The sequence below is a fragment of the Hippoglossus hippoglossus genome, chromosome 5, assembly GCF_009819705.1.
Source record: "Hippoglossus hippoglossus isolate fHipHip1 chromosome 5, fHipHip1.pri, whole genome shotgun sequence".
Classification (NCBI taxonomy): domain Eukaryota; kingdom Metazoa; phylum Chordata; class Actinopteri; order Pleuronectiformes; family Pleuronectidae; genus Hippoglossus; species Hippoglossus hippoglossus.
Window position 1 is genome coordinate 26,338,123 of NC_047155.1, and position 72,089 is coordinate 26,410,211.

The 72,089-nt window shown below is 41.4% G+C and overlaps 1 protein-coding gene and 1 long non-coding RNA gene across 7 annotated transcripts in view; both read right to left on the bottom strand.

Moving 5' to 3' along the window:
- Nucleotides 1-286: 286 nt before the first annotated feature.
- On the bottom strand, nt 287-46,653 carry klhdc8a (kelch domain containing 8A). Of its 6 annotated transcripts, none has more exons than XM_034586173.1 (10): nt 46,056-46,653; nt 43,582-43,638; nt 28,534-28,644; nt 25,162-25,610; nt 23,226-23,436; nt 18,037-18,201; nt 17,716-17,934; nt 7,329-7,430; nt 4,711-4,859; nt 287-770 (listed from the first exon to the last, which is right to left on the bottom strand). In XM_034586173.1, the coding sequence occupies exons 4-10, from the start codon at nt 25,324-25,326 to the stop codon at nt 717-719; spliced, it is 1,065 nt and encodes a 354-aa protein (XP_034442064.1). In that variant the 5' UTR covers nt 25,327-25,610; nt 28,534-28,644; nt 43,582-43,638; nt 46,056-46,653; the 3' UTR covers nt 287-716. The 6 variants fall into 6 exon arrangements, with proteins under 6 accessions (XP_034442064.1, XP_034442062.1, XP_034442065.1 ...); XM_034586171.1 differs by having other exon boundaries at nt 43,463-43,638; XM_034586174.1 differs by lacking the exon at nt 43,582-43,638.
- Nucleotides 46,654-70,100: 23,447 nt separating this feature from the next.
- The window catches only part of LOC117761625, a 2,678-nt gene continuing 689 nt past the window's right edge, over nt 70,101-72,089 (bottom strand). Inside the window, exons 1-2 of the long non-coding RNA XR_004613860.1 lie at nt 71,986-72,089; nt 70,101-70,966 (exon numbers count right to left, since the gene is read on the bottom strand). The exon at nt 71,986-72,089 is cut by the window's right edge and continues 689 nt beyond it. This is a non-coding gene — a long non-coding RNA (uncharacterized LOC117761625). The remainder of the gene's footprint in view (nt 70,967-71,985) is intronic.

Here is a 72,089-nt window from a genome sequence, read left to right on the forward strand (position 1 = left end):
ATACATCTGTTCTCTTCATATACGCAATGCATTTAAACAGATCTATGGTAATAATCACAAATGTGCACTGTTACAGCACAGAGGAGTGGTAGTACAGCATTCTCAGTGTAATTACTACAATACACTACACCAGAAGTTATTAATATTAGAAGCAACCTCCACTCAGTGTTGGTGCTTCAGTGCAAATGTTGTTGCTATACAGTTATATAAGTAAACCTCCCTCTTTTGTAATGACTTTCTTTATATAATATTGCATGTTTCATCAAACTAGATAAAAGTCACACTGTCTACATATGCTCAGTTGTTAGCAAGCTGATCACAAATAAACACATTTTAACAAACCAAACATGAAATGCATTTACCCCATACAACTCAGTAGGTCTTCCATATACTCTGTCTATAGTACTAGACAAGATCGCTACAAAATATCCTCTTCCCCAAGTATGCACAACAACGTACAACGCAGAAGTGTAACATACTGAAAATATCAGGAAACATGAGTTGGGGTGAAGAAAGAGCCAGCTCCTCCATTGTGCATGTGTGTGCTTCCATGTGGGTCTCAGTGTCCGTGCAGTCCAGCAGGGGGAAGTGTTATCTGTTGCAGCACACGTCATGACTCCATCTGCCTCAGTGTTCTCAAAGCTTCGCACACACTCTGCACTACAGTCGGATTCAGGAGGGTTGCTGGAATCTGATTTGGGGTCAGTCTCTACAGGCTACACACACTCTTCTTCTTTCACATAGAGGATCTCATGGGCTGAGCTGGGAACCTGAAAGAGAGCGAAATAAAAAGATAGTGAGGAGTCAAAGGCTGGACGTGTTTCTGTACTGACATAGTAAGTGAACACAGTCCCTGTCAATAGTTGAACCACTGTTTTGAGTCAGTCAGCCAGCTGTTGTATTTTAATAATAGCAGGTAAGAGTACTCTTACTCTCTAGTTAACTACCTTAAAACAAAAGCCTCCTTTTCCTTCTGACCATGAAACAATAATCCACTCAATAATAATCAATTCTGTCAATAATTAGATATTGAGATGTGGCTTGAAGCTCATGTGCAAACTCAGTGACTTTTAGTGGGCTAAAGATTTCTCCACAAGGGGGAGCTGTTCAGTCACTAACAGAACAGTTTCATTAATTCTGTTGAAACCAACAGGCAGTTAAAGTGATAGGTGCAGCGTTTCTAATGTTGCAGGGGGTTTTCTCTCTGGCTGCTCCTTTCTTTGTGCTTTTATCTCAAGGTTTAACAGTCTTCAGTGAGTATCAAAGAACTATATAAGACATTTTCTAAAACAGGATCTCAATGTGAGTTGCCAACGTTAGGTCACTTTTAGTTATTTATGTATTGGCTGATTGGAGGTGGACGGAGCTCACGTTACATAATGATGAGCAAAGCCACAGTTAAACTGGATATGACGTAATTAAATTCGACCAAAATGAAACGTCATGGTACCTTCAATAAAATTGGGGATTTCTGTGGTTTGAACATTGTTGGAAAGTCAACAAACACAACATAGGTGTAGTTGGTTTGAGATAAAGTGTTAATTGTCTGTGACCTTCCTAAAAGTGTCATATGTTGGGCTAAACAGCTGTTGACCTTGGAAACAGCAGCTGACAAACCTCAACTCAAGCTCCACTTACATACTTATTTGTTCTGGAGCTCACACAGTCCTCATCAGCAGATTGATTCATGGGTATGAGCACCAAAAAAAGTCTTAGAAACTGTTCAAACTCAATCTCGTTGTGAAAGGGTTAGGGTTAACCATAAACTACTTAATTTCTTTTAATAGTTTTTTAAATATTTACCTACATTTCTACGCCGTGTCTTGTCATGCTGACACTGGTGCAGGTTGAACTGAAGCTGCAGGTCTGAATCTGTAGCTCTGACAGTGTTTGGTTTCACATGCTCTGAAATCTCATGTTAGGCCACAATGTCCCTAATTTAACAAATGGTGACTTTCTCTAAATCACCTGTTCTGTTCTTAAAGGGGACATAGCATGCAAATTCCACTTTGTTAGTGCTTCTACAGGTTAATGTGGGTATCTGGCATGTCTACCAACCCAAAAACTCTGGGGAAAAAACACTCGCGCGTTTTGTTATAGTTCCTCTAAGTCAGAAACGTCATGCTTGAGCGACTCGATTGCGCTTCCTGGGTTTTGTGTCGTAACAAGGAACTGGAAGTCTCCCTACATGGTCTTGGCCCACCCCCCCCCCTGTCCTCCCACACTCGCTACGCCGGGTTTACACCGGAGGCAGCGCAGCGCCGTTCCCAAGCACGCAGCCGGGCTGTTCACACGGGACGAGCATTTCTCCGCTGGTCAGCCCGCGATTCACTCACATGTGGCATTTGTCTGGATCGTTGGGACTGGGAGGCTGCAGCAGCTGCTCGGGAGCGACCGCTCGCTCTCCCGTGCGTGAGCTGGAATTTGTGTCAGCGCCACACAGCCAGAAGTGTGGAGGACTTCCGCAGTGTTCAGCGCTACTGTAACCCCCGAACCCCGACATTCAACGGGTACAACAACAAGCGGAGAAAGCAGAATCGCGGGCTGACCTTATATATACAGTCTATGGGGCTGACCAGCGCGGAGAAATGCTCGTCCCGTGTGAACAGCCAGGCGGCTGCGCGCTTGAGAACGGCGCTGCGCTGCCTCGCAGCGGTCTTCCACACTGCCAGCTGTGTGGAAGACTTCCGCAGTGTTCAGCACTACTGTACGCCGGGTTACAGTAGTTACGCCGGGGTACAGTAGTTACGCCAGGTTACAGTAGTTACGCCGGGGTACAGTAGTTACGCCGGGGTACACCGGACGCGGAAGCGCCGCTGCGAGGCAGCGCAGCGCCGTTCTCCAGCACGCAGCCGCCTGGCTGTTCACACGGGACGAGCATTTCTCCGCTGGTCAGCCCCATAGACTGTATATATAAGGTCAGCCCGCGATTCTACTTTCTCCGCTTGTTGTTGTACCCGTTGAATGTCGGGGTTCGGGGGTAAATGATGGTCTTCATAGCCCCCCCCCTCTCTTTCTCTCTCTGTCTGTCTGCTTGTGTGCTTGTAGTGGATGGGCAGAGGGGGACATTTAATTATGTGATTGGGAAAATTAAAACTCCAGGACAACAAGGGGAATACAAAGTATGGGATGCATATTTGATAATTTATATCATATAAAATATGTAATTTATATCGTTTAAAATCATGAGGGGGGAGGGGGGAGCTGGCTCATTAGCATTTAAAGGAACAGGCACTCAAAACAGGTCACTCTGTGGAGGGCTGTTTTATACAGGGTAAAAAGGGTGCTGTTTTATATGATCCTTGTGGTATTTTGACCAAAGTATGTTACAGACATTTCATTAAGACCCCAAGGAACCATATCAACTTGTGGTAAAATGGGCATGCTATGTCCCCTTTAAAGTGTTCAAATTATTATTGAACAAATCTAATTTCCTTCACTGAAGGCAGGAATATACTGGAGTAAACAGCACTACATTTCTTCTGGATACTCTTCTCCAACAATTGATTCTTCGTAATCCATAGTAATACACAAGGTATATTTGCATTGATTCCAGCAGGAATTGTTTTCTAATATCCTGCCCAACCAATCAGACGACAGAGTGGAGGCCTGATTATGAATGATTTACAATTTCGAGAGTCAATAAGTCATCTGAGAGAGACTTAGATTTAAGATGAGAAACAGAAGAAACTTCTTTCCCTGAAAACACAAAGTTACAGCTGGAGAAGGACTTGATGTCCATCGCCCCCTGGTGGCTGTCTGCAGTACAGGTCATAAACCCTGCCTCTTCCGTGTTAGCAGTTGGGACATAAACTAAAAAGTCACAGTGCACATGAAGTACATTTTTCTAAAAGGTAGTTCCTGTCACTTAAGGTAGTTCTTATCACGCTGATGACTGTTCAAGTGCTCATGTTTCTGATAGTGGTTTGGTTTTAATTAGCTATCTGATGTAAGGAAAACAGGGTGAAACATCATGATTGATACTTGACACTGACTTGGGATTGGTTGAGCATATGTACCATCTGCTGATCGCTACTGCGCACACTCTGGCTCCAGATGCTCCAGATGGCAGCTTATTGGCTTCGTGTCTGGATAGTGGGAGGACGCAGAAACGCCTCGTCCATTTTTATCAACAGTTTTAATACTATGGATGAGCAGGTTTAATTTTGATGTGAGTTAATTGTGTAGTAGAGACACATTCAACCATTTGTACCCTCATGGTTGAATGCACTTATTGTAAGTCGCTTTGGATAAAAGCGTCCGCTACATGATATGTAATAATGTAATGTAGAGGTTACTATTGGTCATTCCTGCACTGTTATCTTCTGTATTTGTTGTTAGAGAAAAGTGACGGTTGTTTCATGACAAGGTAATATAAGTAGGATGTCACTGTCCAGCACTGTCGTGTGCAGTGAGTAAAGCAGGGACAGATCTGTGTAGGTGTGATCCTCATGGACATACATGCAGTGAGTAAGTCGACAGACAGCTACACACGTCCACACACAAGCATGACCTCTCACTCAGCAGCAGCTGCTGCTCCACATGATGGGTGATGGTATAAATAAACTTGAAATAAAATGGGACATCATTTTTTCCTCTTTTCTAAACAGTGAGCATCTGCTGATATTGATTCATTCAGCTGCTAAGTTACTGTAATTACTTTCTGTTTAACAGAACAAAACCTTGGAGTGACACTGAGGCCTTCTGTACCTGGTTGACTCCTCCCACCACCAGGAGGCGGTCTCTGATGACAATGGAGGAGGCGGAGCATCTCGGGAAGCTCATGGGAGCTAACCTCTCCCACTTCTTCCTTTGAGGATCAAAGGCCTCCACTGTGTCCAGAGCCGAGGGTTCATGACCTAAAGAATGTAGGAGGGCATGAAAACACACACAGTCACAGAACAATATTTCTAAATTTCCCCTTTAAATCTCAGTTATCTCAGATTTACCTTTACATCAGAATTTTGCTCCAAATGCTGCAGCTAATCAGGTGTTTGAGACTATTTTTACAGCCAGGGGTTAAATTGTGAGGGCGGGGAGATATTTCCTCTGAGGGCGAGTGTTCACCACAAACTGTAAACAGCTTTCATATCGACTATGAAGAAAGTAGCTCCAATTAACACCGTGGACATCGTGCTCTGCGGATGTCCCGAGTAACTGTTTCTGTAAAAGGATGTTGCTGTTGAATTTGATAAATCTCCTTTTTTGATGCTGTAGCACAATGTGAATTAATTCACCTCCTCTGAATTATTTATGTTTTGTTTATTTGGATGAAGCAAACATACTGTATGGATTTCAGGGAAAACTCAGTGAAAAACTTTAAAGTCTCAAAAGACAATAATACAACTGCTCAAATATATACCTTAGTCCTTTTCTCAAAGCGCAGCCAGTGCCTTTTTATGATATTAAATTGAGAGATTAGAGTTTAGAGATTTAAGTTCCAGTGCAAATATTATTGCATTTAAGTAATAAATTCCCTGAAATAATAAACTTGATATGGCAGCAAAAAGCTCTGATAGTGCTCTAATGATTTCACTGCAGACTCTAAACCTGTGCAACAGTTTACCAGTTGTGCTGATGGTAGATTCATTGAAAAGTTACCTTAGGGACCTCCACCAATTGGACAGTACTAGCTGTCAATCACACGGTATCCACATCCCAATGCATGCAGTGGTTTATCGTCTATTTGACTAATACAAAATTAATGTCTTGATGTATTTAAGAAGACTTGAATCTATAGAGATTGAGAACATAAACTCTTCAAGAAAATATTTACTAACGTTATAAATCAAGTGAGAAGTAGGTACATTTTCTCATAGACTTTTATAGAAACTGAGTCCTTTTTTCAATCAGTGGAGTCACCCTCTGCACGTCATTCAAGACAACACAGGTTTCAGGCACTTCCGCATTGGCTTCACTTTCTGAGCCCTGAGTCTGCGTCCGTTTCTATACAGACTATGGTCCAATGTAAAAGACAAAACAATTCTGCCAGTGCAGATGAGAAAGACCTGGTACAATAAAAGATGCCATGTTGGTCACAGACAGACAGTAAATGCTTCAGCTGATAAACTAGAATTACCGCACTGCGGTTGTATGCCTCCACCAACCAGTGTAGTTTCAGTGAACATATTTCTACATACTTTTTTCCCCAGATTCATGTAATGTGACTGTGACCTTTGACCCATGAAACGTAATCACTTTATCTTTGAGTCCAATTGAATTTTACCAGAGGTAATGAAATTCCTTACGGGCAGACCTAATACATCACATTCACAGGGACGTGAGGTCACTTTGACCTTGACCTTTGACCACCAGATGTAATGAAAATCCCTTTGGGCATTTCTGAAATATTGTGTTCAATACAACGCAAGGTCATGTGACCTTGACCTTTTGAACTTCTACTACAAAAGTGTAATCAGTTCATTTTTGAGCCTTAGTAAATGTTTGTACCAAATTTGACGTAATTTCCTCAAGCAGATCATATTCTCTCACCTCGAGAATTAATTCAACTCAAATAATTAACCTGGGAACTGGCACTCTTTTTCTTTAATTATATTTTATGTCATATATACTCATTTGTGGGCGTGCAGGTGGCTCGGATGTGAGCACCTCCAGCTGTACTAGGGAGGGTAAATTGGCACAGCTGAGTCTAGCTGGCCAAACACTCTCCCTGGATATAAAGGCAGCAGGAGAGCTGCCACAGGGAGAAACACATGAGGTCCACATATGGAGAAAGAGACAGACTGAACGGAGCTGCTGCTGCGCCTGAAAAGGTTGTGTTTTTGGCTTTAAGTTTACTTTATTGAATTTATGTTTGCTCTTTCTGTTAAATAAAAGATGCTGAAAAGCTGTTCCTTTACCCCGGTCGGTGGTGAAGCCGACGCCCGCTCCGGTTCCTGCTCCCCGGACTCTGCAGCGCAGGCTCATGCTTGTCAATGGGGACTGACTCGTTCCTGGAGCCACCCTCAGGCAGCTACTCAGTGAACTGCAGTTTTTTGCACTTTCGCATCGGCTTCACCTCTCAGACCCGACGATTGTTGGGCTGACGGTGGCTGATTGGTAAATTTTAGCTAGTCTCCCAACCCTACTATGAATAGCTCGCATGTTTGCTTTCGCAATGCAGCAGAAAAAGCTACCCTGTGCTTTGTGACTATTAGAAAAAAACAATTATACAATTGTTGGTTCAAATAATGTTTCACTAGATCCAGGGATGGAATGAGATAGCCTGAGCCACAAAAGTGTTATTCCAATAGCTGACACACCAAGCTGCAGCACAAACAAACATGTTTGAGCAGCAGAAGTTTTAGTTTACCATTTGTCTCTCTTACCAAGTCCTCCTGCTATGACCATCCGGCCGCGCAGGAACGCAGCAGCAAAGTCAGCTCTCTTTGTTTTCAGAGCCACCGTCTCCTCCGACTTCAACCACACACCTGCAGACAAAGAAGAAGAAGAAGCAAGAGCACGAATTAGTAAATGTGTGAGTGTGGGTGTGCACAAGTTTATAAAGTATTTGAGGTGAAGTCCAGTGGCACTGTAGTGCACCTTCCGATAGACAGGATGCTGCTGAGCCTGTTTATTCAGAGTGACCTTCCGCAAACAGGTCATCCACCAGGCAGCTGCAGTGAGGACTTGAACATACAGCGCGCACACACACACACACACACACACACACACACACACACACACACACACACACACACACACACACACACACACACACACACACACACACACACACACACACACACAGCTGGCAAGGGCGCACGAAGGTTATAACAAACAGACTACAAACAGACAGTGAGGGGACAGGAAGGCTGGAGCTGGAGGTCAGAGAGAACAACTTTGTTTGCCTGCTCGCTCATCATTTTTATGACTGTACTTACATGAAAAAACTGAACTGATGAATAATGAGAGACAAACACTGACACTGATGTTGACAAGATCACTTCAATCAGCTTTGTTTTTCTTCTGGGCCATCTTCCTATTTACTATGGAAAGGAGGTTGTATGCCTAAGATGGCTGCTCTTAACTCTGAAGTCGGTTCAGCAGCATTAAAATTCAACTGGACTCCTGCAAACTGCAGTTCATCTGACACCAGGTTTACTGTGTAGTAGTGGGTTGTTGAAACCAGAGCAGAGCGGCCCCCACCCCTACATACAGGGAGGTAGCTCTTCTCATTCTGGGCTGATGTCATCTGAAAGCAAAACTGAATTGTGGCACAGTTGCTTCGCTTGCAGTAGACGTTGTGAAAATCTCATATTTACAAGCAATTGATAGCAGCATTGAACGTGCAAAATGGACAAAAATCCAAACCCCGAGAGAGGAAGGGCAGAGATGAAAAGGTTGAAGAAAAAAATGACCTCAAGCTGATGATACAACCCATAAAAAGATAAATTACAGGTTTCATGCCCGCGAGGGGTTACTGGGGCTGGTCTGGGTGAGAAAGTCCAGAGTCATTTTTTAGACACACCATGTCCTGTCCCAAGTTACATACGTAACAAAAAACAAATAAACCAAGTAAAGGAACTAAAAGCAAAAAAAACTGCTTAACTGAACAAGAACAGCACTTGCCTTCGCCAAGGCCCAACATTCCCCTTAAAGTCAGTCAATCACACCAAATTTTATACACTGAGAAATATCTGTCCTCTTTGAGGATCATGTATTCCTTTGGAAATAAGTGAAAATTATGTGAAAAACTATTATTGTTGCTATAGAAATAATAATAGAAAATAGAGACTAGATTTTGTAGAAATCTCACAATGATAGAGAAAGTCATAAAAAAAAAGTCATTCTCCAGATCTGCGATAAAATGTATTTGGTTCCTTTTGGCCCATGTCCCATTCTTCCACCAGGTTTCAAGAAAATTAGTTCAGCAGTTTTTGGATATTTCTTTAAATAGCAGAGAGGTTCTGTTCCCTCCATGACTGGTGTCTTCCAATTAAGTAGTGACAATTATGGAGAGAGTGTCCCTTGTCCACAATCCATAAGTGTTACTGAAGTGTTCAGTCCGTGAAATCCACACAGACTGTGTTGTCAGAACATGTCTGTCTGGAGCTGAAAGGACAGTGACCTTGTCTGGAGCAGGCTGACTGACCGAAAGTTACCGAACAGGAGGATAAATCGGCACTGTTTATTTATTGATTCCCCTCATCTTTCCAGAGGGCGGGGGAACCTGCCTACAGTGAAAGCAGAAAGTTCACGGTGACACTGGGAGCCCTTATCAGTCATTACAGATAACCTCATTACAGATTTAAATAGCTGTCTGTGGAGATTATGCTTAAGTAGGTGCACCAGAGGGTAGAAAGGACAGAGTCATCGTGCATTGGTTCATTTGATAAAAAGAAGACTTCCTGTTCTGTGAAACGAGAGAGAGAGACAACCTCTAAATTAGCTGTGGAGGTTCACAAGCTGATTCATGTGATCATACATTGTAAGACAGCTGCTTATGTGCAGTGTGAAGGAAATTCTTGCTTGTGTGTAAGTGTCACATATAAACTTCATCCACCAACCAAAGGGGGCAACTGCGACAGTTCACAAAATGTCCACTAAATGTTTGTTTTTTTCACTAATAACGAGCTCAAATTGTTTTTGTGGGTCTTTGCTTAGAATGTCTGGCAACATTTCTCGCTCCACAAGATGCCTCACTCACCACCGTGCAGCAGCTAGTTACACACCCACATTTATCAACATAGGGTTGAAAAATACTGGAAGTCCCATTTATGGGCGACAGTGGGTAGAGCTGGTCGTCCAATAACCAGGAGGTCTCTGGTTCAATCCCAAGCTCCTCCAGTCAGCTTGCCGAACTGTCCATGGGCACAATACTGACCCTGATGGCTTTGCCAGTAGTGTATGAATGGTGTGTGATTAAAAAGTCACAGTGCATAGAAGTGCTGTATGAATGGGTGAATGGGACTTTGCTATATAATGCGCTTTGTGTGGTTGATATGACTAGAAAAGCACTATACCCAGTCCATTTATTATTAACGTGAAGGAGAATTCATTCTAATGAGAAATTTTAATTCTGCATTAAACTGGTAACTTGAAACTGACTATCATTACATCTAGAATGTCCTGACTTAAGGCTGTCCTCCTTTTCTTTTGGATTGGAGCCAGCCTGTCAGCACAGCATGGATGGAAACAGGACACCTGTGCATATTCGTTAAGCACAAAAGGGGAAGCTGGCTCAACGTTTTTTTTCTTGGTTGATTATTTGTAAATTTGAATGCTGTATTTCTGTTGTCACTTCAAAAGACAAAATAGCTGTTGCTGTGCTGACTTTTGTAGAGAAATATTATCCATTGCAATGTTTTGGCATCTGATATGACTGTAAATGCATTACACTGTTACTCCACCCCCCCACCAACACAGCCGCCTTTCTGTATTCAGTTTGAATGCCTGCTCCAGCAACACTAGTTCGTTTTTAAACCTTAAAATATCAGCTTCAAAATCATTCGGATGGTGCACAAAAAATGATAATAGGGATACTGGCTTGTTTGTCATTGCCACAGCGCTCAATCGACACCTGGAACAGAATTACTTAACTCTGGTGTATGTTGAACATTACGAACTGCTTTACGACACACGTCACACACCAACAACCAGAGCCAGAGCCAGAGCCAGAGCTAGCAGCTAGCTATAAGATAACTAGCTTGCCATTCTCAGTGTGGCATCATGGCAGAGCCGCTGAATGGTCTGGAAATATGAAGAAGAGAGAGAAAAGGTGACAGAGTGAGAAAACCAAATCATTGTTGGTGAATAACCGATCACATTTCACTTGTTGGCGAGAGCTAAAGAGGCCAAAGGATGCAGGACAGATGTGGACATGCCGTTGTTGTTATTGGACAGTAAGTCATAACTTTAGCTTGTTTGCTACGTCTTGTGCTTTTCTGCTTGTTTCATGATGGGCTGTAAAGTTGTTGACTCTCTAAATTATCGTCAGAACCTCAGTAAACCAATATCGAGAGATAGCTACAAGTTACCAAACAATTTGAAGTGATTTGAAAAACATCATGCTCAGACGTTTATACTGTAACTGTGTCGGCAACTTGTTTCGCTGTGTTGTAAGCTGTTATGCTACTGTTGAGTGCACTCAATGTGCAAACATTTACTGTCAGACCTCAAAAACCTTGTCAGTCGATGTGGTTCTTTGGCCTCTGAGGTTTGACGGTTTCTTCTCTGTCAGCTTGTCAAAAAATGCACATGTGCACAGCTGTGAACATGAGGAGGCTCAGACCAGAACTTGTGTTAACAACAGTGAATAACGCATTCCACCTGTAGGGGGAGCCCGTGTTTAGCCAAGAGCTAATCTTGCATTGTGTTGCTTTAAAAGCCAACTGTTTCCACTCGGCCCATATATCCCACTCCTCTGTACAGATATCCCAACCAACCAGTGGGAGCTGTTCGTTACAATGAGGCACAAATGATCCTTCAACTGGTTCCATCCCAGAACATTGCTAATGCAAAAAAAAAAAAAAACACCACTGGGATTTATAACGCAGGTGCAGTGGTGAGAAAGTGCTTTTTTCTTATCTACCCGTTAAAATAGCCATTGGCAGCTTTAATCCCAAAACAACAAAAGGCAAGAATCAGTCGAGTCGCAGGTGTGGAAGACATTACAGTTTTAATTTAATCTCCCTAATTAGCTGACACTTAAAGCTCTTTCTTAAAACCGTATGCAGTGCAGAGGTGACATTTTGCTTCACGCTCAAGCATCCACACTCCAGATGATAGGAAAATTACAGTGGAGGAAATAAAAACATGGCCCTCAAAATAATGGTTCTCTCCTGAAGTTTTCTCTTTTTTAGGTTTTGTTGCTGCCAAGTCTTGTTTATCTGTAGGAAACCCAGACTGAGGAGAAGCGTGACAGAGTAAGAAAGATAACTTCATTAGGGAGCGAGGGAGGGAGAGAGCATTAGAAAGAGAGATCGAGGCAGAACAAGAAAAAGAAAAGCACAAGAAAAGCTTTCTTCTTTTTCTGAATCTCTCTCTTCCTCTTATTATTTCTGATACTTTTTTTCCATTTTCTTTCTCTACGTCTTCTCCCTCATTGTCTTCTCATTCTCTTTTCATTCTCTCTGCTCTTTCCAATTTATTTTCAATCGTTTTCTTAAACAAAAGGCAGAGACAACAAGGTCAAGAGAAAAGCGAGGGAAAGATAAGTAGCCAGATGGGGAGTTTTCTTGCTCGTTGCAGAGTGCGATCAGGAGCTGTGTTTTCTTTTCCAGCCTGCTTAAGTTACAGGGCAGACATCACAGTCGAGAGATCACAGCTGGTTCTCACCTCTGAGGAAAATCCTGTCTGTGTGTAATTCGCTGTTGTGTTACATCAATCTATGACATTCAATAAATCCCAGGCGCCATTGTGTGGTCAAGAACAAACTATCGAACCTCAAGACCTGCAGCAGTTACACCGAAAGCGTTGTATCCTTGCTCAGATTCATATTCTTTATTTTCTTTTTACGATATGATTTAAAGAGAGGTTTTAGACTGTTTATCCATATTTTCGGCACAGCTCTAGGTCAGCTGCTTGTGTTCAGAAAACATTTATCATCTTAGTTAATACAAATTTTTTTTTTAGCACCAAGTTTGGTTTCTAATGTAATGATACAGAGAATAAATCAATAATAATACAAGCGAAAACTGTAAATAGAGAAAAAGGTTTGCCTCCATTCCCCCAAACAAAAGATCCAACATGATGGTACAAGCTGGGGACACAAATATAAAATCCTCAGTAGATCAAACTGTCTTCCTTTTTGGCCTTTACGGTCTGACAGTGATGCAACAACCGGTAACTGCATTGCATTCTGGTCAAAAATCACTTCCTTCACTGCAATTGATTTGTCTTTCTGTTAATGATTGTGAACACAAAATGATGGATATCTGAAAGAAAATTCTTCTCTTTGATCCGATACCGACATTATATTCTATCTTCTATTTCTCTTCATACTAGATGCTGGGAACATACTGTGACATCATCTATTTTTCCCATTTATCAAGCAATAGCAAATAAAACAGAATTGATCTACAAAGTGAGAACAGAATGCAAGCTACCACACTAGTAATTCTTTTTTAAACAGCGCTTACAGTGTTAGGGGCTGGATTTCTCTTTTAAATTACAGTTGTGTCAACACATCCCGATACAGACTTATGGGTCAGTCTTTTGAGACTGAGCTGCGACTGCCGGCCTGAATCCTATTTGCTTGGGAGAGAATTTGCACCAAGATTTTCTTTGTAGGACGCAGGGAAAACACCAGCATGCATTATTCTACTCTGCTGGGAGACAGGACAGGAGAATAAAGAGGAGGAGAGCCAGGGAAAATACACAGAGAGAGATTACAGACGGAGAGAGGGAGTGACAATAGAACAGAGGAGATGAGGCGATCCTCTGAAGACCGGGCTTTGTAGTCTGTGTGGTGGTAATTTGGTCCTCAGCTCTCCTCTGTAATTGTCCCTCATGATTAAAACTAGAAATGGTGATTGGTTCTCGCTCTTTGATGGATTCTGTCTGTGAAATCTCAGACGCTGCTGACTACACAGACAATCCTTCTGGACCCAATCTCACCGTTACTTTGTTTTAATTACAAACTGATCTGCTGTTATGACAAAAAAAACCCATTTCTTTATTCCCAAATCGGTCTCATCCCATCTGCTTTTTTGTCTCTTGGTCAGTTTTTACCATCTGAAGCTTGACATCAATCACAACACAGGAACACTTGTTACTCGTTGGCCTCTGGAGGAATGCAACATTTGTGGTTACTGTTGCTGTTGCCTGAGCTGCACTAGTTCAGTCATGAGGGACTGATGAAAACGTTTCTTCATTAGATGCAATGACAGCAGAAGAATTCATTAATCTAGATGAGGAAAGCAAAAGACATGTTTCCCTTAAAGGAATGATGTTTTTTGTCTTAATTGTTGATGCTCTTTACGGCTCGATAGCCATCAATGAGTTAAGTAATCTGAAAAGAAAAAAAGAAAAAAAGCTGTCTGTGGCCCTCGAATGATTATAATACTGATACGAGTGGATATATGTGGGTTATTTAAACGTGGGTAAATAAAAAAGATATTGACTCCTTTCCAATTGCCAGCATGCTGCATGTTACAAACGCATCGTTAGCTTTATTCAGACTGAATAAAATGATTGGCTATCATACCTGGCTGTCACTAACTGACCTTCCTGCCTGCATGCACCCCATTGCGCACGACTGGAGTCCTCAGCCGGAGAGACATACACAGCTGAAGCAGAGATGATAGCCAGAAGTTAGCGATTGAGCAAGGAAAATTTGGCCACTAGCAGATGTCAGTGAACGTTTATGTGTTTTGGTGACAGAGCATTGACGAGAGATGGGAAGTGGTGGGATGTATCAGTTGCATTTTTTTCAAAGTGTAGCCTGCTCTTGCTCAACTCTAGACCCTGCCAGTGTGTGGGGGTCTAGTTCCTGCCTTAACCCAAACCTAACCCTGGATCAACAGGTTGAAAAAAAAATGCTTGTTATTGGACCAAATAGTTCCAGGTACCACAGAACTCAGATTAGGAACCAAATAATCCTCTTGTGCAAACCTGTCTGTTTCCACAACCTCTAAAACACAACAAAAGCAGAGTCATTATGGCTGCAGCTCTGTCACTTAGCACCTCACTAGCTTAGCTGTGGTTTAATGGGTCCAACTAATTTAGAAACCAATGCAGGTAAAACCGCAACATCAGCCAGATGGGACGATCTAGGATTTATGCTCATATGCTCATCATCCCCTTCGATTATTATCACACGCTCAGCCATTAACATTCATGAGCAGCAGTGAAAGCTGCTTTTTGCCCCAGTTTTTGTCTCACAGGTAATACATAGTGTGCTTCATCTTTTCAGAGGAGGTTGTTGTTGCTGCTGTCTAAGAGGAAGATGACAGACATGTGCAATAAAGATGGAAATATAAAGTTATCACAATCTGTATGTGACCATGGTTAGCACATAAAAAATAAATTTCATCATAATTAACCAAACATGCACCCAATACTAACTTAGTACTTAACTGAAGTGAAACAAACAGCAAATTATGCTTTTAAATTATGAAATTGTTACTTGTCAGATCACGATCTCTATCTCTCTCTCACTCATTCATGCATTTTTTACTCTATTCCCTCCTGCTCGTATACCTCTCAGGAAGTAAAACTATGTGACTTTGTTGCTTATCATATTATCATAAAAATGTTTGGCACCCAGAGTTTGCTAAATGTATGAATGAGGTTGTACACATTCAGCCAAGAGGCTCACATCTAACCAATGTAGTCCACACAAATTTTGCCTGGCTGGTGCTGGAGCTCACTTGGTAGAGCTATGCAGCAGCTACACAGGTTTGATTCTGGCTTGCATCCCTTTGCTGTGTGTCGTCCCCCTCTCTTTCTCCCCCTTTCACACTTAAACTGCCCTATCAAATAAAGGCAAAAATGCCTTCAACGAATTGTTTGTATTTGAAAATACGATCTCCAGATCAGGGACTTTTCTGGGACCACAACTCAGGTGAAAAAGCAAGAAACTGTCCAGAGGTCTGAAAATAATTCTTGTGTTCCTAGAAAAGTTGCTGTGGTTGAAACAGGCAAACTCTGAACAGTGCTGCTGAAGTTTTAGCTTTGTCTGTCAAGATCTCTGAGTTTTTTGCCTCCACCCCAATAGTGGTGAGGTGAATAGAATTTCTTTGTGGTTCTTACAGCATTGAATTCTCTACTGTGCTGTGGTGGAGGTAGCGGTTTCAGAAACCGATACCTCAAGAGGAAATTTCTTTTAGCAATTTAGGTGAACTGACCCCTTAAACAAATTTCTAAAGACAGTTTTTCATTCACCATGTTAATGTTCTTTCACAACACTTTCACTCAGTTTTTTCGGATTTCTGTTGTACTTGTTGCAGCTTGCCAACAATGCTGAAACATCCCCTAACAGGCGTACGTCTCAATTCTTTGCGATATGGAATGGAACAGTAATGGATATCACTGTGCAACAGCAGATTGCATGACCATGTGTGTGTGCGTGTGTCTGTGTGTGTGTAGAGATATTGCTGCAGATGGATAATAAAGCAATCTGTTTCTGGATCTTGTAATCTAAAGCAGTCCTCATCTCCAGCCCTCCCTCCCTCCACTGCTCATCTCCCATCTCATCTCCACCAAAATTAGATTGGAGAAACGGGGTACGGCTGCCGTCGCCGTATATGTGTGTGTCCACGTGCGTGTGGTTATGCATTAGTGAATGCACGTGAACACTTGTATTTGTGTGTATTGGAAGCCGTTTTCTTTCCTTCTTTCTCCTTTTATATCTCTTACACACACACAGACACACACACACAGACAGATACACAGACACAGAGACACAGAGACACACACACACACACACACACACACACACACACACACACACACACACACACACACACACACACACACACACACACACACACACACACACACACGCAAGCTTCCTGCCCATTATCATACATTAACATTATCACAGCGTGTTCTGCTTTATTTGGCTTCCACCAATCCTGAATTGTGACCGTATATCCAGCTGTCTAAAATGAGTTATTGATTTTTGCTCCCCCATTTCTCCTTCCGGTCCCTCCTCAATTTGTTCACCTGTTACTCTGGGGTGTCTTTGCCAGATAAAGGGATAAGTCATCTCCCAGTGTTGTGGGATGCGGCGTGTGCTCAGAATTAAGAGAGGAACCAGCCTGTTTGAGGACAAAACCATTTCTCTTCATGGTGAGCTTGATGTTAATGGCTGCTTTGTATGACGGGAAGGACAAAATGAAGACAGATGCTGTCAGTGGAAATGGAGATGAGGATACATTTGCTGATACCCAAAAAAATATAATGATACCCATAATCTGTGCTGTCTAATTTCAATCTCTTAATCAGCCAATTTGAGCGTAATGACCCCAGGGATATACAATATACATATCATCATTTATCAGAGTGAGATGAGAAGATCAATGAGTCTGAGGCTGTGTGATGTGGAGATGAACTCAAGAAGAATTTAGCGTAGTTTAGCATAAAGACTGGAGACAAGGAGACACAGCTTGCTATGCTAGTTCGCTCTAGATCTAAGGACACCACTGGCTTAGCATTTAACAAAAATTAATGAAATATTCAAACAACTGTTCTAGCTGGATTGTTCTATACACATTCCACTGCAGTTAAAATTTACATATTTGGCATATATTCAGAACCTTAGAATTTAAATAAAGTTCAGAGGTTCTGAGCAACCATTATGATTTATAGCTCAGCAAGAACATTTACCGTGGTTTAACTTTTCTCACTGTTTTCTGACTTCATGAGCAAAGTCAGAAAACTTCATTTGGCCAAAATATAAAATTAGATTGAATCATAAATTCATAATTATTTATATGAAGATGAGATTAAATTCAAAGTAAAAAATGTGTGTGTGTGTGTGTGTGTGTGTGTGTGTGTGTGTGTGTGTGTGTGTGTGTGTGTGTGTTATTCTGAGAAATGAGGACATTTTGGCCGGTCCTCACTTTCTGAAAAAAATTGAATGGCTTGTTTAAGGGTTAAGACTTGGTTTTGGGGTTAAGGTTAGAATTACATTTAGGTTAGGGTCAGGGTAAGGGTTAGGCATTTAGTTTTGATGGTAAAGGTTAGGTTGCGGGGCTAGAGAATGCATTATGACAATGAGTGTCCTCACTAAGATAGATTTACAAACGTGTGTGGGTTTCTCTGTACCTTGGTTAGTGTCGAAAATGTTAACGTTCTTGGTGAACTTGGAGCTCTGGTGTCCTCCTCCTTGTCGCAGTCCTCCAAGCAGACAGAGCCTCCCAGCTGTGTCCCAGATCACGCCACAATAGGAACGTTTACAGGGCATCGTGGGCAGCGTTGTCCAAGAACGCGTCTCTGCATCGTACACCTCAAAGGCCTTTACTGGTCTCTTACACTGACGGCCACCTTTAAGATCAGGTCAAATGTATATGTACAAATGAAACTGTTGTTTGACACACAAAATGCAACTATTGCAGTATAAACACAGCCACAGTGGTGCGTTTGTACCTGCCACGTAGAGTTTATTGCCCAGCAGTTGTGTGTTGGCATCGTAGCGTGGGGTCAACATTGGAGGAAGTAGCGCCCACACGTCCTTCCGCAGGTCATACTGCTGCAGGATGCTACGAGGGAGCAGGTCAGCACCCATTCCCCCCACGGCCAGAGCCCGTCCATCTACACACGCACACATAGCCAGAGTATCTTAGATTAATAATTCAAAGCATCATAAATTAATGCACATTACAATATATCAATTTTTTAGATTTAAGATTAGTCTGACAAAATATCCCTCACAACATCCAAAAAAGAAGTAACAACACCTCACTCAGCAATAATCAGCTTGTGAAAGACCAATCCCAGCTGGTGCAAACACCTCACCGGCACTGTATTTTATGGAGTGTTAAAAATCTGCTAGACTACAGAGCTGGATGAGGAGCTAGCTCGTGTCGAGGCAAGAGAGTGTGACAGACGAGTGGAGGACGGGGAGGACGGCGAGTACAGCAGCAGAATAAAAATGCAGAGTCCACGTCTGGCACTTTAGGATGACACCTCTAGAATAAGGATGGAAGTGGGTGAGGGTGTGAAAACAAAAGAAACTAAAACATTAATCATCAGACTCGAGAGAAATAGCTGCAGGGAAACAATCTGCATTTTTATTATGTTTTTTACATTATCAATTTTTCATGTTTTTCATTATACAGCCCTTTCTTTTAAATTTTAACCTCAATGCATCTAAATTACACAAATAACAAAGGAGGAAAAAACTGTTTTTTTCCAAATAGGTTATATTAATTTGAGTGATGAAAAATCTCATTACCTAAAGTTCATCATCTAATATCTGGCGAATAATGATCCTGCAAATGTCAATAAAATGACATACTTTAATCAATTCTGTGACTGACTATCCCTTTAAAAATACCATATTTGTTTTAATTTGTCGCTATCGATCACTTTGTCAGACTATTTGTCTCTTTTCCAGCTGCTGGGGATGAGTTTGGGGATGAAACTACAAGCAAAGGGGCTGAGGATCGAAGATTGGTCAGGGAGATGGAGAGAGAAGCATGATGAAGCCTATATGAGGCCAATAAGTCTGTGTGTATGCAGCATCTATCTGTGTTCCTGCAGACACTGACAAATGCACCACTGGACTGAATACAAACTCATCCATGGCTGACGAGACGCTCTCTGAAAACACTGTTTATCTTTATAGACCGCTGGGTGAAATTCCACTATGTGAGAATAAATCTGAGCGTCAGGGCCGAAAAAACTGATCCACTGAAATCCAATTGGAAAACTTACCTGAAAAACTTCTAAGTTTAAAAACAAGGTGTACTGAGGTGTTGTTTAAAGTGTTGTAGTCGTAGTTAGTTTAAAGGGGACATAGCATGCCCATTTTACCACAAGTTGATATGGTTCCTTGGGGTCTTAATGAAATGTCTGTAACATACTTTGGTCAAAATACCACAAGGATCATTTAAAACAGCTCCTTTTTACCCTGTATAAAACAGCCCTCCACAGAGTGACCTGTTTTGAGTGCCTGTTCCTTTAAATGCTAATGAGCCAGCTCCCCCCTCCCCCCTCTCCCCCCATGATTTTAAACGATATAAATTACATATTTTATATGATATAAATTATCAAATATGCATCCCATACTTTGTATTCCCCTTCTGTTGTCCTGGAGTTTTAATTTTCCCAATCACATAATTAAATGTCCCCCTCTGCCCATCCACTACAAGCACACAAGCAGACAGACAGAGAGAGAAAGAGAGGGGTGGGGGGTGGGGGCTATGAAGACCATCATTTACCCCCGAACCCCGACATTCAACGGGTACAACAACAAGCGGAGAAAGCAGAATCGCGGGCTGACCTTATATATACAGTCTATGGGGCTGACCAGCGGAGAAATGCACGTCCCGTGTGAACAGCCAGGCGGCTGCGCGCTGGAGAACGGCGCTGCGCTGCCTCGCAGCTGCGCTTCCGCGTCCGGTGTAACCCGGCGTAACTACTGTACCCCGGCGTAACTACTGTAACCTGGCGTACAGTAGAGCTGAACACTGCGGAAGTCTTCCACACAGCTGGCAGTGTGGAAGACCGCAGCGAGGCAGCGCAGCGCCGTTCTCAAGCGTGCAGCCGCCTGGCTGTTCACACGGGACGAGCATTTCTCCGCGCTGGTCAGCCCCATAGACTGTATATATAAGGTCAGCCCGCGATTCTGCTTTCTCCGCTTGTTGTTGTACCCGTTGAATGTCGGGGTTCGGGGGTTACAGTAGCGCTGAACACTGCGGAAGTCTTCCACACTGCTGGCTGTGTGGCGCTGACACAAATTCCAGCTCACGCACGGGAGAGCGAGCGGTCGCTCCCGAGCAGCTGCTGCAGCCTCTCAGTCCCAACGATCCAGACAAATGCCACATGTGAGTGAATCGCGGGCTGACCAGCGGAGAAATGCTCGTCCCGTGTGAACAGCCCGGCTGCGTGCTTGGGAACGGCGCTGCGCTGCCTCGCAGCCTCGCTGCCTCCGGTGTAAACCCGGCGTAGCGAGTGTGGGGGGACGGGGGGGGGACGGGGGGGATGAGGTGGGGGGTGGGCCAAGACCATGTAGGGAGACTTCCAGTTCCTTGTTACGACACAATACACAGGAAGCGCAATCGAGTCACTCAAGCATGACGTTTCTGACTTAGAGGAACCATAACAAAACGCGCGAGTGTTTTTTCCCCAGAGTTTTTGGGTTGGTAGACATGCCAGATACCCACATTAACCTGTAGAAGCACTAACAAAGTGGAATTTGCATGCTATGTCCCCTTTAATGACAATGGAACATTTAAAGGGCCACAGCAGTGATAAAATAGAAAAGAAATAAAAGAAATACTAAAAAGGGACAAACAGTGGTTGTACACGTTCACAAGTTACGATTTACAGCCATGTTTGTCCAGACTCATGTAATATGATGAAATATGAAAAAAAAGGGATAGGACTCGATAAGTATTTACTTCTTCCTCCTTTTCAGACATGATTTATATGTTTTGAACATTTGTTTTTCACTGTGCCTTTTTTCTTACTTGCAAATATTGATATTTTCATTTTTATCTTTATTTCATACATGTTAGGGTTAGATAAATAAATTCCTAACCTAACCTAAAAAAAATTGTTACGAAACAATTTAAATGGATTTAATAAAAAAGCAATACATAAATTAACTTTTTTTTAATTTTTAGCAAAAAACAGGGGTTTTGACCTTGACCTTTGATACAACTACCAAATTGTGCCAGATGCAATGCAATTAATTGCTTTCACAAAATGTGAGGTCACAGTGACCTCATCTTGTGACCTTTGACCACCAGAATTCAAAGTTCATTGTTGAGTAGACAGACATCCGACGATGAAAAGAAATCGAAGCGGGCCAGGCCAAAGAAATAACAGTGATGAAGTGAAATCTAGAGCTGCACATAAAATGAAAACATGGTGCAGAGACAGCTCCCTGAACATGTTGGCAAAATAACATGTGAAGGAACATTATACTTTGATGTGAAGTTTTAATATTTCCGTGGTTTGCTTCCAACTATGCAGCTTAATGAGGTCTAGACCTGCATCATCATCATTTTCTCTTGCAATATGCTGGAGTACATTCATTATGAGCCTAAGTAGTGCACTGTGTAGATCCGTGCATGCAGTACTTGCTGTATACTTCACAGTATACACTCTATAGCAGGGCTGAGCAATTAGGATCAGCCCTGGTCCAGCATTTCTACATCAGTCACTGAGGGTGCAGCTTTGTACAAGCACATCTACAGTTTATTTCCCACGGTCAGATATTTGTGCACATGAGACAATACAGAGCAAGCACAGGAATTAAAGCTGTGCTTAAATTCACAGGAAGTATATAGATTATATTACCCATATGTATTATTCATATGTTCAGTATATCAAATGTAATCTCAGCATCATGTGTTTAAATAGCACGGTGTGCAGCGAGGAGCAGTAACAGTGGGTTACATGCCTCCTCTCACATGGGGGCAGTATTTGATGTATTGAGTTCAGATCTGTTGGGACTCTCATCTTCATCTTTTCACATTTATCTGCAGTAGATTTATTGTGAACTTCAGATGTGAAAACCTTTGCCGGGGGCCAAATATGTTGCTGCAGGGCCAGTTTAAGCCCAGAGGCTGCTACTTGCCTACGTCTACTCTACACTACGGCCTCCAGTGTCTCTGCTGTACATCGGTGGTAGCGACAACTGGGTGTCCTAATCATAACATGGATGTGTTTTCTATACTCAAACTATTCTGTTCAGCTTTGACAACTGCAGCACCCGGCCAGCCCCCAGGATAATGTCAGGATGAGCCAATGTGAGAACGCAGCTTGAGATCCTTTGGAGGATTCAACCTACGTGAGTGAGCGTGTTGATGATGTTTCTGACATGCGAGATGCAAAAATGAAAAAAAACAACAACAAAAGAGTACAAATATTTTAGGAGGAAAAAGCGGTGCCACACACGTACAAAACCAAAGATGTCAAAAGAGCTTCTGGTGAAAAACCGTGATGCCTGTGTCGATGTGCTGTTAACAAAAACACAGCTGAATTTATACATTATGTCCTGCCCCTGTCGGCAACACACCCAATTGTGCGGACATCCTCTGGAGTTCGTGTCTTCAAATACGGCTTATAAGTAAGTAAGTATTTATTTTGTTCCAGTATTTTTCCTCCCACACACAGTTTTCATCCTTCATTTGGTCTCAATGAATAATACAACACATCCCCTGCTGCCTTTACAAAATATATTCGGCATAACCAATAACAAAGTTCATGCTTAGGCTTGATTTTTCATGCATATTAAAGTAGAATGTGTTAAATACGGCACTTAATGGAATTAGACACTATGACTGGGTCGTGGACAGATCGCTTCATTTCAAGTTGATTGAAAGAGAAAGTGTTTTTCCTCGGTTCTCTCTGGAGCTGCCTATTAATTATATTTTTCAGTCATTATACATTAATATGAGATTTGCCCCAAACAGCTCATACATTTTAATTAACTCTACCTTTTTGGTCTCATTATTGCTTTACAGCCAACACCACCACGCTGCTGTCACACTACAGAGGCCTGTGCTCTATGGTACAGTATTAGCTCACAATCAGGACACAACTTAGTAGCCCTCCTAGGTTTAGGTTTATAGTGTGAACAGTTATTATGTTATAATCCATACCCTTTACGGTGACGGATACACCCATGAGGGCCTCCCGCAGAGCGCTCCTCTTCCTCCACCTCCCCTCCTCTATGTTGTACATCTCCACCACCTTTAGGGGGCTCTGGTCCTCACCCACTCCTCCCACCACCAGGATCTGCTTTCCAAGGACTGCCACAGCTGCCCCAGCACGAGGGGTGGGCATTGGGGGCAAACTTATCCAGCGGTCCCCCTGCAGACAGGAACATGGAGCTGCAGTCAGGCAAAGCAGTTCCATACAAACCCAAAGAAGATCAGAACATGTCAAAATATCATGGTTATATTTCAGTTACATCTTAGTTAAAAATAACTAAAAAGCAATAATGTGTTAGGTTATATGGAGCGAAACAAGGACCTCCCAAGTTTCAGAAAATCCTTGTAAAAGAGTTTTAGTCTGGAAACAGGCTGACCAGCTTTGAGATGAATCGTGACCTTAAAACATTTGATTCAGAGCAAAACTGATTCACGGACCGATTCACCCTAAGTGTCTGAAGGAGAGGTATCGCAGGTCGTTCCTTCCTGCAGCGGTGAGACTGTACAACCAGCTCCGCTCCCAGTAAAACTGCATGCACCACCATTATGGAATGAACTTTAACTCTCTTAACTGTGCAATATTCACTGTAACATAATCATCTGTCTGTGCAATATGAACGGTCCTGTGCAATAATCCACTGTACATATTTGGATATTCTGACACATAATATATTTCTTTACACTGTATATACCGGTTTAATAACAGTATATTCTTCTTTATTTAAAAAAATATATATATATTTCTTTATATTCCTTCAACAAATTTCCCCATTGCGGGACTAATAAAGGAATTCTTATCTTATCTTATAAAAGAATATTGGAAAATAGAAAAAAGGCAAAGGTACAAAGGCGTCGACATAATTATCTTCAGAGTGAAGAAACTATGCATCTATTGCAAATGATCTTTTTCCAACGCCTTCCACCCCATTTCTTCTTCTGAATTAAACCTTGTATTGTTTTTCACCCCTTTGGACTCTTTTCCTAAAAATCTCTAAAAAACAACAGCATGTTAGAGAGATCTGATAGTAGCCGACATGATTATGTTGGTTGTAGTTAACATTTCCATGGTAACAGTGAGCTCTACCAATCAGAGATGTTGCTATCACACCTGAGGATTGTGGGTAGTTTAGTATTTCTCTTTGACTTGGTGAACAAAACATGTTTTATTAAAGGTCAGTTGATATCATTCAGACGTTTGGCTTCTACAGGAGCATGCAACGTTGTGAGTCTACACTTGGATGGTTGCAATAGATTGATAATCAAATATCTGTTCAGAAAAAGTATGGGATTTTTACTACCAGAACCATGTTGTTGAGCCTTTTTCACCAAGTACAGGTGATATTCCCAGACATCCATGTGATCCACTCAATAATGATGACATACATGATGGAACAGAAGGTTGTTCAGAGGTTTTCAATGATGTAGGAGTAAAACCTGTCTTAGGTTGTAGTTTTCCTTCTTTTATTTGGTGCCCCTCTACAGAGCCAGGTTATGATTTATGAACCAGGCAGGTTTATTTCCAATTTAAATGGATATGTGACAGTATCTTCAGTGTCTTAAATAAACCATGATACATTGGTGAGGTGGAAATTCAAATGCAGCTACTGTTCAGAGAGTTCTTTATGACCCCTTTTCAGTGCATTCATTTCAATAGGGAAAATTTGCATCATGTATAAGTATCATCATCGTGAACACATTTGACTATACATGTGAATGTGTCTTTTGTTGTGGCTTATAGACCTTTGAAAAAATATGAATCACTGTTTAAACGTCTATGATTATACTGTAATGTTTTACCAATTCATTGTTGCACTGAAACGACTTCGAACAGCACTTCTAAAAATGTAATATTAGATACAGTGTCCAGGTTGGATTCGCTCTGTACCTCAGGAGAATAGAGCTCCAGGCCGGGGCATGGCCTCCCCGCAGCGTCGCAGCCCCCCAGCATGTACATCTGCCCCCCCACCTCAGACAGAGTGTGGTAGACGCGGCCGCTGGGCAGTCGTGCCAGGTTCTGCCAGTGAAACTCATGGACTGAGGGCACCGCCATGGCCTCTGCACCCCCCGGGACAGGCCCACCGGTGAGGGGAGGGAACAGGGAGGAGGAGGAGGAGGCCTGGAGTCCGAGAAGTTTTGGAGGTGGGTTGATCAAGGAGAGCTGAGAAGATGGAGGTATGAGAGAACTGGAAGAATGTGGAGTCAGGGCCCCAGGGCGAAGAGGAAGTTCTTTATTGGAACGGTAAAGTGAAGGTAAGCAGAGGGAGTGTCGGATCAGTTAAAGACCAAGCTGAACTCTCCTTCCCTGGGGACACTTCGCTGCACTCAAGCTGGGCCCTGGAGAAGATATGAGGTGAAATGACTTAGCAGCGTTTCAGAGAAGAGCTGCGTGTATATTTTCTCTTGAGTTACAAGGGTGGAAGTTTGCAGCAACTTATAAAATAATAACTTTTTACATTTACTCAAGTACTTAAGTACAGTTTCAATACTTATGACTGCATCACAACTACAAACTGTAATGTTGCAAAAATTATACTGAAAGAAATAACTTAAAGTAAATGGCAACTGTTTGAAAAATGTAGTATTCCATTTACAATTTTCTTGAAGCAGAGATTTTGACTGTTTCTTGCACCATACAAGTAAATGCATCGCTTTTGATTTGGGGGAAAATATAAAGGACATTTTCAATATTTTCTGAAATTTTCTTAATTTGGAAACCAAATGGCAGATTGTGTTTGCATCCATCTAAACACATATAATTGATAAAGCATAAAGCAAGATAAAGCATACAATGACACAATAAAATTACTGTAAACTTCTTATAACGACTTATAAAAGAATTTACAAAAACGAATGAAATGAGACTATTTATCAAACTGATATTTTGGGTCAGGTTATTTGGAAACTCTAAACTTAAGTTTTAATTTGAGGGTACATGGTTGTCTCTGTATATTGGCCCTGTGATAAAATGGTGACCTGTCCAGGGTGATCCCTGCCTCTTGTCGAACGTCCAGCTCCGTTCCGTCAACCTCATAGGATAAGCATTATAGATAATGGATGGATGGATACTGATACTTTCACAATACGATAATGATAATGAATACTTCATCCGCACCCCCTCATCATATAAAAAATTGCTTTGGTAGGAAAACAAAGAAGACTATAAACACATCTAAGTTGATTTGAGGAATCTATGAAACATCTCCACCTTTATTATTGTTAAAGTCCAGCACAGCTCACAGGAAGTTTAGCTGACACTGCTAATATTATGTGTATGACAATGCACGACCAATTATATGTGAATATTCACTTCTTATGTTACTGAGAGTGAATTTGTTTGGTTGGATTTAGAGTCTTCAACAAATGTGGCAGGTTTACACGTGTCTCATTAAAATGAATCATCCAGCTTGAGCTACGCAACCTCTAATTCTCTAATTTAGAGAATAATGCTAATTGCTTGGTGAACAGACTGGATTGTCAGTGACACAAGGTAACATGCTTCTCGTGAACGCTTCTCGCGGTGTGATGATCACAGTTTAGCCACCTTTCCTTGTAACATCACTCTACCTGTGTGCACTGTGACTGAATCTAAACATCCTCCTCCTCCTCCTCCTCCTCGCTCCCCTCAGATGAGCAGCAGCTGTAGTATGGTGGAACGGGCATGTCTCATCTTTAACTTTCTTTGTTTGTTGTGATGTTCAGGCACTGCTGCTGTTTTTCTTTTTTTTCCCCTGAGTCATCCCTCATGAGCTTTCTGGTTCCTGCATGTAACCCACTTCTCTCCCGCCAGCGAACTGTTTCCAACGAGGAATGAGGAAGGAAGCATCCAGAATAGACCCCCGATGCACTGTAAACCTATTTCTGACTGCATCACCTGAATCCAGAATCTAGATCTCATGTGACACACAGGAAGGACTAACAGAAGTCATTACTGCCAGTCAGGTGTGTTTTCAGGAGGTTAATGGGAGAAGATTTAAGTGAAAATGTGACTGCTGTTAAATTACACAGCTGTGAATTCACAGTCTCTCCACAGTTTATTCATCCAGTTTACCCCCCTCACCACCTTCCAAACCTCCACCCCTTCCCCTTTTCCTCAAAATTCCTCCCCCTCTCCCTCATTTTACTGCCATGCTTTATCTACCTGTCATGCCTTTGATCGTCTCACAGACGGAGGAATAAAGCAGAAGGGGTGAAGATGAAGAGAGGACTGTCCTTCAAAATCAAACCTCCCCCATTTGAATGCATGCGGGTAGGTTGCCAAGCAACAGTTAAGCTTTTCCCAGGAGCCACAGCTTGTTTTGTTTTTTTATCTCTTTTGCACGATTGCTTATCGCTTGGTTTGCTGTTAATAATGGTTTATGAAAAAGGATGAAAAACAAATAAAAAAGCAGTCGCTCTCCGATAGGCTGACCCCGGCAGGCGTGCGCTTGCTAACGAGGCAGGATAGTTCTCTCCCGGCTCGACTCACAGAGTGCATTAATTGCAATCTGTAACCGATTTGGTTCGCCACATCGTTTTTTTTTAATTAACTGCATGAACAGCTTGAGATCAACAGTAAGCCCACCAGCATCATCTAAAGTCATTTACAATCAGCATGCCTCCAACTTGAAACTTTTAATTAGGTTGCATAGTTAGTCTCCCTCCGCTCGCTCCGTGCAGGGACCTTCTTTAGATGTAAAGCCACAGAAAGCTTCATTCATTAAACGAAGCATAATGAAATGAATGTTAATTTCATATCATGTCTTATCACTGATTAGTTACTTATAAAGCTTCCATCCGACTCTGAATGACAATAACCATGATTTATGATAAACAGGTTGTAGTGGAAGAGCAACATCTGAACTCAGTCTGCTGGTTCTCCTGCTCATGGACCTTAGATGCATGAATATGCAAATAGTGAGATTGAAAATGCTAACCTGAAGCCAAGGCACAAATCCAGCCAGTAATAACGTTTGATACAACAAATTGGAATATTTTAGATGACAAAACTGGATCCAACTACACTGCTATGTGAGTTAATCCCTTATTAATCAGACCTGGAAGGAAGAAATCCAGCATTGAGAAAAGACTCACATGAGGGAATCAGATTGAATTAACGCACATAATCCTACATTATTCATTTTTCATGATGTTGTTTTCAGATGCAACTTTCACATACACGTTCTTTAGCTGAAACATTATTGAATTAGTTAAATTAAAAGAATTTGTGGATAAATCTGCCCGTGGGTTTTTCACACTCAATTTCACCCCATTTACTAACCTCAGTGGAGTTCATGGAACAGTTCAGCATCAGGAGCCCGTCTGAGCAAATTCGACTGCAGTTTTGTGATCTTCTCTCTAGAGTTAAAGGGCATCTGTCTTGAGGGTACTTCTGCAAATATGAAAAAAATGTTGGATAAAGTCTCCTGTGGCTCCTGAGGGAACTGCATGAATTCGGATAGAATGTCTCAAGTTACTTGAGTCAGTTGAGGCCAAAAAAAATCTTCTCTCTGCTTTAATGTAGAGGATCTTGGCCCCATTAGCCATTACAATCTTATGGCAATAGTTAAGAACTGTGGGTGATGCAGTGCAGGGAATTTCTGCTTCTGTTGCATCAATTCTTAGCATTTGTTTTAAAACTGCCCACCATGAGTTAGATACTGTTATTAGAATAAAAACACTTAATTACTGGCTCTTCTCATTTAACACACACGTGGATATTAAGTCTTATTAATCAATGATGACAAAACTTTGGACATAAAGGAGGTTGAGGGGATGGGTTGGTCTGAGATCACCAGCAGAGTTAAAGCGTTAAGCTGTAATGGCAGCATTGTTCACCTGTGTAAATAGGATTGTACGTTCCTAGTCAGGTGGTGGTCTGTTGAGTTAGCCTGTGGTTTTGAGGCTTGAATGAAGCAGCTGATGCAAACAACTTCAGTGCTGCATGTGTCTGAACAGACAGGAAGCTCCCTCAGTACTAATACTGAACAATGGTTGATCACGAATGAAGGCCTTGCTGCCATGTGGAAAAGATTTTGCTGAAACAATTCTTTCTGCCACATGTTAAATACACTATCACCTTTTTCAGATGTTCACCATCTGCTGCTAGTTTTTTCATCTCCACTAAAAGAACATTTTGTCCTAACACGGTTGCTCCCATGATACAACATGATGTGAGCACAGTGCAGGTATGACAAAGAGCACAGCATAAATATTCAAAACCAATTTAAATACCATTAATATGCAGCTGATGTGTCTCAGGGTGCTGCACCTGTAGATGGGTTAATTTGGTCTGGACCAAGGGAGAATGATACGTTGTTGAATTTTGCAACAGGCTGCAGTTATCACTGCTCACATTTTCTGGCTGATGAGGGATTCACGTGTTCAATGGTTACCATAAGTTATTAGATCGCTTCTTCAACAGTTCACAGCCAACAGATAAGCAAATTAGCTTGAAATCACGCTAAAATAATCTAATAACCTAATAAACCATGGATTGTCTCTTTGTCTTTGCAGCACAAACAAACCCCAGTACCAAGCAAGCCACTTTCTCAAATGATATTGGTTCGGTTATTTGGTCCGAACCAGAGTTTTATTGAATACACCAGCACAAACTGTACTAACCAGGCAAACCACAGTACAGAACCAAATAGGTTAGCTATAAAAGAACCATTATTCAGGCTATTCAACCTCTTTTAAAGGTGTCCATACATGACTGGCAACAAAAAGAGAGACAGAGTGGACACAGTTTTACTCTGTGTTGGAAAATGATACAACCGGCTAGCATATTTACACACATCTAGGTCGTTACCATGGCAGCCGATGCAGATTGTTGCTTGACTCTGACATGATCAAACACAACAATCTGGGAAGACAGATCTATATATTGGAATTCAAAAACATGATTTGTCTAATGAACTAAACATAGTTGCGAGCCTGTGGTTTCCTCAAATCCTGCAGAAGTGTATTAACTGGTGAAAGCACATAGGTGTGTTTCCACAAGACAAACTGTTGGTGATGTTGAGTTTTACACTACACAAAAATCCTGCATTAAGCATGCAGAGTTTGAAAGACATTGATATCTAACATACGGAAGATGTCTAATGGAAGACCTACTGAGTGGTGTTGTGGGAAATGTAGGACCCAGAACTTTAGAGAATATAGAATATAGTCAGTATATATTACCCCCTGATGATTTAATTTCAGCTCGTCTTTTTATGTAACCTCTTCTAAATCCCCCCAACTTAGTGGAAGTACAGTATTAAGAATGCTGGACTTACCCTTAAAATGTGGACTACTTATATAGGAAATGTCTACAAAGAGAAAGTGGAAACATCTATATCCAAAAACATACTGTTTGCACTTGTGTTTGTGATAAGGGGTAGGAACCAATTTTTTTGCCAAATCCAGTGCCAAACTGGAACCACTCTTGTGCCCAATCTGCATAAGCATGTTTGTGTTGAGTTTGTTTTCACAAGATTAGAGGCCAGTAAACAGCCCTCATAGACATCATGGGGTCCTATTTTACACTAGACGAGAAGCACAGTGATGGAAAGGTCTTTGCTTGATTCAAACAGATGCAGTTGTCTTTTTCCAGTCCAGCACACACATTGTTTAAAGAGGAAATACACATGAACCAATCTGAGCACCCGTGGGTGTGTGGGTTTTAAGATGAGGTTTGGTCAGACACATTTTAATCAAACTCATTTCTGAGTCCGAGGAAAATGATTTTTAAGCAACTTACAACCTACAAAAATGTGATCTGAAATCAGTGGAGCTGTATTTCTCTTGTATTTTAAAGTTGCAGTACGAAGACGGTAATATAAACCTACATAGGTGGGTGCACAACGTGCATTAACTCTTAACTCACACACAGAGGATCTATTCCTCTGAAGAGAAGTTGTCTCTTTTATTTCCGGAAAGATTCCAATAATCATAGCAAATCACCAAGGTGCAAACATGCCTGGCATTTAAAGAGAGAGGGGGATTACGTTCCTTCATGAACCTTGCAACTGGTGCAGTGATCATTTCTCCCATTTCTTCTACTGTTTAACTAACAAAAGTGGAAAATGTGCTTAGTTAAAATCACGCACATGATGTTCAACAATAAACCACATTTCAAATTTAACAGCAGCCTATAAGCTGATATAAGGTTTGAATTCTTAAAAAAAAACACTTCCATGTATAGCTATGCTTTAATCATCTTCTTGCTTGGCTTGTGATTTGAGAAAAGACTTCAATAGCCTCCTACACCAGGTTGTTTTTAGTGCTGTGACTTATTTTGTATGATTTTGAGGTCAGTTGAAATGCTGGTAGTGCTTTATTCTGGTCTACAACTGACCCTTCCTGTACTCTCTCTCTCTCTTGTTCTCTGCTGGTGCTGGCAGTTCAGTAAGGGATCATTTATTGACTTGTATTTAATTAGTCTGCAGTATTCAAATAGTGCATCTGTGCTGCAGTCTGTGGCTGCCTTCAGAACAACACAAAAGTTGCCAAGATCTGTTAGTATCTACAGGCGTGTGTGTGTGTGTGTAGCAGCAAGAATGCAGGAGAAGAAGCCTGGGCTTTATCATATTAACAGCGTTTCACACTGGCCTGGTTTTAACAATGCTGAATTCGTCCCCCAGAGCTTCCACAACAGTTCCACCTCCCTGAGTCTGATACAATCTCTGCTGGTTTGGCTCCAACAATCCTTATCTGGTGAAGTTCAGCAGAGGCCAGCTACGTCATGGCAACAGCCTGCTATTGATACAGATCTATTTAACTTCAGGAGCGAGAAAAGCTCTTTGCAAAGTAAAGAAAGTGGATATGCAGCAATTCTGGTTTATCAGCTCAGGCTTGTGAGTACATACTCTGGGACAATTTCATGTAAATAAATATATGTTTTATTTCTTCTCTCTGTAAAGAAAATACATAAACTGTACGCTAAATAGAAATAGCAGCTGCTGACATATTCACCTCTCTTCTCGATAGATATGAGAAGAAGCTCAACCAACATAACATGCTCTATCTGTTTCTTAGTTAGCTAATGTAAACAGACCTTTTTCACAGCAGACATTTTGACATGTCAGCAAGTGTATTTATGATTTAATGACATTAATGATGGCTGCATTCCTCATAGAACAGGTCCTGCTATTGTGCGTGATTGCTCACTGGAATAGCTTGCTGATGGGACATTTAACAGTAGAGCTGACATGACTGAGTTTCTGCTCAGGGAAATGGTCCCTTTTACTGACACCTGTCCATCACCACTGGCAATGTCGGGATGGCGCCAACTCTGAGTCAGAGGTACCTGGTGGTGACCCTGGATGGCGAACTGTCGTTCTCTGCAAACATTACAGCAGAAGCTCACTTGTTGATTCCTCCTTAACAACATCAGCCGGATACGTCCAATGTGCTCATCAGACATGCATGTCTTTATTTAAAAAAAGAGATTTTAATTCAACAAGTTGGTCTCAGAGTCACATTTATGTCAGTGTTACAACAACAGTCTTACTAAGTATATGGTCTGTATTTTATTACCGCCTTTCTAGTTTTGATGACCACTCAAAGTGCTTTACAGTACAATTTATTGTACTGTTTGTCATTCACCCATTTACACACATATTCATAGAGTGCATCTATGTGCAGCACATTTTCAATATCTTGCCCAAGAACTACTTCGGCATGGAGATGGGGAAGACTGGTAAGAGGGCGACGGCTCTACCACATCAGCCCCTATGTCAGGCAGAATATAATTTTCATATCACTTTCAACACAGGACAAATCTGAAATGCCCTAAAGTGCAAAGAAGGTGAAGGAACGAGGGAGGAAGCACAAAATTCGCAGAATGTAATGCCCCCTTTGTCAGGTTCGATGAAGCAGATGGACCCAGGATGCAGAGTTTTAAACAAAAGAGTCTTTTTAATGGAAATGTCCAACAGAAAAATAAGAATAAACACAGGAATCTGAAAAAGGTAAAAACTGAAAAACACAGAGCACACGGGGGAAGCTTAAAAGAGATGCAGAGGACGGGAGCTCAGGAGACAAGGGATACAAAAAGCACAGGAGATTACGACAGGACATAACGACGACAAAGGGAAGCACAGAGGCTTATATACACACACAGGGAAGGCAGGGGTAATTGAACACAGGTGGAACACATGAGGACTGGTGCAGACAATCACAAAGACAGGAAGTGAAGAAAGAAAACACACTAGAAGCAGGGCCTACAAAATAAAACAGGAAACAGAGTGGGAAAACCAGAGACACAGAAACAACAACACATACAAACAGAAACACAAGGATATACATGAAACACAAGGAGGTACTAATAAACTGAAAACACTCTTATAAAGAGGCGAAAACTAAACACTGAAAAGATGACACCATGACACCCTTCCATCTGCTAAGCTAACAGCTACAGTGACCACATTTGTAAAGCAGTTTTCCAGTCTAAACATGCACCAAAGTCACGGTCACTTTAGCACACAGACTGGAGCAACCGATGATTAAGTCACTGTCCACTGTTTAATGGACAACCCGCTCTCCGTCCTCAGCCACAGTCGCCCATTGTATCTGAATTATTATTTTCTTAACATAAATATCAGATCATTTCCAAAATGTACTTCACACATGACATGATCAAATATAATATAAGCAATCAAGGGCCCCAACTTAACATCTTCCCATCCAACACTTATAAATTGTCTGATATATAGAGGATTCACTGTGAAAAGCAGTAGTTCCCCTCATGCTCAAGATTGTCATTTATTAATGCTTCAGCAGCAGAATAATTTTTCACATCAATCACTGATAGAGCCTGTGGAAGAACATAAAACACTATTGTTCCTTCAAGAAAACGGTTTTCAATATACTGTTCTTTCTCTCTACTCCCTCTCACACAAAGTGCAAAATATCACACCGTGCCGGTGAGCATTGTCTCTTCTTGTGATATGTGTATGTCTGGATGAACCTCTACATACAGTAACACGTATCTCCGAATGACAAAATACTAATACTAAAAGCCCTCGAAGGACCCATGTTGTAATCGGACTGAAGTAGACATCATAGCCAGAAGTTAGCGAGCGAGTCACTGAATAATTAGCTTCTTGCAGTTGGGCAGTGCGTGTTCATGTGCTAAGGAGCCGTAGCTTTGACGAGAGATGGGAGTGGGTAATATGTATGCTCTTGCTAGCTTTTGATAGCTTTTCCAGGATTACTAACCCTAGCTTTAAGTTTTATTCCAAAGATGTGTAGTCAGGTTAGACTGTGAAGCACAGAAACTGGTATATTTCTAGCTTTTTGGAACAAACAGAAGAGCTGAGAGTGAGGGCTACCATAGATAGATACATTTATTTGTCCTTTCGGAAATTCATCATGAGCTACACAGCAGTCGTCAGACACTTAGAGAGAAAAATAATACCTTTAACACCACCAACAACAGCACGGACATCACACATCACCACAGACAGCACACATAACCTGTCATACAAAGTGCTCTACATTATAAGGTGTGGCAACCTCACACGCCAAGATTCAGTCACTTTTTGTTTCACAGTTTGTTTACGGGTGCAATACTCGTGAATACAAATGATCCGCGAGTCCTGGTGGTTCGGAAGGATGGCACCCTGAGCCGTCTGCCTGATGGTAAAAGCTTGTATGTACTAAAAAGGGAATGTGCTTCTCCTTTAGTTATGGCTCGCTCGTTCTTCAACAGCTGAGACTCACAGATCATTGTCATACAGTTTTGCTGTGGTCCAGCAATCTTACTGGACATATGAACTATTTTATGCAGTTTATTTTCATTACTAACAGACAATGAAAAATACCAGGCAGGTTACACAGAGAAAGTAAAGAAACTCAAAGAAGCTTATAATTCAACATGAAATTCAAAGGAAAAAATAGATGCACCTCCCACTGTGTGTGAGTTTAACAGCACACCACAAGACAGTATGTTGAGCACTAAATATGGAGTCAAAGTGGGGCAACTTGACAGGGTGCATACCACGTGGGTGCACATGGTTTGAGTACCAGGTCCCAGTTTCCATTCCCAGCCAGTGCTCACATTTACTGCAAGTAATTCCCCTGCTCTCTAACCCTGTTTCCAGTCTCGCCTTCACTGTCTCTATAAAATAAAAGCAAATATACAAATATAAAAGAGGGAGATAAAGTAAAGATAGAACTTGTGGATTAGCAGGACAGCAACCCTCACTTTCACTGCTTTACTTCAGCTCCACATAAACTGTACATGACACTTATACGGCCTCTTAGCTGTAAAGGCTCGAGGCATGAGAGCTCTTCTTTTCTGTGTGAACACACAGGACATTCCAGCATGAAAACATTCAGCCTCTTTAGCTGCCAGATCTACAGCTCAGCTCCTCTCAGCCGACTGAATCACTGCCTTGTTCCCAACAGCGGCTCCAGACATCCGGCTCCAAAATTGGATGAAGCTCTGGGGTTACCTGGCTGCTCAGCTTCGACTGATCTGAAGTTCCATGCAGGATTAGGTGATGGTGCTGCCTTTAACAGACCATGGCAGAAAGCTAAAATCTGAATGGCTGTGAGCTGCAGGAAGTCGCTCAACCAAGACCCTCGCCTGAGTCGGACCTGACCTCTGGATCAATAGGCCAGAGGGAGAGATCGCTCAGCCTCCTGAGAGCAAAGGGAGCCAATGGTTGCTCTTTCTGATAATCGTATCTCTACTGTGCACACATAAACACAGCATGTGCTAGCAATAATAAGTCAACCTCAACAGACAAAAGGACTCTGCAGGGAGAAGTAACAATGTAGACTAATAATGTAGCCACAACCATGGAGCACCAATACTGCAGTCACCCGGGGACTCATTTATAAAACAATGTGTAGGATTCATACTAAAAGTGTACGTATTGCTGATGCTGTTAATGAAGTTAAAGTGAGCAAGAGTGAGTACGACAGAGAGGACATGAAATAAAAAAGTGGTCCGATTTAAAGGTGGAGGCAAAAAAAGAATTGCTTCTCATCGACAGACTGTGAGGGGAATTCTTGAACCGCCTGTACGTATTTTAATCATCCGAAACAGGACTATTAAATTCAGAGACAGCTGCGATATCCCCAATCTATAAAATTTAACAGACTTGTATTTGTCCCAAATGGGGCTTTAAGCAGAAAGGTAAAAATTATACAGTGTTATTCATATCACATACCTGTTGGCTAGTTAACCCAGAGGGGTGAGAACTGGACTTTTTCAGCACAAAGATCCAACATCACAGATCTATAGAGTCTATATCTGCTGATGAGTCAGTCAACATCATGGGCCAGGAAATCATTGTGGTCCCTGACCACTCCTTTCCTAGTAATCCTTCTATTTGTGCATCTATCACGCAGCATTACACACGAGTGTCACCACAGTATTTATGTTTCCAGCAATCTGACCTATTACTTCACACATGAGTGGGATCCTAACCTCCATTCTGGGATATCATTTGGAAATTAAAGTTTAAAGGTGAACAAAGTTTATATATTTTTGTGAATGGTCTCCAGTGCGCTCTGTGTGCTCTATGCACCTGACAGTCATTTCACAGCAGCGATTTTACACACACACGCACATGATATGAAAACTACAGTTGTAATCGGTGACTATTATTCCCATTTGCAGTTTTAACTGTAATTTGCTTGAAGTACTCTTTTACAATTGAAGGTTCTTATGGAACAGTTATGTCGCGCAAGCACAACTAACGCTGTTTGTTTGAATGTTAATGATGAAGTTGATCAATAATCTGCTTCAAATCACCTCCTCATGTCTGCATTGGTATTTTCCCATCTCCAAAATGTTTGTACACATGGGTTAAGATTTGCTTACAAGTGTGCACATTCTCCCATCAACATTGATTTCATATATCCCAATGTTTGCGTGAAAAATGGCGTACACACAAAATGGGTTCTGAAAGATGCGTATGCAACGGTTATTAATGAGGCCCAAGAGCTTCTTTTTGCTCAGTTGCTGCTGCTGGCTACCTCGCTGCGAATTTTGTCATTTACATATTTTCCACAAGATTGAAATGGCAAAAGGCTCCAGCCCAGCTGTTCCTGTGTCTCTGTTTGTACTGATGAAGTAAATTAGCAGGCTAAATTTGGCAGCACAGGGTCCAGGTCCTGTAATGAGAGAGCTGAGACTAAATCAGTTGTGGCTGATTGTTGGCTCAGGCTGCTGTTGAGCAGTTGGCGATTCTCTTATCTACCTTTAAAAGACAAACAACTCACTCGGTTTCCCCTTTTTCCCTTGGCTCTGTGCGGCTGTCCTCATGTGCATTTGTGTGTCATGTTTTTGAGTCTCTGTGCTCCGCTGACAGATGCTGTAAAAGTGAGAACACTGTCACCGTAGCAACTCAAGAGTGCTGTGGTGTCAAAAGGGAAACCATTGAGCACCTAATTCATTCTCCTGCTCTGGTTTTAAAGTCACTCCATCAGCCCATTACATGGACATAATGACCATCTCAGCCTGTAAAAAAACCTTTAACTGGGAAACACAGGGAATACCCACAAACTGAGATTACAGCCAGGTTAGTGAAGATAAAAGGTATTATATGTTATACAGCAACTTCTCAATGCATTATCAATTGATATGTATTGAACCTTTGTTATAGTGCATTGATGGAATTATATTCTGATATTTACTGTTATTGTTTCATCACCTACGTAAAACTACTAAGAAATGCTATCCTGATACTGTCGATTTTCTGCTGTTTTTATGATAATACAAACTTTCAATTTCGTAAAAATGTACAACATTGAATTATTTGGTGCTTAACACAGAAAATCACTTTGGTTTAGGAAAATGAGAAAGTTACCTAACAATAATATAGAAAAATGTGTTCTTTGGTCACTAATTTTTATTTAAAAAATTTCATTTGGGATGAACTTTGTGCTGAATCATCATATATTGCGTGATGTAAAAGCAAAATTGTGATTTTGCGCACACAATTAAATGTGGGCTCCAACTGAGCCCTGTTTTCTCTGTCAATATTAGACCTGTGTCAAAATATATATCATCAAGACTGTTGGGAATGAATGTAGGAAAACAACTTATCTAAAATGTGTGATTTTCTGACTTTTAAGAAAAAAACTCTTTCATATACAATGCAATAATGAGTTTGTAGTTTATAGTCAGCATAAAAGTGTTTGATTCAGTTCCCTCCACAGTGATGGAGGCAGCGCTTGAGAATACAAAAAATAAGTCAGCAGCAAAAGGAGTTTATATCTCCTTATTTGAACAGAAGTAGATTGATAAACTGCCATAGATCCATGTGTTAATGTGAATGCGAACTGCAGCAGGGGACCACCTTCCAACACACAGCAGAAAAAGGGGCCAGTGTGGGCCAATGGGAACAAGAAGTGGATCATGAAAATCCGGCCTGGAGACTGGGGGCCATTAGAAACATCAGAGTCAAGTGTCTTTACATGGCAGGGCTGTCGGAGAAACAATTATCAAGGTCACAACACTTAAGATCTTGAGGCTGGTTCACGCTTAAATCACCTCCAATTAAGAGGAAGACTGGCAAAGTGTATGACATCATCATGACATCACATGCATCAGATCCGAGGAATGCTACATGGGGTTAAACAGCGAGGATCCTGTGCTAGGGGCTGAATGAACAGTGGAAACTGAAATCAGCTGAGTCAAAACAGCTCACAGTATCAACTGGGAAAGGGTCAAGGGTCATGGACCAGAAGTCAATGGATGGCCCCGTTAAGAAACAGAAGATAAATACTTAGGTCACATGACGACATGTGAGATATCTCACCAAACAACCAAGCAAAATCCGTCCACTGAGGAAGACTGTGAGATGCTCAGGAGTGTGTTTTGTTTCTTAAATGATTTAAACAGATACAGGGACATTTGTTAAACTGAAGAATCTGATTGTGCCAGAATACCAGCAGTATATGTATATAAAAAAAACAGAAAAACACAATTCACAAATTGGGGGCCTCATGATAATCACCAACTTAAAGGGATAGTTCACAGAAAAATTGAATTCACTCAATACCCACTCACCACTTCATCGGTATAATGGTAAGTGGACAATGAGTGAATTTCCATTTTTCGGTGAAAGTCTAACCAGCACAACTATGTACAGTATATACATACACAAACATATTTACCACCCCACACACTGTAGCTCTTTGATGCACAGATGCACAAACATCTTAACTTTTCATCAGAGACTTGGAAGCAGTTGAAGACAGAAACACTCATCAGAAGCCGCTGTGGTTACATTTTGCATGTTGCTGCGCCAGGAGCCATGGAGACGAGACGGAAATAGATACTGGCGCTCGGGAAAAAGCAAACATTAACAGAGCTGAGAAAACGAAGCTTGATGTATGCACGGACATGACATGCCTGCGCCTAGGACCATGTCTGCTTGCATAAGACAATGTATATTCAATATCCACTGTACTGTATTCTGTCCCTGAAGCCCCCCTCTCTACAGCTCAAATACTCATATATTCACAACATAGTGGTTCTGCTCCCTTTCACTGCCTGCTGTGTAGGAGTCAAATTAGAGTGAGCTGATCCGGTGTGGCAGAGCTGTGAAGGCTTGAGTGGAGAAAAGAGCAGAGGAGGAAGAAGCGTAAGGGAAAGGCAGGAAAGATGGTGGGGGAAACAGAAAAAGAAGAGGGAGCAATGGTGTGGAGTGGGAGAAGTGGACTAAGTTAATGGATGGATGATATTACATGGAGGGCATAATGAGAGGGAGGGGCAGCTTAATGAGGGGGTGATAGAGGCTGCATGGCAAAGCTAAAGGGGTATATGGAGCACAGGCTCTATTACATAGGGGAGTTGGGGACATCATAATCCCTATGGTCTTATAAGTAATTACTATGTGATAGAGAGAGAGAATGGTAAGACCTATCTACTGTCAGCAGAATTGGAATTAACTCCCTAACGGTTTTGCTCACCGCACCATGCTTTTATGTTTGTGTGTGTGTGTGTGTGTGTGTGTGTGTGTGTGTGTGTGTGCTGCCTGTTCTCCTGTCCTTTTAAGATCTGAGTGACTTTCAGAGTGAGAGCATTTCTGCATAGTGGCGGCATTTTCCTCTCGGGCTTCATGTTTTTAAGAGAGTTAGTGTAAAGTTCGGAGGCGTGTTTATGGACAAAGGGAACCTTAGAATACATCTGTGTGTAGATCATAAGACGGCAGGGGGTAGAGTCAGGTGTATTCTGGGCCTTAAACACAGCAGGCAGGCTGCTTTTATGCATCCGTTCAGCAGATAAACTGGAACCAGGCTGCTCAGCTCTGGTCTGCTACAAAGACAGTTTTATCGTTAGGAAACAAGAAGATTAACACCCACATTATGTGTCCCTGTTCGTCACTCTCTCTTGTACTGCATGCTAACAGATTAGCATACAGTGTGTAAAGTTGAAGCAAGACACTCTGACTCTCCGAGCTAAGTGGGATGACCTAATGAGAATAAAGTGTATTACTCTTTGTGTTATTAGTTATAGCTGATCTAGCCAGGTCTATTTTTGGACCTGCTGAGCAGCCCAAAAATTCTAAGTCACGCAGTGATGTTTAGCCACACAGTCTCAAAACCCTGCACTTGATCTCTCTTTACACACATGAGAAGTAGTCCCTGATAGACAAGCAGAATAGTATAAAGCATCTGTATCATATGTTCTGATACATTTTTTTAATAGCTTTACGACTACTACTACCACTCATTTGAGTAGTTTGGTGTGAGTTCAATGCTATTGTCTCCCCTGTACTGCATTAACAAAGATCTGTACGGAATATCATTGTCATATTGAGAATATTTACTCTTAGAGCTGTTTATTATGAAGCAGGGGTCAGGAGTTCTGTCACACTATGGGTCTGGCGGGGGGGGTGCTTCATCTCTGTTTGTTTATTTCTTTCACTTCACTGAAAAATGAGATGGATTTTTAAACTGTTTGTTTAAGGATTACATCCAAGCGTAGAGCTAAAGCAGCTTACACCAACAAATTCAGCAAAAACAGATCAAATTATGTGAATATATTATTTGTGTAGCACTACATGGAGAGACTAGGGATGTAAATGATAATTTATTCATGAACGAACAAACACACACACACACACACAGTGTCCTGGTTAAAGGAAAGCATTGTTGTTGTTCGATCAATACCTTTAAAACAGTACCGGTGCCTAAATGGTGCCAGAACTGATCAATTTTTCTTTAAATAAGCACAAAAAGATGCTCAACGATAAGAACGGCTTTGCTAAGGCAAATTGGAATTGGAAATTTGACATAATAACTCTTAACAGTTTAAAGTATAGTTAACTTTAATATACAAATATAACTGTGTAAAACTCTCAACATATTTACATAACAAAATCACATAATAAATAAAACCTAACCCAACTACAATAATCCATAAATAACACTTTAAGTGCTTAATACAGCAAAATACTCCAATAGCTCCAAACTTGTCATCGATTTTTCTCCCCATCGCCGGGGCCAGGGACTATCACACTGCCAGCTGATGTGCTTGTTGTGGGGTCACACAAGCAGTCAAACACGGAGCATCCCTCTGCTTTCAAATGTATCCCCTTCCTCTCTTCTTCTCTCATTTTACTAGCTGATTGCACAGGTACATACCACCAACAACTCTACAAGTTGTTACTTCCAGGAACCAGATCCCAACTATCTGCTCCCAGCTCTCTGTTAACGCTCATTTGCATTTGCTGCACGTCCCCGTCTTAGAATCCTTTCAGATGAAAGAGCACCACTTTCGACTGTTTAGCTATAGGTGTTGTGTTGTTGTGGTGACTCGAGTTTGAGGTAGCTACTAGCTAACTGTGGGCTAACATTAGGGGCTGCCAGAGTTATGCAGACAGTGTGTTGCATCCAGAGTTAAATATAATGTTAACTAGGCACATGTAGCGATGTTTATGTTGGGGCAACTATTTCAGTATAGAAGTCAGGCAGCGAAATGATACACCGAAATCTGCACTGTGATTGGGTTCGGTAGAAACCTACTGTGTAGGATGACGGCACACAACCCTAGTTCTACTTCTATGTATTGGTGTTTGTGAGAAGCAAACTTCTTATGGTGAAGCAGGCTCAAGCAATAGGGATTGTTGAGGAATTTTTGCCCATCCTCACACATTACTGTATATGCCACTATATATTATGTATATTGTACATTACATTATATGTGTACAGGAGAATAGTGCCTGTGTAATTCCACACATACTTCATTCTCTCTCTAAGCAGTACCAAGGTCAGGTTATAGATAAAGGACCAACCAACAGTACATCGTAATGTCTACGTTGAGGGACTTTCATATCTAATTCAGATGCTCCAGAAAGAGAGGCACCAACGTCAACTCTTTTGCATATTTCACCAGTGGCAAGACATAAGGACAATGTGATTTAGGAATGCATATTTAGACTTAACTATCCAATAGGATGCAAACACCTACATGTAACATGGAGAGTGACGGCAATTCTAGTTATTCCTGGATGTGCTGTTAGAATGGGTGAGGCAAGTAGAGGAAGTTATATGGGGATGCTGTGGGAGACATCTTCAGACTCGGGGGTGACAATTGCTCACGTTCCTGTTGTTAGCGTTTGTACATTGTTTCACCTTCTGGTCTCCTTGATGCATCAAGTCTACATTAAAATCTTCTGCATAAGACAGCATTTGCTGCCTGAGTTCTCCTTTCACCAGCTTCCAGAAAACTGCCATAACAGGGATTAGAATATGTTCAAAATTTCACTGTAGCCTACTTTTTTTCCCACATTACTTATTCAGTATATTTTCATTGTAGGCCATAAAGCTGCTATTTTGCTACAACTGCCATAAAGAAGACACTATGCAAACAGTGCTCCTTATTTAACATACAAGAAATCCACCGTCCTGTGGTATGAAACAATACAACGCATCTGCCACCAGTTGTCAATCAAACGGTTACTTTGGAACATTGCTGTCATTTTAAAATCTTAAAATGTCAGTCGCCTTGTCAGAGGGAGATGGGCCGTCACCCCAGCAGCTGACTGACAGATACGCACATCAGATTTAAACTTCCTCCTTACTTTGACAGGAAGGAGCTCCATCTTCGGTGTGCCTTCCGAGCAAATGAGCGGGCTGGTGTTACACTAGGGCCGGCATCGAACCACATCGATTTTACATAACCACTGCACACTATGTATAGCATGGGACTTTAATTGGTATTTATGAGTGTGTGGAAGGAAATAATCAATGCTTACAAGAACGGTTGAGGGCAGGAAGTAGAGATGAGCCGGGGCGAGTGGGAAGGATGGCATGGGGAGAGGAGGTGAGGAAGTGAGGCTCTCCATCTAGAGGAAAATTAATGACCCCACTGTACCTTCAGGCTGGAGTCTCAGGCAAGAGACCCTGGATGATTTCTCTGTGCTTCAGTTACCTATGAAGTCAAAGAAGACAACACTAAAACTATATCCTGCAGTTCTGCAACTCTAGAATGTACTTTAGCTTGTTTTAGCTCATTGTTTCAGATTGATGGTCTGTAATTTTACCCCAGGTCTTTTGAAACAGAACAAAATGTGTCCACAGCACTGTATGTCAAAACCTGTCAAGTAAAGCTGCCATCAAATGTTTCCTCGGATTTTATATTATTTACTTATTCTTAAGAACCAGTTCTTTTTTCAATCACAGTTTTGCCACTTTAGGACTATTTCATTTTGTCTGTATGGCATCTACAGCTGCTGGTGTCTAAACAACGAGGACAAAAAGTGTGAATATTTTTCAGTCAAATATGAGAGGTATATATTTGGAATGGTACATGAACTAAGGTATTGTACTGACACACGTATTGGTTTTCAGCAATGGCTTTCTGTAAAAAACTCATCAAAAACGGATAAATCCAATGTGCTACTACACAGCACTGAACAACAGCAACAAGCTAAATTAATAATGTCAAACACCTAGTCAATGTTTTTCCTTCCCTGAGAAGTCAGCGACCCCAGGAGCACAAACTTATATTCATCTGGTGGTCACAAACATGACTCTAAATGCTAATGATGCTGTTTGTCAACAAGTAGCCAACTGTCCACTAACTGTTAGTGACTGACACATTGCCTACTAGTGGCCAAAATTGATTCATTCAGCTTTAAAATATAAAACTGCATTTAATTGAGATGTAAAAATTCAATGCAAAATGTTAGCTCGCTCAAACAAATATCATTGGCACAATTGTTACACTCAAACAACAGTTTGTACAGTGAGTAAAGTTGGTCGTCAATGTTTCTTTCCCAGTTTAACTGATGTGGACCACTGAAGCACTTACATTGCTATGACATTGTAAGTTGAGAGTTTTCAAACTTTTGAGGAAAGAGTGAATATAGAAGAAAGTGACAATCTCCCCCAGGGAGAAGCCAAGAGAAAGAAATGTCATTCTTGCTCCTGTACATCTGTGCCCGGCCTGAACCGAGACAGAGTGAAGACAGACTGGTGCATACAAAGTAAGTGACCTTTCAGATAAGGCCTGGATGGTCTTTATATTCACTGTCATTAATGTCATGGGGACTGTAACAATAGATCCATCATCATCAATCACCATGCCATGGGCTAGGGAAGGATTTTAAAAGCCTTTTCAACAATGACAAATGATATAAACAATCCACAAATATTAAAACAGGAGCTTTCTGAGGAAGTCAAAGTTTAAAGTAATCTATTACTAGACCTGCAATTAATCCTGCCTACAGGAATATTATAATGTGTTATTTAACTCGTGGTGCTGTTAAAATGTGTAGTTTCATCTTGACAAATGTTCCTAATATTTTGCCAACTCCATTTATATCAATGCGGACGAGCAGTTTTAGCTAAAAACAGTATGTTTATATCATATTGTTAATTAGAGGCTGACCAATTTATCAGGGTGTGACAGTAACACTCTGCCTATAGAAGCCTTTAGCAGACATTATATTGGGGTTTGTTAGTTTGTCAATATGAAGACTGTTTATACCACAGATTAACCAATGCAGAAAAGATGTGCATTTACGTTAACATTTCTATATGTGGTTCTATTTGTGTTTTTTTATTTCTAGTTATTGATCATACATTTTAAAATATCAAACATCAATTACATGTCTTTGTTGATAGGGTTTGATAAACAGTGATACACTATTTATGTTAGACACGTCCTGGGACAGGGATCCCTCACTTGTGACTCTCCCTGAGGTTTCAGTGTTTTTCCCATATTAAATGGGGTTTCCTTTGGTAGTTTCCCCCGTCTATGTTGAGGGTTAGGACAGAGTCTGTCGAAACTTACACAGATTGTTGAGGGAAACAGTGTTTTGTGGTTATGTGGTTATGAAAGGTTTTACTCCATAATATTAGTATTGACCCAAAAATCCATATCTGTCAGACTCTATTGCTAATATTTTGGATTTAGTACCTATCACCATTCTTACACGGTCATCTTCAGAATGGGAAGAACCATTCAACATTCATCTATAGTGGTGTTAATATTACATATCCAATGGACACTTCAAGGCAGTTAATTGTCATACAAGGGCACATTTAAAAAGCATAGCTTACATTGTATAATCTTGTGAAGGCTTAGTGTTTCAATGAAGACCACAGTTAGCAAAAACACTTTTACTAGTAGCCTACATTCACATTGCCTCAACACTAGCTTAACTGTGTCTCCACAACGAGCTGAAGTTGGAGTAGAACACATTTACTTTCCATTACTATGTAGCCTCAGGTAACGAGTAACGAGATGCAGCTAGCTCGAGTACTAGCTCCACTTTTTAACTGAACGTCGTGTAAACCGCAGAGCCGCACATCCCCACCAACCTCCCGTCTCCAGCCACTTACTTTCCCCGGTCCTGTGGCCCCCGCTCTCGGTGTGCGCCGCTTCTTCTTCCCCTTCTCCTTTTTTTCCTGGAGGAAGGATGGAGAGAGGAGAGGAGGTGAAGCGGATCCGCGGACGATGGGAGGCGAGGCGCGCCGCGCGAAGCGTCCGCCGCACGGTGAGCGCGGAGCGGGGGGAGCGAAGCCGAGAGCACGGCGGGGCTCCTGCTCACAGAGCCGCGTACATCGCCATGATGTGGGTCACGGATGAAGGATTCCTCTCCGGCTCTTCCTCACACAAGTTGCCGTCCATCCCTGCGATGGTACGATCCGGGGAGAGGCGAGGAGAGCCTGAGTGTTGTGATAACCTATATTTGGCGAAGAGGAGCCCACTCACACTACTTCATGTATTTATAATGAAAAAGATACGTTATGTATTAAAGTGGGTGTTATTTGGTCTGTCAGTGAATTTGAAGTTACAGTACCAAGGAGTTTTTTAGAAATTAAATATATCCAAGAAGGAGGGAAATAAATAAATAAAAATAGGTTGAAAAATACAATCTCTACTTGCAAATCCTCCTCTGATCTATAGAAGAAGAAACAAAGCACATCCGTCTAATTTGGTGTTTTATAAACCACCCCAGGGCCTACACTGCATATATATACTAAAGTGTAGTGTGTAAATATACACGCTATATGACTGATATTTTCATCATCATATTTAATAATGATTGTAATTGTATATCTTTTTTCATTCTTATTTATTTGACCGGTCAGCTCAACTGGTCAGTCTATCAGGGAAAAGCACAGGTAGAATCAAGTTAATTACCCCATTCACACCAGCCTGGATCTTGACCACATGACAGCCCATCCGCCCATTATCTGCTATCATTTGACATTTGTGGTGGGGGGCTGGAGCCAATCCCAGCCGACATTGTGCAAGAGGCGGGCAATACTCTGAACAGGTAGCCAGTGTATTACAGGGCCCTTATATACCTTTTTTACACCAAAATTAGAAGGTATGCATATGTTTTTTTAAACGTGGGTAAAAAGTAAATTTACTCATTTCCAGCTGCGTCAAGTTTGACGTCACAAGCACACTCCCACGCTAAATTGCAGCATTAACACTGCAGATGTTATTGGAGGTTAGTGGCTTTCTTGACCAGTGGAAAAATGTAGAGTCTCCAATTATCCTGAGCTGCATGTGCTTGGACTGTGGGATGACTTGAGGAAAACCTACAGAGACACAGGGGGAACACGCAAACTCACACACAGAAATACCCTGGCTGGCCGTCAGTGTTATAATCACCCCCACATGAAGCAGCCTATTGGTGTAATTGCACCCAAGGGTTAGGCTAGGCAGATAGCAGTCATTAATTGGCCAGCAAACACAATAAGCAGTCGCCACGTTATTCAAGACACTCATGGATGGAGTGAAGATGAGAAAACCAGGAAAACAGCTTCAACGGCTACCATCTCCTTCTAGAATATGATTTCTATCATTTCTTATACTTGTCCAAGGAGGAAAGCCATGTGGACACTGGTACACAGTGTCCACATGAACCAGGTGTAATGTCATCAGGTTAAAATATAATCTGGGTACTATAAAGAGATTAGAAACATTTTAATGTCAGGTGTAAATTGTGTCAACAACATTAATCAAGGCTGAATTCCACATCTGTTTCCATTTGGCTCAAATGGAGACCTGACCAAATAGAGTCATTGTTAATTTTAAAGTAGTTTCAATTCTGGTATCAGGATCTGTTACTACTTTAGACACACGCACACACACACACACACACACACACACACACACACACTCAAGACCCTGTTGTAACTCATTTTGGTTTTCTTCATATTGACAAAAAAACCCTGCGTGTCAGATAAGAGACCTGGTTACTCATATCTCTGCATGATTTGTGCACAGCTGTGTGAGCAAATGAACCACAGCATCACAATAGAGGACACAGCCAGCAGTTTCATTTATATTACAATGAGAGTCCCCTTCACAGAGCAAGGCTGTAGAATCCTTCCAGCATCAGTACAGTGTGTAGTAGTGGCTTTATTGATCACTCTGAAATAATTAAGGTAGACTGGCAGACTGCCTGAAATCGCCATGTACCCAGTACAATCTCAGTGCTACTGTTTATTGTACAGATTGTGCTGCGTTCAGTTACACAACAGACCACAATAACAGCCGAAATGCAGCCTTTATAATCTGCAAGAACTTTGAGGTCAAAGCCAAACAGCAGTGACTCCACTGTGGCTGGTTAAAACTAACTAGTTAAAAGCTAATTGTATTTAGTTTAAAATGATTTCCTTTAATAGTACGTTATTTCAAATGGAGAAAGCTGAAGTTGTTTGTAGATCTTACTTTCCCATGCAGCTTTTCAATTGTTCAGTGCCTGTTCTAAATCTGTCTGTTTGAATGGGCAATAATTGAGCTGCAGGATTCAGTCTATAGAACCCTGAGGAGTTACAAATGCTGCCGCATGAAAGCTTTTCACCTGTTTATTCAAAGTTTGGTGAAGCTCCATTCAGTATGAAGAACCCGAACTGACAATCAGTTGTCGTTGCTGTTGTCGTGATCAGTGAACTGGTTCCCTGTATATTCAAAGTTTATTGATATTGAACACAGCCTGTTTCCAAATTTCACCAAATATAAAACTGCACTTCCTTTGGCCCTTACCAATATACATGCAAAGTGTGAGGTCGATAAAATGAACAAGTCTCAAGATATTAGTCCCTCATATAGACAGACAGATTTCTGGCATTATTCAACAGATTATTACTTTGAGATAGTGATGACAATGATTAACAATCTTCCAAAAAAGGTAAAAAAGATCAAGTATATACAGTATATACACAGTTTGACTTAAAATCCCACTTCTCAACATTATTGTGTCTTTAAGTAATGACCATTATCATTCCCCACACACCCAGAATCTACACTGTGTCAATTAGGCTGTGTGGTTTTGTGTGATCGACAGTCAAGCTTTTTTGTTACTGTCAGTGCCTCTAGGAAATCAAGCCCAGCCTATTTTCTCTGCATGGGTCATTGTATGCCTCCTGCCTGTGCTTCTGCAGCCTTGCCCAGCCCTCATCCCTTCCCCTGCTATATTTTTAAAGCCAGACAGAGGGAATGTGGCCCAGAAATCCAGCTCTGAAGATGGGTACCAACTTGCTGTCAGCACTGCTTTCTGCCCCCCAGGGACCTAGCCTGATTACAGCACCATCATTCTCTCTCTTTCAGCTCTGGACACACACACACACACACACACACACACACACACACACACACACACACACACACACACACACAGTTGTGGCACAGCTCTCTCGATGAACATCTGTACTTTGCAGCTCATTGAGTATGCCTTTTCAACAGCATTATTATTTTCTAAGAGCCTCGAATTTTCCTCATCTCCTGTCTCTGCGTTTTCAGTCTCTCTGAAGTCGAGTCTGAGACGGAGATCAGTGTGCTGATATTGTTGTTGATGACAGTTGGTCAGCCACATAATTGGCTTGTCGACACATCACTCTCTATCACTGATGTTTCCTTTGGAGCAGAACATTGGTCCGGAGGAAAAAGGATCCACGGCTACATCTATAATTCAGTTGAGACTCAAACTGTCTGCAGCCAGCAGTTTTTACTTGGCAACACTCACAGCTTACAGCACTTGGCACAGGTATGAGGTTTGCCAGGAACGGTTACTGGAGGGTTTGTTTCACAGCAGGTCAACAGGAGCTGTAATGGGGTGTTTTTTTCAGACTGTGTGAACCAATTGCTAAACTTTTAACACAGGACATATCATTTGACAGCATATATTCAACTGTCAACTTACCAAATGGAGACATCTCAAGAAACAAATTGATCCAACATTGACAAATCACTGGCTCCAGTGCAAACACAATAGTCCATTTTCACAGCAGCCATTTTGAAATGAACTAGCCACATGTGTTACTAATGACATTAACAATCTGTTCTAATTATGAACAAAAAGCCACAATTAATGCGATGAGAAACACATGTGTTACTATTTCATTTATTATATGTGATGTGTCCTAATTAAGGGGCTTCAACCCTTTAGAGGACGCGGTCTACCCGGCCCACGAACACCGCCTCACTCATGGACAGCACAGACCGCGAAGGCCGAACCAAAATGAGACAATATGGTTTACAGAGGATTTCCATGATTGCCGTCACCAGCTCGTCCCGCCCTTATTGCTGTTGCCTAGCAACTGAGCTGAAGTTGGACATGCCAAGAAAGTTTTGATGTATGATACTAAAACATTGAACATCTTGTCGCTTGCTGGTTCCATTACCTCTTTGAAAAACGATTTGTCACTGAAGCCTTCAAATTTTAGGATAGGTTCAACTGGGAAGGATCCAGCCATTGGAGACTTAATTCCACAGATAGAGGGACATTTGTCAGCTGCAATTAAAGGAGCCTTTGAAATGGGACAGTCTAGGTTCGCCATTGTGACGCAATCGGTCTTCAAATACAGCCCCGAAAAAAAGATGTGGCCCCTTAATTGAGACACAACCAGTTCCCACATTGCAACTGATGTGTGAGGCAATCTAGCCAAATAAATGTGCCACATAAATTAAACATTTAGATCAACTTGTAACCACAGTATCCATATACTGTGCACTTTCAGTAGGTATTTATAGCTTTATAGCACTTTCTCACACAAAGCTTTCAGTCTTTATGCTAAGCTAGGGCAATCACCTCATTTCCCCAGCATCACAATCAATGCACAGACATGAGAATAGTGTTGAATTTCACATATACTGTTACTTTGCATGAAAGGGAAGCATATTTCCCAGGATGTCCTTATATTCTTTTAGCATTACAGCATGTACTGTCACTTCAGTAGAGTGTTCCTCTAACTTTGTGTCATCAGTTTGGAAGAAGGCTCCTGTCATGTTTCGTTGGGCAAATTCTCCCATGCACAAAAGAAAATGAAAATGTTTTCCTAGTTTTACATGAAGGAATATGACTAACCTGTACTAACCCCATCCAACACCTTTGGGATCAACTGGAACCCACTGTGAGCAGGTAACAGCTAACATGGCAGATTGGGAGCAAATACCAGCAGCCTGGTTCCAAAATCTGCCTGAAAACTGAAGTATGGAGGCTATTAAAGTTGTGCTATCTCATGAGGGTGTGATATTCAGGTGCCAGTATAATTTGGCCATATAGTGTAACTTGCAGAACAGAATAAAGATCCAGCTACAGAAAAATACATTTCGCTTAATTTGATTATTAAAGGCTGTACATATATAAATAAAAGTTGCAGTATGTTAATATCAGACTATATAAAATGCATTATATTAACATGTCTCAGAAAGGACCACTGTGTAAGCACAATGAAACAGGAGGGCGCATCTCACTGTTGCTTTCTGCATTTCCAACTACTCTAATAATTTATTGACCTAAGACATGTATTAAAGACATGTACACTATAATCTGTAAGTGCAATATAAAAATTCTATTGAAACTTCAGCTACTCAGTAAGACCAGTAAGATGGGACACAATGTGTGAATTTAAGACAATGCATATTCTGCAGAGTGAAGGCTACAAGGCAGAAAAGTATTTCCCCATGCACAGGGACGAGTGAGCCCCAGGCAGAGCTTCACTTCTGGGCCCGTCTCACTAACCGCCTGCCTTCATCCACTTTGATCACGCAGCCGAGGCGAGGAAATTCAGGAGAGCTCGACTTCAATCATCCAGTGGAGCTCCGTCTGTGAAGAGAGTCGGTGTAGTGTAGCGTTGTGTGCTAGGACACTTTTGTATGGAAATTTGTGATGGAGGTGGGGGGGGCGACCAAGGGTTGTTTTTAAAAAGAAACCTTTGAAGTTTCAAAAAGTGTTCATGGATGCATAGCAAGATTAGAATATACAGGAGTAACCACTCTGTCTCAGGCAGAGATGAAACAAAGATGAAATACCTCAGTTATGACCTTCAGGTTTGAGTCAAACCGCTTTTGTTCCAATCTGACTTGAGAAAGTCATTTGGCAGTGAAGACTGTTCTAGCTGTCCCTGTGAAGACTGAAAGCCTCAGCACACTGGGATCTGATGTCCTCCATTACACAGCAGGGTGTCTATACCTCTTTCAGATTTCATATGAAGAGATTTCAGCTGTTCCTACAAGACGATAAGAGTCAGCAAACAGCGTCAGAACTCATCCATCACAACTGCTACAACAGTAATATGACATAACATCTACATCATTCAAATGTTAGTGTAACATACTGAATTTTTTTGGCCACCTGGGGGCAATGGAAACAAGCTGTAAGCACAAAACTGCATATTATCGCCTTTTATTTTTGACTTACAGCTAAGTAGTAGCAGTTGGTTACATTCACATCCAGTAGGCACTGAGCAACATTACCATCCATCGAGAGTCTGATGGATAAAATTCAATTTCTTTTAGCACACATTTTTGAGGTAAATGGTCCATTGAGGTTGTTGAATGCAGACAAGGAATGGAGGAAGTATTTAGGACAAAAATATTTAAAACAAAAACAAAATACGGTATCTTCAAGGGTGAAGATCGGGAGTTGATCCTCTGCTGATGGTCTACTTGAATGAGAGGAGAGTAAGACTTATACTCCTTGCCTGATTTTTTTGTTAAGTTTAGTTTAGTTCTAGCATTTTTAATGTCAACCATGACTCTACACACAATGCATTAATTATGTGGCTACCAGTATCCATATTCTACCAATGTCTGCTGCTTTGGCCAATCTTTAGTGCTCACTGACATCATTGTCTTTGCCATCCCAAGTTGTCGATTGTAATGATTTCCAGCGCTGTAATTTATGATGCTCCATTTAAATAGTGTAAAAAGGGAAAATATATTCCTCTATCTTCCACTGGGTTTATTGTAGCCAATTCCAATACCTTAAAAATGCCTAGAATGGGCTCCGTAACATCTATTGTCTTTTTCAGCATCAGCTGCTGGTACGGACATTGGGTCATCAGCATTGAAAAGCCATGCCATCTGTGAGGACATCCAGCCAAGCTTCATCGCAGTTAGACCGTTTTCGCCACCAACCATGCGTTCAGATTCATGGAGTTTCAAGAGGAAAATGCAAGGACACTGTTCAAAGGTACTTCCTCTTCTAGTCTATTTTTTTAATTTGGTTTATATAATCCGTGCCATAAATTAGTGCCTTTCTTTTTTGTTCCCAATCATCTTGACAGTTACAGCTGCTGACATTTGACAGTGAGATGCGATTGAAGCTTTCCCAACCTCTCACTCTCTCTTTATTTCTCTCAAACATGGAAATACATCAAAGAACAACCCATCTCCTCTGCGCCAATTTTTAAGGGATTGGACCGTTCAGACTGGACATGTCACTGCATGGAGCTCTGTGTGAGCCATGCACCCCTGTTCTGGATGACCACCTGTATGTGTCAAAAAAGAATTAAAATGCAAAAGCTAATGTTGCTAGTAAAATGTTATTCTGCTGTCACCAAACACCTCTATGGTAAACCAGTACAGATAGTTATTCCTTTAATGGAGTACAGTAAATGCCTGTGATACTACATTGTTTTGGGAGAATGAGCTCTATGTGAAAATCTGTGAAGGGCTGACGTAATCTTAAAAACCCAATTCAACATGCACCTTGTAACCACCACCAGTCTCTGCTGGTGCTGGACAAGGCAAGATTATTGTATAAAAATTTAATATCAGCCTGGAGTGCCCCATTACTACTGAATGACATGTAATAAATTCACCATCCTGCTTGTCCAAATTTATGATGTCATGTCTCTTGTCTACCCACAAGAAGTGATGAATCACACTTAAAGAGCATAAAATCTAGCGTAAAATCTTTCGACAAAATAACACGCAGATTGGGAGCAAATACCAGCAGCCTGGTTCCAAAATCTGCCTGAAAACTGAAGTACGGAGGCTATTAAAGTTGTGCTATCTCATGAGGGTGTGATATTCAGGTGCCAGTATAATTTGGCCATATAGTGTAACTTGCAGAACAGAATAAAGATCCTGCTGCAGAAAAAGAGATTTCGCTTAATTTGATTGTTTAAGGCCGTACATATATAAATAAAAGTTGCAGTATGTTAATATCAGACTATATAAAATGCATTATATTAACATACCTCAGAAAGGACCACTGTGTAAGCACAATGAAACAGGAGGGCGCATCTCACTGTTGCTTTCTGCATTTCCAACTACTCTAATAATTTATTGACCTAAGACATGTATTAAAGACACGTACACTATAATCTGTAAGTGCAATATAAAAATTGTGTCAACGGCCATTAATAACACCAGAGCCATGTCCTTGGTCACATTTAGTTTAAGAAATTGATGGAAAAAAGAAGAATCTACATTCTACAAGTGCAAAATGATTTTTTTTTAAATTTATCTTACTGTGTCAAAAGTGGGTTTAGCGACTAAATCTATAATAACTCCAGAGATCTCCGTCTGTCCACATCTGCCATGTGTAGGGTTAAGGACCCAAGGAAGTGCAGTGTCGAATTTGGTGCAATTTGAAATAGGGATATATGTTCAATATTAATGAACTTTGAATAAACAGATGACCAGTGCTCTGTAGCAGCGGCAGCTGGGACTCATCAACAGAAGAGACATTATCAATCATAACAGTGATGAAAACTGATTTGCCAGTTCAGGCTTCTGCATACTGAGTCGAGTTTCACTGAACTTGGAAGAAATAGGTGAACAGCACTTTGTGCAGCAGCGAAGGTGCAGATTCAAAGTTCTGTGGAGTGAGTCAAGCAGCAGTCTTTGTCTGCCGTGGCTCAATGACTGCAGGTCACTTCTGCAGTTTCAGGAAGAAAGCTGCAACAAGCATCATGCAAACAGCCCATTCCACTCAGGCAGGTTTAGAAAGGCACTGTATTATTGTATCTTAAAAGCAGAAGTTAATAACTTAAAAGTGATGTAGTATTGATGTGAAATTAGGATTTTGTTCTTGTAATTTTGTGACATAATTCTCATAAAATTACTATCGCAATATTAGGACTTTATAATATTGAGAAGTGCTATAGAAATGCAGTACATTTACCATTTCCTGTTTACATCAGCAGCCTCCTAATCTATAAGCCTCTTTTGATTATGCTATTTTTACAGAAGCCATTTAAAACCCAAATACTACCATGGTTCCATACATACTGCAATTACCTATAAAAGTAAACATCTGTTTTCTTTCCAGTGCTGGATTTTCAATTTCATGAGGAACGCTCCCTTCCACTGTACCCTGCTGGCGGATGTGGATGTAGCTGTAATGCTCACGATGCTGAGCAGAACCCAGTATGGGATTCGACACTTCTTTCCCTAATCCCCTCATCTCCTCATTTCCTCATCGCCTTGTCTCCTCTTTCCATCACATCGCTCCTTACCTTCCTACTGGACGGCCCCACCCTCTACCACTTATTTCCACTGGAAAGCAGTCATAATTAGCTTCATCTTGTTGGGGGCTAGGCTAATCATGAAAACAAGTAAACAAGTGGAAAGGTGAGCAGAGTGCAGCGCAATCAATATCACTTCTGTGGTTGATTGGTGTAGAGGTAGAGAGTGCACGTGCACACACACACACACACACACACACACACACACACACACACACACACACACACACGCACACGCACACGCACACGCACACACACACACCTCACAGTGTCATAGAGGTCAACCTGAACTAGACAGTGAGGAGGTGGGATCAGTGTTAAGTGGTTGTTGCTTGACATTAACAAACGCACAGGAATCTCACAAAGTAGGTCTGCTCTTTCTCTGACCTCTTTTCCTCATTTCCTCTGACAGCACATGCATGCACGCACACACTCACACAGATCTGAATCTGCTCACACATATACATGAACATGCTCATGCCACACACACGTTCACACCTCCATGCACACTTAGACGCACAGACAGGGAGTTATAACAGTTTCTCTCCATTAGGGAGTACAGCTGCTGTTATCGTGCATTTCTGCTGCTTTACTCGACGCGTTAATGGCACTAATTTCCCAGGAAGAGCCTCCACCTGGCTTCCATGCCACTCCATCAGCCTCTGATTAAAAGCTGAGTGTTAATACCAGCACTCTGGTGATCTGCGGTGCTCCTCTGTGTAATGCAGGGCTCAGATTGGGCTGCAAGGTGGAGCTTGAATATCTAAAGAAAGCATCTGATGATGATTGAAGCGCTCCAAACAAAAAGAAGATTTGACTTGTCTCTTGAGTATTTTATCGAAGTTCAAGTTTGTAGATTTGCGAGACTTTTCATCACCGTGACTTGTGGGAAAGGTGACTCAGAACAATAATATCATCCTTTTTAAATTAGTTTATAACCAAGCGTTGCATCTCATGCATCTTGCCTTCAGATCAGATTTTTCAAGGTCATCTCGCAACAATTCAGAGCATCTTCATTACTTCTGTGGACCCTCTGTCGTTCCCATAGCAACCCTGCTGAGCTGACAGATGAGAGGCACGAGATTCGGCCTCCCACATATTTGGAAACACAGGAACGCAGGAATGCGTGTGCACTTAAAACAAACGCACACACACACGCTTGCATAATTACGTCTGGGGAGGCATACGCCCCATTGTTTAAAATAAACCAGGCATCAGAGGCGAGGTGTTGGAGTGAGATTGTCGTACACAAATAGCCCATTATGGCAAAAGTGGAACACAAGGAGTCTCCTATGAAAACAGAACGTTCTCTCTCTACTCTCAAACTCTCTCTTTCTGCTCTGTGTCTGTGTTTCTCTGTCACTCTCTCTGTGGGCAGGCCGTGTGTGCCTCTATGCTCGTTATCAGAACAAACAGAGATGAGCATGGAAGAATGGAGTACACACTATGTACCAGAGAGGGGAGGATGAAAGAATAAAAATGAAAGAAAATCAAACACCAGGCATGAGAGAAACACCAGGGATTTGTTTCTATTGGCGCACACCTATTTCCATAAGGAGCTTTGTCATTTTCATGCATTAAAGGCATCCTACACCAAAACACACCAATCTAAGGGATAGTTAGCCCCTGAAAAAAATGTATTCCAGTTCCAGTCCATATCAGATGTATGTTTTCCTGGAGGGTCTAAATAAAGAAGAGGAAGAGACTCTCCAAAGGCTGCGATAGGCTAGTGATGAATAAGACATTGCATCAGAATTAGAGAGTCAGTGAAATCTCCTTCCTCCCTGTTTGCTGTGAGACAAGGGATGTATCATTACCAGCTCTGTCTTTTAATGTCCTTGGAAGTGTGAGTCCACAGCGTAACAAATGGTGAAATAAATCTAGCAGAAACAGTGCTGAGAGAATCTGCATTATAAGATCCCAAAACTGGCTTTGTCCTCAGGCTGAAGACTTACTGAGGATTTGGTGTTAAAATGAAGTGGCCAGGTACAAATGCATTGCTCATAAGTACCTGCAGTCTCTATAGTATTTAAAAATATTTTAAAAATATGTTCTTTGGACGTTTTAAGTCTCTGGTGTAAAATCATTTCATTACCTCAAGTTCCTGTCCACTTGGTGAAGATATCTGTGATGGGAGCAGGCGGCTGCAGACTCAGACCCAGAGTGAGTCTGAGTACGACGAAGGCAGCTGCACAGTCAGGCTCCAAGATAACGTTATCGTCTGCCTTCTGCTTAGAAATGGTCATTTTACACCTCACAGCAACTTCATATGATATCTCAGGCAAAAAATGATGCACATTTCTGATCTGTTTTTAGCAAAGCTGGCCTGCTTTAGCTTGTAGGGACAACTAGGTTTTCTAAATATATTATTAGAATGTTGCTGTAATCCTGAATATCCTGCCGAACCCTATTCAAAAATCTTGACGGAAGAAAAAAAGAGTTGCTCGATTGTCTTCATGAAAAAAAAAAATGAATTGCCAAATATTGTAGTTTAAAGGCGAAAGACAAAACAATCAATCAGGCTGATCCGTATTTATAGCAAACATTTGATCATGTGTAATAACAGATCATGCAGAGTTAGATATGCTCAGCATATCAAATAAGAGCACAAAAGGAATAAGCATTAAGTCACGTCTTAAAATCTCACTCACTGAGTCCAGACAACTTTATTTTTCAACCTTCAACTTTACAGATGAAGAACAAATTGCAGCCACAAGTCTGACCCGTGGCTGGAAACTGGCCGTTGCCATGCTGTGATGCAGTCACCCATCAAGCTCTCGAATCTCCCGAGGGAAACTCCCTCAGCCCTGATGTCTGGATCTCTACAGAACAGTCTGCTGAAAAATCACAAGCAACTGCCACATCCCACAGAGAGCAGAGGAAGCCTGTGCTGGAATCAGACATCTGATAACAGTCAAATGGGGCTCAGACTGTGACTGACACACGCGCGCACACACACACACACACACACACACACACACACACACACACACACACACACACACACACACACACACACTCACACAGATCAGAACTTTGATGAAGCAGGTTGATTACATAAAGGCTTTGCAGTTTTATTTCCCTCGACCTGAGTCACAAAGGATTTAAATCAGCCTGATCTTGTGTGAGACAGTCGCAGTACTTCCATCTACCATTAGGTGTCCCTGCACCACCAGTTACATCAATAGGGTGTCTGGGTTGGACTCTTAATGAGGTTTCTCCTCCTATGCTGTTGATTTGTTTCATTCTCTTTATAGGTTATATATATATATGTGTGTTTGTACTTCAATCATTATGAAAACCAAACATCCCAGTTGACCCACGTCATGATAATTAATCGACAGAATAGGTTGTTGTGATCCAAAACTTGGAAGGTTATCATTCATAGTGACAAACTCACAGAGAATTATTACCAGGCTCTCCTGAAATGTCTCAGCTTCATGAAGCTATGTAGCTGCTGGATGTTGAAATAATGAACTGTTTACTAATACATAAACAATACAAGCACAATTTTTGTGTCAAACGATGTCACTGGATGCTTTGTATCAAATGTAGCTAGTTCTAACTACTAACTACTGCAGATGTAAAAGAGACAGTAAAACACAGAGCAAATGCCATCATCTCCTGCAACTTGTTCAACAACCAACCAACCTATATTGAGCCAATATATCGATATCAATGTGCTTCCCTTAATTAGTTCTGGCATCATTTGACCTATGGTTTACTTTCTTGGAATAGTGTTCGGACTAAATTCTAAAATTCCTCTGTACACTACCTTCCCATCAGCAAACAGCAGACAGACTCAAGAGCAATGAGCTAATGTCACACATTTAGCAGCTGAAGACCCAGACATTTCCCTCAGCCACTGGTAGAGACCAAAACCAGAGCTAAAAGGAGAGTGAATATTGGACTTTCAATTGTCAGGTGGCAACAAACACTTCTGTATATTTTGATACGAAACTACTGCCCACAAGTGACCAAATAAATCAGTTATTGAATGTTTGAGATGAGGGAGAGATGAATAATTAATAAAAAAAAACATCATACCCACAAGACTATAGGGAACTTGTTTTCTGGTGATGTTAGTCTCATTAAGAATATAAAGATATCATCTCTATATTTAAACACGTAAAGGTTGTGTAATAAATAAGTTCTCAGGTGCAGTATGTCAGCCTTTTAAGAAATGGCAAGTGGTAAAACCCTTTCTTTTTTGGGAATTCACGGCAGAGTGAAGAAAAATACACACGTGTCAACACCTTGGAGCTAAACGATTGGATTGCGGGTCCATAACTCCAATATTTGCTTCATTATCCTCTATGTGTTCCTCATTTACAAACCCCAGGCTGCCCGAGAGTGATTTACTGAATAGAGTTTTGCTGTTATAATGTGCCCCTTGTAGGTTCCAACATCCGAATTTGGAAGACATAAATATATTCATCAATGTTTCAGTCAAAAATATCCTGAAATTAACAGCTGTCTCTGGGGAAATTGGAGAAACTAAATGCTAAATCATGCTGGAATAATAAAAAAGTATAATAAACTATATATAATAATAATAATACATTTTATTTATACAGCACCTTTCATACATAAAATGCAGCTCAAAGTGCTTTACAATAAAATCAAAGGCATGAAATAAGATTGATCAATAAGAACACATTAGCAATTAAACAGAGATTTAGGATAAAAAAAACATAAAACTAGCAAAAGATATAAAAGGAAATAAAAAATAGAATAAAGACAATGGTGTTAAAAAAAGAAGATCAGATTTATTTATTAGCTTGTCTGATGTGTGTTTGGAGTTTGTAGCAAACCTTTGGTGCATAGCAAGAGAAAACTGCTTCCCCAAACTGTTTGTAGTTAATTTTTGGGATATTGAGCAAGCCTGTGGTAGACGACCTTAAGGAACGGTTTGGGACATACTCCGATAAACAGTCAGAGATGTATGAGGGTTCTGTACCATTGAGAGACTTAAAAATAAGTACAATTATTTTTAAATCAATCCAAGGTGATACTGGAAGCCAGTGTTAAGACCCTAAAACCAGATTAATGTGATCTCTTTTCCTATTTCTCATTAAACCCTGGCTGCTGAATGTTGAACAAGCTGGAGCAGATCAGGGCATTTTTTTTGCAATCCTGAATATAGTGAATTACAGTACTCCAGATGAGAAAGTATAAAAGCACAAGTCAACTTTTTTCATCTTCAGTCAAGTGTGACACCCAGGTTCTTTACTTTTGATTTCTTTTGATGAGACAGAAGTTTGCAAAAAAGCAGCTACAAGATTTCTCCTAAAACTTCCCTGAACTTAACAGAATTTTCATTTACTTCCCCCGTGTTGAATCCTGTTCCTGGGTCTACCATCCACATTTAAAGATAATTGAGATATATGACATAGTGTAAATACAATTTTATTATTAGCATATAAAAAACTACAGCTCTTATTAATTTATTCCAAGATGGCAACTCGAAAGAACTGTGCTTCATATTCACCAATGATCTCCTCGCACGTTTTAGCAGTGATGCTAATTTGTACTATCGAGAACGCATCTCTGGTACTCTGCCCACTCTGTCAGGTTACTGTAGATTAACTCACAGTAAATTGACTGGCCTCTTATGTGTTCTGGTTTGAAATTGAATCTATGAAGATCTCAGCTTTGTGTGAGATGGTGTAATGGAAAAGGGATATTGCATCTTTTGTAAGTATCATACATTTCTAGAGTGTCCTGCTCCTTGTGAACAAGTTTAAAATAATTCCTGTTGTTGTTTCATTCATATTCATAATGTTCATTTGCTTCACTATTTTATTCTGCTGGAGGCTCAGCAAACTGACAACAAACTAGAAGTTGTCAAGCTAGAGTTGGCTGTAGCTTATCTCAAGGAGACTGGACGATCTGGCAGAGTCTGGTTGGATGAGCTGTGTTTTTTCAGCAGAGCAGGAGAGAGGCGGTGCTCTGCTCTTGTGAATCCGTCTGACCCAAACAATCTTCTGCTGCGTTCTTCATGTGTGAAAGACAAACTCCAATTTTCTGGAGATTTTCTGGAGTTCATGTTTGAAGATGGCTAAAGTCACATGCTTTGAACACCATGATTTGATTGGATATATTTCCTTTGCAGGTAGGATGTTTTTAATCCGAATGACTCATAATAAATCAGCATTTTCTTTAATGTGGTCATAGAATTAGGGAGCAAACAGTCTATGGGCAGCCCTCGCAGTTACAGCAGCACAAACATGTGGAGGCAATGTGTGAGAGAAAGACAGGTAGACCCACAGAGAAATGGAGACAGACACAGAGGGAATAGATTCCCCACTGCTCTTGTAACTCCCTTTCAACGCAGACGTTTGCTCTGAGTGAGCTACGCTTTGCTGCAGAAAAGTTACAGAAGTGTCTGAGGCTGTTAAAGAGCTGCTCTGTATCATCACTGGCAGAGAAACAGAGGCAGCGTCACTGTAATTGTAGAAGGAAGATGTTCTTTCTTCCTCTCTCTCTTTCTCTCTTTTCATATATGAGTTTGCAGAGACGTCAGGATGCCGAGCGGAGATTCCTCGTTGAAAAACCTTGTAAGAAGAGAAGATTCTGGCACGTACACACAAACACAGATATTGACTCGTGCACACACACAAACACAAACCGAACCCGCTGATACACTGAAGGTTAAATCAAGCTAACGGAAGCTGACAGAGCAATCCCAGTCACACACTCCCTCTTTCTCTCTCTATCATCTGTTTCATTTCCCTCCCAACATTTTCTCTACAGTCTTCCACCTTGTTTTTCCACCGTTGCTTTCCTGTGGTTTTACCTCCTCAACTGCTGCATCTGCCCTTTGCTCCTTTTCTTTACTTTCTCTATTTGGTTTTACTTCATCAATGATTCAGCCTCTTCCATTTTATTCCCTGAACAGAATGGAGACAAACTACAACTGTTATGAACAACTGGACTGTTTGGATTACACTGAAGGGATGTGACTATATAGTACAAACCAAACCATGTTGTTATACGACTCTAAAGATAAACTTTAGAAATCACATCTTCATGAGACAAAGTGTTTTCTTTTTTTAAAGGATACAGGAAGAGGGTTGGATCTTAAATATTTAAAATTGAAATGCATTATTCAGTAACAGTACAATACAAAATTAAACTCATGTATACAAAGGTTCTACACAAAATATTACTGGCCTTGTATGTTCTAGTTTTAGTTTAGCAAATTCTGAAGTTCAACTTTGAATAGAAGACTTTTGCTCAGGGCTGTGAGCCTTGGAGGCTGAGTTAGCTGTAATGTTGTCTAGAGATAACTGCAGGTATCAGTCGGGGGGCTGCACATCAGGAGCATCGGGACATTTCCCGCTGGCCTGATGGTCTTTTTTGCCTTAAACTGATAACTTGACCAGCAAAAATATAGCTAGCAGGAATGAGTTGACGGACCTTTCAAATCCACTTATCTGGCAACCGACGTAATCACGTTGGACGAGACGTCTCTTGGTGACGCACACAGCAGCCAAATGATATTACAGCTCCGCTATCTGAAATCGTTGTAGCAGCCGTGCACCTGCTTCTGAGTAACAAGTCGCCCAGTGAAATGGAAGGTCGTGGTCAGAAGAAAAGGAGAGATGGAGCAGAGAGGGAGAGAATTAAGAAGAGATAAGCTCTTGCCTCAGATGCAGCAAAATACAACAAAATAAGCCACATGTTCGCCAGAAAGGGACCAGGTCAGTCAAGTGACACTCACTTGTGCAGCTGTACACGACCGAAACCAGCCTCCACAAACACATGGTCAAACTAGCCCCCACAGTGGGCATTGGTTTTAAGCATTAAGTTACGAGAGTCTTAGAGTGATTTCAAAATAAAAGAACCTTCCTGCCACATTTGTTCAGAGTGGGAATGCATGAATGAATTAATGAGGAAACAAATGAATTAATTAGTTGAAATATACTTAATTAATTGAACTGAATGAAGCAATGATAAATAGCAAATGAAACTAATGATAGAAAAATGATGACTGCTTGTGAATCTATTTTAGACAAAACTGAGACTTAACAAATAAATGGTTACTCTTCTGTGTGAACAATCAGTCTAACCGGACGAATTTCACTTCACAATGTCCGTTTGCCACCTCAGAGTCTCACCCTGACATCATCAGGACATTCTGATGCAGAATTTCAAAGTAAAAGCCCTTGAAATATCATATTGTCATTGTTTTGGTTGTGGCAACAGAAAATGTAGAAATAAATGTGATATTAAAACCAGCAAGATCAAAAAACACATTGAAGTGTGCAATGTCACCTAACAACATTTCAAAAAATTGCATAGTGAATGCCCAGACTTAAAATACACAAAAAGTTTCCTACACAAAGAAGCAGTAGTAAAGCTAAAGTAAGTGTGATGTGCTGATCTTGGCATTATTTGTCGACACAGTTAAACAGGACACACCAACCAGTCTCATTATAGGAGTTGGCTTACATAGAAAACAGGTGGTTGTCATACATCATCGTGTGTGACCCACAACGGCAAATTTCCTTTTTTTGCTGATGTCTTCACAGATTTTTACCTGTCTGCTTTAAAAAAAAAAGAAGGACTTTTCCTCTAATGGCGAGGTTGTTTTGAGACTGAACATATTAATCTATGTTGAACACCGTGCTAAACCATGCTGCAATTTTGTGTTCATGGATACATGCTTCTATTTTAAAAATGTCTGCAGTCTATCCAAGAATAGTGGATCTTATGATAATGGAACACACTCCCCAAACAAATCAGACACCGCACCGCAACTGTTTACCTTCCAAACAAGACTTACAACCTATTTCTTAACAACTGTATTTATTGTGTGATTATAATCTGTATATTCTTTTGATTTAATTTGCTTTCTCTGGTATTTTAAACCTATATGTAGAGTGCCTTTCAGCTGTGTTAAAAGCACGATATGAATAAAATGTATTATTCTGATTAGAATCAAGTTGTAATACGTTATAAATACAATGAATTTATTATATGCAAAAAGTGAAATCTGGATGAAAGCTGCAAGACTGACTGTTGTTTGGGAGGTTTTTACTTCATTGGTTTTGTCAAAATGTTGTTGTCTTCTTTCACTCAGTACACTTTTGGATGTGGTTGGTTGGTTAATCTGGTTGCTGTGTACTCTGTATTTTGAGAGTATCCTGTATGTGGCCTAAATACAGCATAGGATGGGACTTGCACCCAAATACTTTTCTAAATCTAAATATATTTTATGGTCATCATCATTTAGGCAGAAAATTCAAAGGGGCTGCTAACCCATCGCTTGGTGTAAGTCCCCTCAGAAAGTCATCCTGTTTTGGAGCAGGCAAATAATTTACTCGTGTAAGTCACCAGGACAAACAAGCATGTAATCCTCTGATGCTTTCTGCTGCTCGCCCCAAACCCAGTCTCCCATCAGGTGTTGAGAGGAATTGATTTTGTGAGGAAATGTTGCTGCAGACTTGTCACTTGAAAGAACTACAGCGGCATACAAAGTGGAGCGGGATGTTCCGCTGACACAGCGCATTATGATCACTCAACGCCGCACCCAGGAGACACAGGGGTGACTGTTAACAACAGTCCTACCTTCCAAAACCCAAACAGCATCAACTGTTCACCTACAAGTCACCAAGCAGGTCATATTCCAGAAATGTGAAGTTGCTACAGCACAATCATTGTCCGTCTTTGATGTTTTTCTTTTTTCTTCTCTCTGTGTCTGCGGTGCTGGATGGGTGGAGGTGGAGAGGTAATGTGATGCAGAGGAGTGACTGGAGCGAGACGGCTCTCTGAGAGAAAACCCTGGTTCACACCAGGGTGGCTTACACTGCTGCTTTACTCTCTGTTCACACACACACACACACACACAGGCAGGCATATTCATGCGTGTGCACACACATACAGTGCAAGCAGAAGCCGGCACATTCTCACACACCCTCACATGCACACACACATTCACACATTCAGAGTGGCTTATGAGTTGTGTGCCTATACCAGCCGCAGTATAGCCCATCTGTGAAAAGGTAAATTGAATTTTACAGGCACAAAGCCGACTCCCCTGCAGTCTTTAGAAAAAAAGCCCCACTTTGTGAGTCTAAAGCTTTTCTAAAGCTCTTGTCTCTTCATTGCTTTTTTCCCAATCCTTTCCTTCTCCTCCCTCCCTCCCTCTCTCTCCCTCTCCCTCTCTCTGTGGGGAAATGAAGGTGTGAGAAACACTGATCGATATGCTCATTAAAAACTTGTGTCTTTGGGAGGCCTGCAGAGGCTCTGCACAAGGATTTACACAAACAACACACTGAAACAGTGCGCTGAAAAAGCTTGCTTTATCACCACAACCCTGCTCAAAACTGAGCACAGCCACTTTTCACAATCTCAAAGAGTGAAAAACAAACCCTCTCTTTTTCTCCACCTCCCTCCTGTTTCTCAACTCTTCCTCCTCCTCCTCTCTCCCCCCTACTGCCTGTTTGCTTACTCAGAGATGTAGTTAAAACACTTTTATTTTGCTTGTGCAAAGGATTTTCCAATCTGTTCATGTCTCTATTATTAGTAGCTCCCATTTAGCCTGTTCTTTTTTGTTGAGGTAACGGGTGCAGCTACACACACGCACACACACACACACACACACACACACACACACACACACACACACACACACACGCACGCACGCACACACACACACACACACACACACACACACACACACACACACACACACACGCACACACAATCACAATCACACCAAAATACAGTAAAAACACATTTTGATATGTTAGAATTCTAATTTAGTAAACTACACCACCTCCAATGATCCATTATGTGTGTGTGTGTGTGAGTGTGTGTATGTGTGTGTGTGTGTGTGTGTGTGTGTGGGGGGGAAATTGAGAAATCTGTCTTCTTTCTTTTTGCCCTTGTTTTCCAACAAAAATGGTCTGGTCTCTGTAATTACACAAACCTTGTGGAAAATAAACTGGCTGTCAAAATTTCTATTTTGGGAGGGGCCACTTGTATCCCCAACACAATACTGAAAGTATTAGACACAGGCAGCGTTCAGTTGCTGCTGTGAGGACCAGATTAACATGACCATACAGCAACTGACATTAGACACAAATTAAAACTATTAGACCACCGGCTGGTTCTGCCCAGAATGGACCGACCAGTAGGGAGTCTTCCCGAGCTTCTCAATGGCCAGCCCACCCCTGTGCCTTAGTTTAGGGGCCATTATTCAGACACTAGTAAGATGCTTGAAGTCTTCTTGAACCTGCGTGGACATTCAGACCTTTCTGTCTTAAATCTTGAAGTCTTTGTCCACATTTGCCACAGAATATCTGAAACCAAGATATTCACTTGTTTAAGTATTTAACTTCAGTCTGTGTGACTTCACTACTTGTAAATCCTCTTAGTGAATTGAAGAATCTGTAGCGTCCCTGATTTTCATATGCTAGACCAGATTTACCTTGTTTTAACATCAATATTCAAACTGTCCATTTCACAACAGTATAGGTTAAAGTACCATGTGCAGCCTGTCCTGATGCACTGTTCACCTAAATGGTTGGTGAATAGTGTAAGATTTGGCTACGATGGCAATAGAAATACATACTTAGTCACAGAGCCTTTAGATTCTCTTCCATTGTCTATAAGTAGAAATGCTGCTGAGGAACAATAATTCAATATTGTTTGAGAAATTAAGAATTTCATCAGATTGTCAAAGATATAAGGGATAAGTCAGCGAGAGGATGGATTCAACCCCAAATGCCCACTGTATTCTGCAACACAACTGTCTGTCTAATGTTAGAGATATTAAAGATGAAAAGAAATGATCTTAGTACTTCCATTTTTATTTCTAACAGTTAGGTCAGATGAGGATTTGGGGGCTGAACAATTTAAGTCAAGTTGATGTTTGATGTCAAATCTTATTCAAAACTGAGAAGAAAGAATCATTGCTGACCATTTTATTCCAAATTTATCCGATTGCTTATATATACTATATATATATATGTGTGTGTGTGTGTGTGTGCGTGTGTTTGTGTGTGTCTGTATTAATTTCACGCAGCAGACTGTATATGAAAGCTGGGTTTTATATTGCTCACAACACAACAAGCAGAAACATTTTAACTTACACGACTTGTTGGATTTTTTTCTAACCATACAAATTCTGATACAAATACAAATAATCTACTAAAAGTCTTAATGTATTTTAACTGCCACAAACAGCGGTATAACTTTTTTCCAGTGCTGCTGTCATCTGTCACCCATGTGACAGATGGTCAGCATGTTTGTTTAGGAGAGAGGGAGAGAGAGAGAGAGAGAGAGAGAGAGAGAGAGAGAGAGAGAGAGAGAGAGAGAGAGAGACAGTCAGGCAAAGAGTGCTGTCCTGTTCTTTTCGATGCCATTCTGGCCTGTATTTGCTGTGTGCCTCTGATCATGTCTCTCTGTGACCTGCTGTTTTGCTTTGGATCCTTCCAATTCAAATTTTGCAGATCCCACAATTTAGTTTGCAGCACTAACTACAGGATTCTCCCCTGCACACAAAATTACTCAGTCTGCACATGCAGCACTCTTTATCATAGGGGATGGGAGGATGGCTAAGTGGGGGGAACAGAATTGGCAGGTTGTCAAAAGGGGTGCATTTTTGGACATTTTGGTCTAGACCCCCCCCCCCCTCATATCACAGACAGGGCTTAACCACTACTCCTCAGCCAGATCGCCATATACCCCATGGTAGTAACACCTCAGCCGACTTTGACTTACTGATATTTTGCCCGTACTTGGAAAGCTTTGTTCTCTGCTTGCCCGCCTGCAAACTAATCTTTGTTCTGTTCTGCTGAGAGTCACCTGCATCACCTTTTGTTTGCCTGCAATACTCTGCCAACTCCCTCAGCCACTCCAAACTCTGGACTCTCAGCATTCTATTGAATTTAGTGTTGAATCTCGTCTGGGACCTAGAGAGTCCCAGTTTGCTAGTAAAACCTCTGTAAGAGTCAGCACAGTCAGCACTATTGCTTTGTATATCAAGACTTTGACTTTTCTATTAAGACCTACCTTCAAAGTTACTCTTAGGCCCAATCCCATTTCACCCCTGGGCCCTACCCCTACCCCTCGTCGATGTAAACAGACGAGACCAAAGTTTTGTTGAGATCTTAAATAAACCAATGCTATTGTTTGCAGTTACTAAAGGGATAAACCTATAATATCCAAATAACATCTATGCTAATGCAGGTGAATCAATGACATTTGAAATTGAAAAGCTTGGATACTCATTATTTCACTTATGAATCTAAAGCACACAGTGTTCTGTGGGCAACCCTGCCAGGATGCTTTGTTATTAGAGGAGCAGTTCAGTTCATTAACATCGCTGCTTTACGTGGGTTCAATCAAGTGCATCGTGTGTGAGGGGGGATGCGACATGAAATTATGTGAAAATACAGGATTATCATGCAAAAAAAGGATTGTTAGCATGCTAACGCTAGCGTGCTTGCGATCTTTTTTTTTAAGGTAGTTGTGAAATAAACCACCCTAATACATTAAAATGATATTAAACTAAGATATTACAATCATTATTGTAATTTTTAAATCCTTATAAATGAAGAGAATCCTACATTTGTGGGTCTCTCTCCCAGCTTGCCGGTGATTCACAAGGCATTCTGGGTACCCCTTAGGTTCGAAGTGAGGGTCGGAAAAATCTCAGTTTGGAGGGCTATAAAGCCCTACACCTTAGCCCTACCCCCCTTCTCAACAGGTATTGAGACAGCCTACCCTACAGGTGAGCAAAACGAAGGGCAAGAGCCAAGGGGTAGGGCCAAGGGGTGAAATGGCATTGGTTCTTTTTGTTCTTGAGCCCAGCTCTACTACACAACATAAAATGTATCTCGTTTTTTTAGAATTTACCCTCTTTAATCACATGTTAATTTATAACTTTCTGTTGTCTTGTTGAGAGCCTGCGGGTATTATGCACTACTTAAAAATGGATCGAACTAGAACATGTGACTAAGAAAGAACTGCACATAAAAATACTTCTCACTTACAGTAAGAATTGCTAATCATGGCTTCCACCCTTGGGTGAAATGTTTGCAGTGTGTTTGCTCAGTGTTGATACGATAGGATGCAGACTGGTGCTCCGTTTGTGCCTCTGGTTCACAGAGTTGGACTGGCCAGCTCTCGTTGCCTGGGTTACCGCATCCCTTGTGGATGGTCAGCTCGCTGTTGCTATGCTAATGAGAGTATATCAAAGCCATGAGCATCGGCAGCTTCCTGTCAAGTGTATGTGTGCGTACGTGCGTGTTACTGTTTTATTTTCGGTCTGACACCACAGGGTCACAGAGAGGCTATAGAGCTTTTAACTTGAAATGTCACGCCAATTAAGAATTTGTGAAATTAAGCTGGAAGTATCAAACTTAGCACTTTATTCATTTGGCCCAGAGCTGCTCCTACTGGGATTTTTTTCTCTCTGTCTTAACGTTGTATCTCCTTTGCCACATCTCCTCTCACCTCCCCTACTGACTCTTCCTTGTTCTCGCTCCTATTTCATTATTTACATCCCCTTCTCTCCATGCATCTTTATTAGGCTCCCTACATCAACCCAAGATAGGAGTCTCTGCGATCACTGTCAATTAGCAGGGGAGCCTCTCGAGGGAAATGGCTTGCTTCTCTTTATTAATATCGCAAAACAACCACACAGCACTCTGATGTATAGAAAGAGGCTTTCTCTTTATTAAAACACACTCAGAGCAGCAGTGCAAACCATACAAGAGAGTGTCATCAGGCAGTGTAAGGTGCATTTGCAGAGATTTAGGTTTTATTTACTGAGAGAAATACAAAAAAAAATGTGGGGGGAAGCAGGAGGGTGCTTTGCTTTGTTCAACACAGGGACAGATATTACATTATCATTTCATCATGGCTTCCTGGCAATATGGCTTTTTCAATCAGCAGATACAGACATTATTTATTCATAGATGCATTTTTAAAAGGCACACAAGATACATCATAGCCAATCTCCACAGAGTTGACACAATCAAATATACATGAATATAATATTAGTGAGAGGTGGGGGGTTGAGGGGTGGGGAGGCAGGTGGATAAATTAAACTTTATTCATATGGAGAAAAAGGAGAGGAAATTTAAAAAAAATGGGGGACTGGAGTGGGGGACATTTATTGAGACACTTTTATTCCTCCTCTTTTTCCACGTCTGTTCCTTTGCAGAGATTTTCATTCTGTTTGGTTAAAGTGGGCTCTGTGTGTGCGTCAGTCTCTGTAAGCGTGAGAGGATCTCTAGTGTTGAGCCCTCATGTGCGTGTGTGGTCTGCCAGTATATCCTCGCTTTAAGGCAAGTGTCTCTTTAATGAGGCTTTGCTGCAAAAGGAGCTCCCTAGGAATCTTGACGTGCTCTGCATTACAAACACACACTCTCCAGCACCACGTAGACCACTAGCACATCCTCTCCTCTCCTCTATCTCACACACACACACACACACACACACACACACACACACACACACACACACACACACACACACACACACACACACACACACACACACACACACACACACTACCATGAAGGTTGATGTGTGTGTGTGTGTGTGTGCCCTGATTTCCTGAACAGAGTGAGAGCTTGTCAATGAGAGGACAACCTTCCCGAAGCAGCGAATCTGTTTCCCCCCCCGCTCAAACTCGCTCTCCCTCTCACACACTTTCTTCCTCCTGCCCTCCCTTCATCTTCCTTCTCCCTCTCCCGCTGCGATACTCTCTGACCTCATGTTTATGTATCTCACTATGTCGAGCTGTTTGTCAGCGCTGCTCTGTCAAAGGTCCCTCCTCCTCCTCCTCCTCCGTTATTCACTCTCCATCTCTGCCTGTTTCCCGCCGCAACGGCCCAGAGATACGCACAGAAACTCCATATAAAGGAGGAGATGGTATTACACACACTCAGACGCCAAAGAACAGGGTGTTGAGTGTGTTGTTAGGCGGCAGCGAGCGCGCGGGGTTAAAAGGGGTGAAAGAATGTGCGAGATGCTACAAATCAAACACAAATCCAGTCAAACAAACTCAAAGTCTGTACACCGAGCGAAGCGGCATTAATGGATGGAAAATGCAGAGTGGTTTGCTCAGTGGCTTTGGCCTCTCACTGCATCAAACCCATGGGCTTTTTGTTGGTTTAGACAATATCATGGCTTAGTGAATGTTATGAAAAGGCTCAAATGACACAAAGTGTGTTTGCTGTGTGGGCAGAAAGGCTCAGTGTCACTGAGAGCAAATTCAGAGCTTCCCGGACAAAGACGCAGATGGCCAGTTTTCACGTATTTGGAGCTCTGATGAACTGTAGCAGTTTCCAGAATTGACCCAAGATGCAATCGGGACAAGTGTGTGGGTGTACGTGTGTGTTTGTGTCTTTGAGTAATGCCACGCTCCATTGTTTTTTCAATGAGAATGAAGTGTTCAAGAGCAGATCAGCTCACAGTAGTGGCCCTGCTGAACTGCTCTTAATGAAAGCTATCAGCCTCTAATGAAAAGTATTGTTCTTGAACACAAGTAAATCAAAATGTGTTTAAAGTGTGCCCTCACAGAAACCACACACACACACACACATCATCAATGAGTATTTGGCCAAGAGGTCTCTGATGGTGACTCAACACCACAGTTACAGGGGCCTAACACCCCCCGAGAAATCAAAA

Coding starts and splice junctions, on each gene's coding strand:
- klhdc8a (XM_034586174.1), bottom strand. CDS start 25,326: ATGGCGGTGCCCTCAGTCCATGAGTTTCACTGGCAGAACCTGGCACGA. Junction 17,935..18,036: donor CAATAAACTCTACGTGGCAG/GTACAAACGCAC, acceptor CTGATCTTAAAG/GTGGCCGTCAGTGTAAGAGA. Junction 7,431..17,715: donor CATTTTCGACACTAACCAAG/GTACAGAGAAAC, acceptor CTTTGTCTGCAG/GTGTGTGGTTGAAGTCGGAG.